Here is a 66,235-nt window from a genome sequence, read left to right on the forward strand (position 1 = left end):
CCTATTGTTTGAAAAGCAAACGCGGTGCATTTTGTTTGACATTTCTTAAAACAAAGAAGTTTGTAAATCGCATTCTTGAGGAAGAGATTTCTAAATTAGAGAAAGATGTCCGAGAAGAATTAGCGTCCGATGATGATAATATTCAGACCGATAGACACTTTCTCCTCTTCATCTTCGCGTTCAGCCATAGAGGTTGAAGGTACTAAATATGATGTTACCCTAAACCTGCTGGCATTTTCAGCTGTTTTGATTGCATACTTTCTCCCATTTTTCCAAGCTCTGTCACATATCATATTGATGTCTCCCTTCACCCCCTGCTGAGGATTCTGCTGTGCACCTTTGTTTTTTAACCCATTTACTGTAAGTGCTTCTGGGACACTTTTCCCTTCTAACCCCCACCTCCTGAACCAAATTATGGCTCCTCTTGTCCTCACCACCTGTAGCACCATACTTTGTATTCAGTGGGTTGCCATCATTGTATCCCTTTTTCCCTTAGCAGCTGGCGCTGAAAGTGAACATATTGCTGCTGCACTCTGGTGTGAAATACAGAGAACCCAACTGTTGATCGTGTGTACTTGCCCCTTCCTCTATTGAAAAACTTCCCACTTCCACCCTGCCAGCCGCTAACTTGTTCTTTCTACCCCTCTGTCTACCTGTCCCTGAGCTTGAAACCTGGTACAGATGTAGACTTTGAAGTGTCAGGACCACAAATAATTTCTGACTGGAGCATCTTAAGCCTTGTCTTATTTCAAATTCTGTTCTTGTGAATTTCACCCTGAATATGTTGCATTTGATCTTTGATGTTTGTATGTAAAGTTGAATGCAAGAATGTTTGCCCTAATACTATTCTTGATTAATATTGATATACAGAAGAGAATAGGGGTAGGGGTAGGCTGGCAGATCTTTCAAGCCTGCCTTGCCAGTGTGTAGGCTTATAAATGATCAATGTAGGCCTCATTTCCTCTCCTTTTCTGTGCCATTTCTTTATAACCATTTATTATATTCCTCTACTTTAAATACTTCTAATGATCCCGGTTCTGACACCCACTGGGGCAGAGGATTCTGATTCACCACCTGCAAGAAGAAATTTCTACTTGCCTTGCCTGCCTCTGGTAGTTACATCCTCTTGTTTGAGATAACTTCTGTCTAAATGAGTCACATTGCGAGCAGCCTGGTGGAAATGGAGTTTCTGCTGAGCAACAGTGACTCTAGTTATTATTAGCTTATACTGTGGAAATTTGGCCAATGTTCCAATATTCCTGATGATTAAAAAATGCATAAACTAGATTGCTCGAAAATATCAGTGCCAGTACTAATATTCTAACGTATAGAGTATTTAAATGCAGGAAGTAGCTAAGAATATTAATAACTTAAATTGCTAATTTTTCCTGCACTTTCACATTGATTGCATCTAATCATAGTCAATTTTGAAGTTTATCTATTGAGTGGTTAAGACTATAAAAAATCTGAGCTATAGATTTTTTTTACTTACACTTACAACAACGATTTAGGAATGTTCACCCTCCAAACTGTTGATAGTTCAGCACCTTTCCGTGACTTGCCATAGCTGATTTTTCCTAACACTGATTCTTTTTTGAGAAAGTAGAGATATGAGACCATTGTTGCAAAACTTCATGTTGTGTCAAAATGCTTTAATTTGAGTGGACTGCCTGACAATTTACAGAAAAATAAAGGATGTTGAGAAGGAAACTTGGGTATTAATATTAACAAATTCATTTTTTTTAAAAAGAGAAATTCCAATTTGGGTGGTAATTATTCCAAAGCATTGGATCAGTAATAGGGAAGAATTTTGAGAAACACCGATAACTTCTGAGGAAGTCATTTTGGAGATGGGTTGCTGCAGTGCTCACTTTTCTGAAGGGTTGTATATAGGGGCACCGACGACCTCATCTGCATGTATCTTTCTTTACACACAGATGTATATTTGAAATCTATAATGAAACAATGCATAGGGGTAAAATTGGTTGATCTGTACCATAACATACTTTAAACTGCAATGACACAGCTTTAGAAGTGCTTGCTTGATCAAAAAGCTTAACGACTTTGAAGAAGAAATACCCAATAGGATTATCATTAAAACATTTACCATAACATACTTAGTATTCCTAAAGATATTCTTTAAACATATTGAAGATTTGCATTTTTTTCTTTCTTGAGGGACTAGGGGTGCAGGGTGAAGAAAATAAAGTGAATATAAGAATTAATATTGCAGTTTGATAAAATATTTAAGGAGTAAATTGTGCCACAGTTGGTATTCTCTGATTAACCTATCTGTACTGTACATGGGAATTTTCAGTCAAAAGCACAGTGCAATTTGGTCACCATAGGTATTGAAGAAGTTCAATCTATCAAAGAAGGAAGTTTGCATTATAAATTGTTAAACAAAATATTTATAATCTGACAAATGTACAAAATTAAATCACAAATAAGAGAAAGTCTGCAGATGCTGGAAATCCAAGCAACACACACAAAATGCTGGAGGAAGTCAGCAGGCCAGGCAGCGTCTATGGAGAAAAGTACAGTCAACTGTATTTTTTTCCATAGATGCTTTGAATATAGGAAATAAATCAGAATCTGGTTTAATATCACCGGTATATGTCGTGAAATTTGTTAACTTTACGCAATACATGATAAATTTAAACAAAAAAAGTATATATATCAACTACAGTAAATCTGTGTGTGTATGTAAATATATATAAAAATGTGTGTGTGTGTGTACAGTGTGATGGGAAGGCTTACACCCTGGTCAAAATTTCTGTTACTGTGAATAGTTAAGTGAGTGGAAGATGAACTGATCTCCAAAAGTCATAAACTTAAAGATGAAACATTCTTTTCAACATTTTAGCAAGATTAGTGTATTATTTTTGTTTTTGTACAATTTTAGATGAAAAAAAGGAAAAGATCACCATGCAAAAGATTTTGGGCACCCCAAGAGATTTGAGCTCTCAGATAACTTTTACCAAAGTCTCAGACCTTAATTAGCTTGTTAGGGCTATGGCTTGTTCACAGTCATCGTTAGGAAAGGCCAAGTGATGCAAATTTTAAAGCTTTATAAATACTTTGACTCCTCAAACCTTGTCCCAACAAACAGCAGCCATGGACTCTTCTAAGCAGCTGCCTAGCACTCTGAAAATTAAAATAAATGATGCCCACAAAGCAGGAGAAGGCTATAAGAAGATAGCAAAGCATTTTCAGGTAGCCGTTTCCTCAGTTCGTAATGTAATTAAGAAATGGCAGTTAACAGGAACAGTGGAGGTCAAGTTCAAGGTGTCGAAGACCAAGAAAACTTTCCAAGAGAACTGCTTGTAGGATTGCTAGAAAGGCAAATCAAAACCCCCGTTTGACTGCAAAAGACCTTCAGGAAGATTAAGCAAGCTCTGGAGTGGTGGTGCACTGTTCTACTGTGCAGCAACACCTGCACAAATATGACCTTCATGGAAGAGTCGTCAGAAGAAAACCTTTCCTGTGTCCTCACCACAAGATTCAGCGTCATAAGTTTGTAAAGAAACATCTAAACAAGCCTGATGCATTTTGGAAACAAGTCCTGTGGACTGATGAAGTTAAAATAGAACTTTTCGACCATATGTTTGGAGAAAAGAGGGTGCAGAATTTCATGAAAAGAACACCTCTCCAACTGTTAAGCATGGGGGTGGATCGATTATGCTTTGGGCTTCTGTTGCAGACAGTGGCACGGGGAACATTTCACTGGTAGAGGGAAGAATGAATTCAATTAAATACCAGCAAATTCTGGAAGCAAACATCACACCATCTGCAAAAAGCTGAAGATGAAAAGAGGATAGCCTGTGAAACGACAGGATAGATAGACCTAAACACACCTCAAAATCCACAATGGACTACCTCAAGAGGCGCAAGCTAAAGACTAATCACATGGCGCAGACAGTTCCCTGACCTAAACATCATGGAAAATCTGTGGATAGACCTCAAAAGAGCAGTGCATGCAAGACGGCCCAAGAATCTCACAGAACTGGAAGCCTTTTGCAAGGAAGAATAGATTGTGAAAATCCCCCAAAAACACAGAATCGAAAGACTTAGCTGGCTATAGGAAGCGTTTACAAGCTGTGATACTTGCCAAGGGGAGTGTTACTAAGTACTGACCATGCAGGGTTCCCAAACATTTGCTTTGGGCCCTTTTCCTTTTTTGTTATTTCTGAAACTGTAAAAGATAAGAAATAAAAAAGTAATCTTGCTTAAAATGTTCAAAGAAATATATAATGTTAACTTTATGCGTTTTGGAAATCAGGTCATCTTTTACTCGCTTCACTATTCACAGTAACAGAAATTTTGATGCAGGGCTATTGTGCCCAAACTTTTTGCGTGCCACTGTATATGTATGTGTGTGTGTGTGTGTCTGTCTATATATTCCTTTCTGAGGCACTGCTCCTAGAAGACGTCTTGGATACTACGGAGCCAAGTACCCATGGTGGAGCTTACTAATTTTACAATTTTCTGTAGCTTCTTTTGATCCTGTGCAGTAGCACCCCCCCCCCCAAACCAGACAGTGATGCAGCCTGTCAGAATGCTCTCCATGGTACATCTGTAGAAGTTTCCAAGTGTTTTAGTTCAGCGATCCCCCAACCACTGGACCGCAAAGCATGTGCTACCGGGCCATGAGGAAACGATATGAGTCAGCTGCACCCTTCCTCATTCCCTGTCACGCATTGTTGAACTTGAACATAGGGTTACGCTCTGTTCCGTAGTAGCCGGGACATCCCGTATATTGGGCTAAATTGGTTTGTCCCATATGGAACCGCCCTTGTCCCGTATTTCCCCTGCTAAGGTAGAGCGTTAGCCTATGAAACCTTTCGTGCCGAAATGGCGCGAAGCGGAAGAAGCAATTACCATTAATTTATATGGGAAAAAAATTTGAGCGTTACCAGACCCAAAAAATAACCTACCAAATCATACCAAATAACACATAAAACCGACAATAAATAACTCTAACATATAGTAAAAGCAGGAATGATATATGATAAATACACAGCCTATATAAAGTAGATATAATAAACTGATTTGTGGGGAAAAAATCAGCACGTTCACAGATGTGCACATCATACATGTGCGCAAGGCTTCATGGTCATGGTAGTCTTTCCTGGGGTAAAGTGTCCCGGGATTTGGCTGCTACTTTTGTCCCTTATTTGGGAGTGAGAAAGTTGGCGACCCTAAACTGTAAAAGACATGTTGAGGTGAGTTCAACCCTACTTGAACACCCCTCCCCCCGGTGGGCTGGTCCGCAAGAATATTGTCAGTATTAAACCAGTCCGAAGTGCAAAAAAGGTTGGGGAACCCCTGTTTTAGTTGACAAACCAATTCTCCTCAAACTCCTAATGTCTAGCCACTGTCTTGCTGTCTTTATAGCTTCATTGATATGTTGGGATCAGGTTAGATCTGCAGAGATCTTGACACCCAAGAACTTGAAATTGCTCACTCTCTCCAAAATGGTTGACACATTTCCCATTGAGCTCAAACTGAACAGCCAGTTGTTAAGTAGGGGCCGTGCACAATTCTGATTTGATGGAGACAGACGTGAGAAGCAGAGGAACACCTGGAGAAAAACTTCTGAAATGCCCGGTTCGCTGCCACTGCTACTCTGCGATCGAGAAGCTCCGGAGGGAAGGCCCCAAAATCCCCGGCTTTGCCTGCTGCTGGCTACCGAGGCTGGGGTCGAAGCTTTCGGCAGAGATGGTGCTTGGTATTCAGTGTCGGAGGGCTGATCGGAGGCTCGAACTTTTCAGACGACTCAGAGTCGGACTGCGGTCGGGCATGGCAGGGAGAGTTTTTTTCCTTCTTCTGTCTGCGTGAGATGCGGGACTTTCGAGAGACCTTTGAACTTTTTTACTGTGCTCACGGCCTGTTCTTCATCAAGTTATGGTACTGTTGCACTGTTGTAACTATATGTTATAATTATGTGGTTTTTGTTAGTTTTTCAGTCTCGGTCTGTCCTGTGTTTCTGTGATATCATACTGGAGGAATATTGTATCATTTCTCAATGCATGCGTTACTAAATGACAATAAAAGAGGACTGCGTGTCCTCATAATCTAATCTAAAAAAAATGCTGAAGCTAAAGTTGCAGAGTGAGGATAATAGCATAGAGAGCATGCCTGTCAGGCCGTGAAAAGTTTGGATTCAAGGGAGTAATGGACTAGAAACAAAAAAAAAGAGAGGATGGTATTTTTTTCCATCATATTTGAGGAAAGGCAAAATGAATCTGCCATAGTTTAGAAAGTGAGACAAATCATTAAAGGATCTGTCGAGAGTATGTGAAGACTTATTATCACAGCCTGGAGGAGGCATAAACAGAAGGAAATAGGGTGAATGAAAACGAGAACAAAAGATCATGTGGGAAGGTAGGTAGAATTATTGCAATTGCTGCAAATCTGAAACGAGAATGCTGAATGATTAGGCAATAACTCAAGAAACAGTTAACTTTTCAGATACTTGGCCTTGTATCAGAAGCCCAGTGAAAGGTCGTCAGACTGAAACTGCAGCTGTTTCTCTCTACGGATATAATTCATCATCTCCCTGCATATTACTGATAATTTGTTCATCAGCTTGTAAGACTAACCTATTCCGCGGGTGTCTGTTGACTTTAGTTGAACATTTAGTTTATAGACTTCAGATTTCTGGTATTTATTTTTGTAATAAGGTAAATTTGAAATTTTATAAAAATCTCCACACAGTGGTGATTTAAAAAAAAAACACTTGGCATATAGAAATGAGTTGAATGCAGGATTGTTGCAAATTAATCTCGTCATCTCAATAATGAGGTTTTGTGCACTGATGCTGGTTCCAGTGAAAACATACTATAAAAACAAAAAAAAAGTGAAATATCAAATGTACAACTGCTGTAGACTAAAAGATATTTGAATACTCATGCAGTCTTAGCTGTATGGCCTGAAACGTCGACTGCGCCTCTTCCTATAGATGCTGCTTGGCCTGCTGCGTTCACCAGCAACTTTGATGTATGTTGCTTGAATTTCCAGCATCTGCAGGAAATTCCTGTTGTTTGCGTTTAAATTCACTACTGCGAAGCCTCTTCCGGTGATGCCTACACCGAAGAAGTTTGCAGATCCTCTCTTCGACGGGGATTCAGTGAAACCATCTCTCACTGCTCCCCATCTATAATTTCTTCGGCTCTTCAACTTTTCGACCACATTTTGACTCAGACTCGCTATCACAGCCATGTATCCTTTCTTGGAACGTGCCTCCGCTCGCCAACTTACTCCAGTTGGCTTTCAGATTCGTTTTTCCAAGCCTCTCAATTTGGACCTTCTGAGGATCCCAGGTACTCACATTTTATTGACTCTGCCTCTCCGCCGCTTCTCCCGTCAGACTCTGAAGGCGACGCTCTCCGCCATGAGGAGGTACTTGGTGTCCCTATCCCAGACCCTACCACACCTTTGGGACACTTTCTTCACCGTCTGTAATGGTCCTACCCGCTATTTCATCCTCCGTCGGATCCACGCCTGCAATCGCCGTTTTTTTGACTTTGTCATGTTAGGCAAAGATCGTAAGATCTTACGTCTACAGACTCCAGAGCCTGCCGGCCCCGACACTAGCAGGCATGAACTTTCAATTGCAGCCCCCTGCCATTGATCTCGGCGGCTCCAACACCTCAGGACATCTCCAAAACCCGGACTCCAGCAACGACCATGGACACATTCGAAATGATTACGCAACCACCACCAACTGCGACTCCAGCCTTGAACTCCAGGCCGGGTCTTTATGTGCTGCTGTTGTGACTCCCGTCTCCCCTTCCCCCCACCACCACTCCGCAGCCCCGTCTTCCTCAGATCCCACCGTCAGCTCCTGGGCCCTCAGAGGCTCCATCCTTCCTCTCACCCCAACCCTCCCTCTCTCCACTGACACCACCAGCACCTCCCCCCTCCCCCCTCTGATCCCAGCTCTCATCCGTGCCGGGTCTTTACCATCCCCTCCGACCTTCAACTGTCGGAGGCAGAACGCTCTTTTCTCAGTAAGGGCCTCACGTTTGTCCCCCTTCGCCCACACCTCAGCGAGTTCCGTGTTCGCCACGATGCAGAACTTTTCTTCCGCCGTCTCCGTCTCCGAGCCTACTTCTTCGGCAAGGACTCTTCCACTCCCACCGATGACCCCTTCTCCCGTCTTCAACCCTCCTCTTCTTCATGGACACCCCGCTCTGGTCTTCTGCCTGCTCTGGATCTCTTTATTTGCCAACTGCCGACGGGACATCAACCGTCTCGACTTCACCGCACCTTGTCCCCATTCCAACCTCACTCCTTCGGAACGCTCTGCTCTCCACTCCCTCCGCACTAATCCTAACCTTATTATTAAACCCGCTGATAAAAGGGGGTGCTGTTGTAGTCTGGCGTACTGACCTCTACCTTGCCGAGGCACAGCGACAACTCGCGGATACCTCCTCTTATTTACCCCTCGATCGTGACCCCACTAAGGAGCACCAGGCCATTGTCTCCAACACTATCAACGACTTTATCCGCTCAGGGGATCTCCCATCCACTGCTACCAACCTTATAGTTCCCACACCCCGCACTTCCCGTTTCTACCTCCTCTACCCAAGATCCACAAACCTGCCTGTCCTGGCCGACCTATTGTCTCAGCTTGCTCCTGCCCCACCGAACTCGTTTCTGCATACCTCGACATTGTTTTATCACCCCTTGTTCAATCCCTTCCAAACTCTATGTTCGTGACACTTCTCACGCTCTTAAACTTTTCGATGATTTTAAGTTCCCTGGCCCCCACCGCTTTATTTTCACCATGGATGTCCAGTCCTTATATACTTCCATCCCCCATCAGGAAGGTCTCAAAGCTTCTACGTTTCTTTTTGGATTCCAGACCTAATCAGTTCCCCTCTACCACCACTCTGCTCCGTCTAGCGGAATTAGTCCTTACTCTTAATAATTTCTCCTTTTGCTCCTCCCATTTCCTCCAAACTAAAGGTGTAGCTATGGGCACCCGTATGGGTCCTAGCTATGCCTGCCTTTTTGTTGGGTTTGTGGAACAATCTATGTTCCGTGCCTATTCTGGTATCTGTCCCCCACTTTTCCTTCGCTATAATCCGACGACTGCATTTGGCGCTGCTTCCCTGCACGCATGCAGAACTCGTTGACTTTATTAACTTTGCCTCCAACTTTCACCCTGCCCTCAAGTTTACCTGGTCTATTTCCGACACCTCCCTCCCCTTTCTAGATCTTTCTGTCTCTGTCTCTGGAGACAGCTTATCCACTGATATCTACTATAAGCCTACTGACTCTCACAGCTATCTGGACTATTCCTCTTCTCACCCTGTCTCTTGCAAAAACGCCATCCCCTTCTCGCAATTCCTCCGTCTCCGCCGCATCTGCTCTCAGGATGAGGCTTTTCATTCTAGGACGAGGGAGATGTCTTCATTTTTTAAAGAAAGGGGCTTCCCTTCCCTCCACTATCAACTCTGCTCTTAAACGCATCTCCTCCATTTCACGTACATCTGCTCTCACTCCATCCTCCCACCACCCCACTAGGAATAGGGTTCCCCTGGTCCTCACCTACCACCCCACCAGCCTCCGGGTCCAACATATTATTCTCCGTAACTTCCGCCACCTCCAACGGGATCCCACCACTAAGCACATCTTTCCCTCCCCCCTCTCTCTGCATTCCGCAGGGATCGCTCCCTACACAACTCCCTTGTCCATTCGTCCCCCCCATCCCTCCCCACTGATCTCCCTCCCGGCACTTATCCGTGTAAGCGGAACAAGTGCTACACATGCCCTTACACTTCCTCCCTTACCACCATTCAGGGCCCCAAACAGTCCTTCCAGGTGAGGCATCACTTCACCTGTGAGTCGAGCTGGGGTGATATACTGCGTCCGGTGCTCCCGATTGTGGCCTTTTATATATTGGTGAGACCCGACGCAGACTGGGAGACCGCTTTGCTGAACATCTACGCTCTGTCCGCCAGAGAAAGCAGGATCTCCCAGTGGCCACACATTTTAATTCCACATCCCATTCCCATTCTGACATGTCTATCCACGGCCTCCTCTACTGTAAAGATGAAGCCACACTCAGGTTGGAGGAACAACACCTTATATTCCGTCTGGGTAGCCTCCAACCTGATGGCATGAACATTGACTTCTCTAACTTCCGCTAGGCCCCACCTCCCCCTCGTACCCCAGCTGTTACTCATTTTTATGCACACATTCTTTCTCTCACTCTCCTTTTTCTCCCCTCTGTCCCTCTGAATATACCTCTTGCCCATCCTCTGGGTCACCCCCCCCCCCCGTCTTTCTCCCCCCTAGGCCTCCTGTCCCATGATCCTCTCGTATCCCCTTTTGCCTATCACCTCTGTCCCAGCCTCTCGGCTTTCTATCCCTCCCCCTCCTGTCTTCTCCTATCATTTTGGCATCTCCCCCTCCCCCTGCCCCTCCAGCTTTCAAATCCCTTACTCACTCTTCCTTCTAGTTAGTCCTGACGAAGGGTCTCGGCCTGAAACGTTCAATTCCTGCGCCTCTTCCCATATAGATGCTGCTTGGCCTGCTGCGTTCACCAGCAACTTTGATGTATGTTGCAGGAATAGGGAGCCTTTGTTTTGGGCTGACACACTTCATCAGGACATATAGATGCTACCTGACCTGCTGAGTTCCTCTGGCATTATATATATGTTAATCTGGACTCCCAGCACTTGAGAAATCTCTTGTGCTCATCCACATTTGATCATTTTCATGGGTAAGTACTGGATAAGAATGGAAAACTTAATTCAACTTGTTTAGTTTTGCCATTGTCTCTGTGAGGAAGGACACTTGACCCTCACTGGGCATTTAACCTGATCACTCACTAGCTATGCATGGAATCTCAAGCAGAAATCGTGTTCCTCTTTGTGCCGTCTACTAATGCCAAAACAATATGAAGTAAAGTGCCAATGGTCTTTTCAGAAGATGAAGTCTTAGTTTAGATGAACTGAAATATAATGAAATAAAAACAGGAACATCTGGGAACACACAAGGGGGAAAAATTGTATTTACATATTGTCATTTTTTTCAATAAACATCCCACCCTTATCAGGCCTAAAACAGTGCTTGACTGAGCTGTATATGCTAAAAAGAACTTCAACTGATGATCACTGGTTATGCAGGTTTGACAAAAGTCTATTTAGTTTAAGGAGCCTCTAAAGGAGAGAATGAGTGCAGACAGAAACAGGCTCAACAGTTTGAGAAGGAATTCCTAAGTTTAGTCACTTGGAAGCTTGAAAACATGGTTACCCATGGTGAAGCAATTAAGTTATTGATGTGAAAACAGCCAGCATTACACAAGCAAAGAGGAAATGAAGCTCAAAGTCAAAGTTGAGCTTATTGTCATATGCACAGCGACATACAGGTGCAATAAAGTACTTACTTGTAACAGACATCAGAAGCACTCTGCATCAGGTAAGCAGCATTTACGAAAATGATACGGGATAAGGCTTGGCAAGACCATGGAAACAACAATGATAATTTAAAAATTGAAACTTTGCCAGTCTGTGGCTTTAGGATAGAGAGGGGTTCAACACTATTCAGAATATGCCATTGATTTAAAACGTTACTTCTGTTTTTCCATTGAATGCTTCCTGTAATTTTCTTCATTTCATATTTCCACTATCTGCAGTATTTTACCATAGCTTGCGATATAAATCTTGAGTGGAGTTATCTTGTTGTTTCCTTCTTATAATTGTTGAGACAAACTTTTAAATTTACAATTTTCACTTCTACATAAAAATGCACAATACCAATGTGGTTTGTGTTATATTCTTTATGGAAATACACAGAATTGCTTCCTTTTTCAAATTTGGCATAGAATTGAAATGAGATAATTTGTATTCACATAAATTCCTAATTCAGTTTATAACTTATCTCTAGGCCTCCATACATTAACATCCTTTCTAGAGCATCATTACTTTTTGGCATGGGAGAATTTATTGAGTTCCAAAAGGTCCTTACGAACAAGAATAAAATGAATGGTCATATTATATTAACATCTGAAAAACTTGTGGTGAATTTGCTGACAAAAACAACAAAATTATAATACTGTTTATTCCTGCAGGTAGCGCATTGCTTACTTGCACATGAAAAAACATTTTCAAAGAAGTTTATTACTTTTTCATTCCACTTATTTTCTCTTGATCTGATAGTTCTACTATCCTCTTGATTTGCTTGTTTTAGCACCTTACTTAATTCAGATTTTTATTTATTTATTTTATTCATTTAGAGATACAGTGCAAAACAAGCCCTTCTGCCCTACCGAGCCCAAACACCCAGAAACCCACTGATTTAACCCTAGCCTAATTACACGACAATTTACAATGGCCGATTAACCTATTAACTGGTACATCTTCAGAATGTGGGAGGAAACTGGAGCACCTGGAGAATAGCCAGTATGACCTCATGGGAAGGACGTATAAACTTCTTACAAACAGCATTAGAATTGAACACCGAACTTAGACATCCTGAGCTATAATAGGGTATTCTGTACTAACCGCTACGCTACCATAATGCCTGACCTGCTGAGTTCCTCCCGCATTTTGTGTGCGTTGCTTTGGATTTCAAGCATCTGCAGATTTTATAATAAACCGGATTCTTAGATTTGAAAATAATATCTGATAGCAGTACCTCTGTTTTATCTTCTTATTTCGTGGAAATGCTGTAGTAAAATTAATTGTTCAGCACAGAATAAATCTCAACGCCATTCAAAACATAAGCAATTTTATGAATGTTTTCAAGCAAGTGAGAAATGAAGGCATTGATAGTTGATTGGTTTAACAGTTTTCTGCCTTTGGAAATATTCCTCGTGCAGCTATCTGATCTGTGAGGATAGATATCACTATCAGTCCAAACCATGTGATTATGCTTATCTAGGGAATGGAACCAAAATTGATATAGTGTAAACAAATCTTTCCTGAGAAACATGAGTAACCTTTGATTTCCAGCACATCTCCCACAAATTGCCTTGAGCATCAGTGACACGGGTGAATGGACCTGATGCATGAATAATTGGATTTGAATCACCCAAGATACGCAGCCGTATAGTACTTCAGAGCCATGCATCAGTAGATAGTGGCATACGCTTTGTGCAAGTTGACAATATCAGTTGGGGTACATTCCTACCTCTTTTTGATAATTGTTTGCAGTGGCTTGTAGTGGTCAAGCACAGTAGAACAATATTTTTTCTATGGCCAGGAAACAGGATGCACATTAAATATGATTTAAAAAATTGCTTTGCACATCACTATCTGATTCAGTAATTAAGATGCTGTTGGCTTTGTATTACCAGTTACATGTAACAAAATTATATATGCACGAAGGGTGATTGATAAGTTGGTGGCCTAAAGTAGAAGGGATCAAGTTTAGAAAACCTAGAACAAGCTTATTTTTCAAACATGCAGTCTTCCTCTTACATTTATACACTTAGTCCAGCAGTCAAGGAGCATATGGATCCCTTCTCTGTAGAAGTCTGGCGTCTTGGACTTCTAGAAAGTTGGTTCACTGCAGGGTAATTGATAAGTTCGTGGCCTAAGGTAGAAGGAGATGTGTTATTAACTTCAAACTTTCTGTATAATCACTAGGAAAGAGTTGAACTGCATGTGCATGTAACGAAAGAGCTGTATAACAGTATAACTTGGACCACTTTCTGGAGGTCGAAGACGCCACTTCTACAAAGAAGGGATCCGTATGCTCCATGACCGCTGGACTTCAAGTGACCTGTAAAATGTAGGAGGGGACTATGTTGAAAAAAAGCATATATGTGCTAGGTTTTCTAAAATTGACTCCTTCTACCTTATGCCACAAACTTATCAATCACCCCTCGTACATTCCTCAGAGTTCTGCATGTTCTATAGGCATTTGCATTTTCACATCAGTTATGAGTATTTTCAGCAACGGTGAGTTTTATGAGCATTTTCAACTACCGTGGGGTGGAACGGTGGCCTGGCGGTTAGCACAGTGCTTTTCAGTACAAGCAACCTGTATTCAATACCTGCCACTGCCTGGAAAGAGTTTGTGTGTTCTCCCTGTAACTGCATGGGTTTCTTCCAGGTGCTCTAATTTCCTCCCGCAGTCCAAAAATGTACCAGTTGGTAGGTTAATTGTTAACTGTATATTAGGTTAGGATTAAATTGAGGAACTGCTGCATGGCGCTGCTCACCAAAGAGCAGGAAGGTCTACTTTGTGCTGTATCTCAATAAATAAATATAATTTAGGATACAGTGAAATAATTTTTATTATTCCCTTACTGTATTGTAGGCCAGATCCTGTTTTGGTTTAAGTAAATTAAGATCAGAATTTTGCTTTCCAAAAATTTTCAGGGAACAAACACAGCAGTTTCAATAAAGACAAGTTAGCATCACTATTTTCAACTGTCATTCCTCTGAGCATCTCTATCACAGAGTTTGGAGAAAATATCTGTGCTTGCTGTCTGATATTGGAGTACATTCTTATCCCACCTTGCCAAGTCCAGGCACTTCGCACTTTGGCTTTATGTTTGTGCCTTATTTTTCTGGAGTTTTAGGTCCAGAACCAACCCTTTAAAAAAGGGCAAACATTCACTTTGGTCCTTCCCAAAAAAATCAGACAAAATGTACTCATTGCATGGTAGTTTAGAGTGGACTCAACCTTGCTAAACTGGAAAGAAACCTTGGCTTTTCCTTGGCTCTACTTCTTTTGTGTTATTCATCTTCTAGCAGTGGGTGACGACTTAGCTGGCCATTACTACTTCTGTTCTATCCACCTGAATAATTTGTGGCATTATATAACAATTGTAGGAACAGCAGCTCCATTCATTTAATGGAGGAAAAGATCAGTGTTGTACCATGGTAGTTTACAGTTAGTTTACATTTTTGGACTGTCTTAATTTATTTAACGATTCCCAATTCATTTAGTTGATATTATTCTACACAGAGCAGATAACCACTGTAATAATTTGAATAGTCTTGATGTTTCTGCATGTTAGTAACAAATCAAAACAATCTCATTATTTTAGCATCTAGCTGAACTGAGCTCTATGGATTAGATATCTATCACTATTTCTTGCAGTATTTTCTAAGTCCCAATCCTCCTAAGATGTGTTGGAATTTATCTCTGGAAGGCACTGCAATGGAGCATTAAAGAATAGAGTTCATGCAGGAAGGTATTTTTGAGACCAAAACAAAGAACCTACAGCTGCCTTGTACAGAATTTTAGCCAAGCTGGTTATCAAAACAATTCATAAAGTAAATGCAGTCCTAGATTTATCGGTGGAGGAATTGATTTCAAAGAACAGAATAAAATGCCAAACTTACTTAAGCCACTAGTTTAGCTTCAGCTCAGAATCATGTCCAAATCTGGACACAAAATTTTAAGAAAAACATGGAAGCTTTTGGAGAGATAAGGAAAAGATTTAGCAGAATATTTTAAGGATGAAAGATTATAGTGATGGTAGGGTATTTCTCCTTGGAGCAAAGCAGGCTATGAGATTTAATGGAGTTGTTTGAAATGTTGAATGATTTAGGTAGAGCAAATTAAGGAAAATCATTCTAGATGGATAAAGCATTGATAACCGAAAGCTCATAGTTTAAAGAAACTGGCAAAGGAACCAAAAAGAAAGACTTTATTAGTTCAATAAGTCATTAAGCTTTGGAATGCACCGTTAGTCGATGAGATATATAGATTCATTTAAAGACAATTATACAAATACTTAAATATAAAATAATTGTAGTGACACTGGGTATGCCAGTGAGACTAATTGAATTACATTTCAAAAGTACAAAGGCAGGGTCTCCTCTGAATTTTTTTCCGGTGCATAAGCTTTTTTTCTGTGTTTCAGATTGAAATGGTAGCTTCTGTTCTTGTCATCTCCAATAATAAAATAAATAAAATGCCTGGGCCCAGAACACACGCACCCTTTTTACTTGCACACAAGGAAAACGGCACGACCCCTATCACCCACACTGTTCTGAAGTGTGAACACATTACTGCTATTTTTATACAGAATCAGTTACGGAATGACCATTTGACCAAATTGTATTTGTTTGAATTCCTTACTTGCAAGATCAATCGCCATTCACAGTAGAGATGTTAAAAGTCAATCAAAACTTCAAAATGACATCCAATGATATTTTGAAGTTAGTAAAGCAAAGGTCCCTTAGTTGTTGGATGTATATCTCATCCCAGAGAAAATCTGCAGATGCTAAAAATCCAGGCAACCCTCACAAAATGCTGGAGGAACTCAGTAGTCCAGGCAGCATCTATAGAAAAGAGTAAACAGTTGATGTTTTGGGCCAAGACCCTTCACCAGGACTGGATGAAAAAGACGAGAGGTCAGAGTAAGAGGGTGGGAGAGGGGAGGAAGAAGTGCTAGTTGATAGGTGAAGCCAAGCAAGGGGGAAGATGAAGTAAAGAGCTGGGAGGTCAATTAGTGAAAGAAATAAAGGGCTGGAGAAGGTGGAATCTGATAGGAGAGGACAGAAGGCCATGGAAATAGGGAAGGGGGAGGAGCATCAGAGGGAGGTAATGGGCAGGTAAGGAGATAAGGTGAGAGAGGGAAATGGGAATGGAAAATGGTGAAGGGGTGAGGGTAGCAACTGCTAGATATTCGAGAAATCAATGTTCATGCCATCAGGTTTGAGGCTACCCAGATGGAAGAATATAAGGTGATGCTCCAACAGCCTGAGTGTGGCCTCATTGCAGCTGTAAAGGAGGTCATGGACTGATGTGGCGGAATGAGAATTAAAATGGGTGTCCACCGGGAGGTCCACTTTAAAATTGACCTGACATAGATTGGGGAACCGCTTTTCAGAGCATCTACACTCCATCAGCCTGAAAAGGTGGGATCTTCTGGTAGTATCTTTTTTTTCCTGTCCTGATGAAGGGTCTCGGCCCAAAATGTCAACTGATTACTCTTTTCCATAGATGCTGCTTGGCCTGCTGAGTTCCTGCAGCATTTTGTGTGTGTTGCTTGTATATCACATCCTTCTGTTATTGCAACACACATCAAAGTTGCTGGTGAACACAGATGGCCAGGCAGCATCTCTAGGAAGAGGTACAGTCGACATTTCAGGCCGAGACCCTTCGTTAGGACTAACTGAAGGAAGAGTTGGTAAGAGATTTATCCCTTTTGCCAATCACCTGTCCAGCTCTTGGCTCCATCCCTCCCCCTCCTGTCTTCTCCTATCATTTTGGATCTCCCCCTCCCCCTCCCACTTTCAAATCTCTTACTCACTCTTCCTTCAGTTAGTCCTGACGAAGGGTCTCGGCCTGAAACGTCGACTGTACCTCTTCCTAGAGATGCTGCCTGGCCTGCTGCGTTCACCAGCAACTTTGATGTGTGTTGCTTGAATTTCCAGCATCTGCAGAATTCCTGTTGTTTACGTCCTTCTGTTATTCCTATCTTGTCCATCTCCAACACCTCCTACTGTGTAAAGGAAAACTATGTTCTTCTAAATTGATCACACACTGCCACAGTCCTTCTCACCTATCTGTCTTCAGTAAACAAATCTGACTCTGGCAGTTTCAAATCAAAGGTCTCCCTAGTCTGGGGTTGACTACACGTCACCACAGTCATCCTGGACTGGATGTTTTCTTTAACCCTTGCCTTAACACAACTTCCACAGCCTCTTAATGTTCAGTTGAAGGGAATCTCTGCTCACTCTGGGTGAAATATGTGCTCAACAGTTTAATCATAGGAATAGTTGCATTACAACAGAAGGGCATCAGAGGATGATGGTATGGCCAACTGCAAAGAAAAGTGCAGAGAGACTGGGAAAAACAAGGAGGGATATGTAAACTTTGTCACCTTCTCATTGGATGCTACAAATGATTCTGAATGAAGATGTTTGGTCCAATTCCAGGGTGAAAATCTGACAGAGTGCTCTCATTCAATGAGTTTGTGTAAGCTGGTGACACTTTTGAGAGAATACAAAATATTCAAGTGCTTTGGGAAGGTTGAGGAAGATAGAGATAGGCTGATAATATACAATGATTAAGGAGTCACTTTTTTATGAAAAAAGCAGTGAATACATTTCAACGAATAGGTCAGTGAATAAGATGAGAGGAGCAGTTACAATTTCACAGTAAGGGAAGCTGGATGGTCAAAGTTCAAGGTAAACTTATTATCAAAGTACATATATGTTAGCATACACTACCTTGAGATTCATTTTCTTGCAGGAACTTACAGGAATTTTACAAAACAAAACAATACGATTCAGCATTATAAAACTACTCCACTTTCTGAGGAAGCTGAAGAGACCTGGACTATGCACATCAAAATTCATGATCTTTAGATATGCAGTTGAGAACATCATGACATATCGCATCACTATATGGTATTGAAACTACACTGTGACAGACAGGAAAGCTCTTAAACCTGCCCAACGTATCACCAGCACCTACCTGCCATCAAGTATATAGATACAGGAAAGTGCCAGAAAAAAGCCAATATCATGAAGGATCCATTGACTGTTTGCCCCACTCCCATCAAGGAAGAGGCTGCACAATATCCACACCAGGACCACCTGACTCAGAAATAGTTACTTCCCCCAAGCAGTAAGGCTGATCAACTCCTCCACCCACTAACCCACCCCACCACCACTACTTTATCATTTCTTGTCAGAGTCACCTGATGTACAGATGCTCCTGTATGTAAAATCAGTCTATGTATACAAGCTAACCTTATATATTTATACTTGTGTATTTTATTGTGTTTTTATGCTTATTGTGTCCTTTTTATGTTGCATCAGATCCACACTAACAATCATTTTCTCCTCCTTTACAACTATGTAATGATGAATAACAATAAACAATCTTAAATCTTGAATAAACAAATAAAGACTGACAAGCAACCAATGTACAAAAGAAGACAAACTCTGCAGATAATAATGAGAACATGAGTTATAAAGAGTCCTTGAAAGGGGGTCTGTAGGTCATAGAATAAGCTTAGAGTCCAGGTGCCTGATGTTTGAAGGGTAATAACTATTCAGGAACTTGATGACGTGGGAACTAAGTTTTCTGTACCTCCTGCCAGATGTTAGTAGTGAGAAGAAGGCATGGCCTAGATGGTGGGGGCTTTTGATGGATGCCGCTTTCTTGTGGCAGCGTTCCATGTAAATGTACTTTTTGCTGAGTGTGATGGTCTGGGCTGACTCTACTAATTTCTGTAGTCTTTTCCATTTCTGGGCATTGATGATTCCATACCAGGACATGATACAACCAGACAGGGATACTCTCTACTGTGCTTCTATGGAAGTTTGTCAAAGTTTTTGGTGACATGCCAAATCTATGCAAACTTCTAAGAAAGCAGAGGAACTATTGTGCCTTCTTTGTGATGGCCTCAGGACAGGTTCTCATATTAATACTGAAGAATTTAAAGTACTGACCCTCCCCACCTCCATTCCACTAATGAGGACTAGTTTATGGACCTCTGGCTTCTTCTTCCAGTAGCTGATACAGACATTTAAAGGGAATACAGAAAAAGGAATTGAAGAGCGATATTGGCATAATCACACTGCTTCTTGATCTGCCTGTATGTTACAATGTGACAACATCACAAGTTCCAGAGCAACACACACAAAATGCTGGAGGAGCTCAGCAGGTGAGACAGCATCTGTGGAAAGGAATAAGCAATCGATGTATCAGGTCAATACCCTGCATCAGGATCAGCCCAAACCTTATTCCTTCCCTTAGGTGCTGCCTGACCTGCTGAGTTCCTCCAGCATTTTGTGTGTGTGTATGTGTGTTACTCTGGATTTCTGTCATTCGCAGAATCTCTTGTGTTTATCACATGTTCCATCTTCCATTGTTGAAGACCGCACAATACATGTCAAATCAATAGATGCAAATATGAGCTGTGGAACTCCCTTTGTGTACCCTGGCTGTTGAAATTTAGGATATACTTATCGATGGGACCACAATTCCGGGTCTGTGTTGAAGATTTCCGAGCGCAAAATCAGGGGAGACCAACTGTCAAGGAAAAATAGAAAGAGGTGAAAACGCCCAAGCTTGCAAAACCACAAGGTATGTAACATTCAGCAGAACATCTGGGGAAGCCTCAGAGAGGATCACATCAAGCATCAAAGGTGATGTATTGCAGTCAGTTAGTACCAGCTCCAGCTCATTGATCTCCATAAAAAGGGGCAGGAAGAGCAGAAGTGTTAACAGCAGCAGACTGTCAAATGCCAAGCAATCCATCTGGCTCTTTGTGATATGCGAAGGATGTTACCATTTTCAAATTGGCCTTTAAATTCATCAGCAAAGTCATCAAGACCGCTTCTCTTTCAAACAAGTGTAGACATACTTTTGTACAGAGACAGCAGCCGGCATTAGGTTGTGACTGGATTATCTCTGCTGAAGCATTTTACATTTTAGATTAGATAGAACCAGTCTATTCTGAATTGGCAAAAGTTCTGTTGATTTTTGCTCTATGGCCAACACCATGATGAAAGCGTTACAAAATCATAGCAATTGCAGAGTAACCATTAGAATTGGTAAGTAGTGTAAATGGCCACTCGCTCAATATATTTCCCTTTGCAACAAGCTAAACAGCACACAAACGGAGCCACTGCCGAAATTGTGTCATTCCACTGGCTTTCAATATTTGCGTAGGGTACCTTTGTTAGGTACATCCTGTGTCTAATAAAGTGGCCACTGAGTGAATGTTCACGGTGTTCTGCTGTTGTAATCCATCCACTTCAAGTGTCGACATGCTGTGCATTCAGAGATGATCTTCTGCACACACTGTTGTAATTTGTGGTTATTTGAGTTGCTGTTGCATTTCTGTCAGCTTGAAACAGTCTGCAGGTTTCCCTCTGTCCTCTCTTATTAACAGAGCGTTTTCACCAACAGAATTGCCACTCACTGGGTATTTATTTTTGTTACATTTCACATTTTCTCTGAACTCTAAAGACTTGTGTGAAAAACCCCAGGAGATCACTAGCTTCTGAGATACTCAAAGCACCCCATCCAGCACCAACAATTATTTCATGGTCAAAGTCACTTAGATCACATTTCTTCCCTATTCTGACGCTTGTCTGAACAACAGCTGAAGCTCTTGATCATGCCTGCATACTTTTATGCATTGAGTTGCTGCCACATGTTTGGTAGATTATATATTTGCATAATTAAACAGGTGTACGCATGTACTAATAAAGTGGCCATTGAGTTAACATTGTAAGCCATGTTAAGGACTATTTGATGTGATTGAAATCATTAAGTCAGAAATTTACGGCTCCAAAGGATGGCATCCAGCCTTTCATGTACATGTTCATCAATGAGCAGACTTTAGATCATTCTCATTACACAACCGTTGTTCTGTAACTCTACATGTTGTAGTTCTTCATGTTTTTGTTCAGCTACTCTGTAAATCTGGCAAGTCAAGTTTCCTCTTTTGATAAACTCATTCCTGGCATATACGAAGGCCTAGATACGACAGAGAAGTCAAAAGTTCCATGTAAAAGAATATCAAGGAAATTCTGGATATTATAGAAGAAACTTTAAAAGGATTGATGGCCCAAGATGAAAAGGAGTGAAAATTGATCATGTAATGAAATGAAAGATAGGTCCAGAGGAGATATCAGCATCACCAAATAAGACCTTGAACTCCGTGTTCAATCCAAAAGTCTTGATGTGCCTACCGAAAGATGACGTGCCATTCCTTGAAAAGAGGTAGAGCTTTAATGTAACAAACTAGAAACAAAAGATTGGTCAGAGCGAGAGCTGGAGGTAGATTTAAGGTGGTAGATCTGTAGAAATCTAGGACATACTTATTGTTAACTGAATGGAAGTGATCATCAGGACACTTACCTAATCAGTTGGATTATGTAGGAGAACAAAAAACACACTGTTTCAGCCAGAAAGCGAGCAATATATGAAGGGTGCCATTTAGGTCCGCAGTATTGTTTTTCTTGTTATCTTGACAGATTGAAAACAAATCTCATTTTCGTTTGTTGTAAACGACTGCAGTGGAAAGGTAAAGAAACAGTGTCAATTGCTTTGGAGTGAAATAACATCAAGTAACTTAAGCTTGTTGTTCATGGCAACTATGTTTTAGGTCAGGTCCTTTCTTTGCTTCAGGCAACTGTGCAGTCTTGAGTTAGCCCTGTAACTTGTTCCAGGACTAATTCCAGACAAGGAACTCGACATCAGAGCAGGTAAGTGGTACTCACATAGCATGGAACAGATGATACCAGGGAGCAAACGGGTGAAAATATTGAAATACTCCATTGAAACCTACTATTTCCACCATCCGGCAGTGTGCGAAGCATCGCTCACAACTTTCACTGTTTTTCCACAAGCGCATAAGGTAGACATTGGAAGTGCAATGGAGACTTTCACTTAATGCAGTACTGTAGGAAAATAAAACCCAGCAATTTTATAAGGGTTTATTGAAATAGTTTAGGCCCTGCGGAGACAGCACCTGGTGTATCATGTATAGATCTGGTCTTCTTTATCTGAGAAGAAATGTGGCTGTGCCATTGAAGGAGCAGTCACAATAAAACTGAACAGATTACAGGGACAGTAGACAGACTAAAGCTAGGGCTGTGTTAATTGGAATCTAGAAAACTGGGAGATCTCATCAAATACTTGCAAAAAATTTCGAGTCTTTGACAGACAGGGGTGCAGAAAGAATATTTCCCCTGGTTGAGGAGTTGCTTAGAAACCAGGGACAGAGTTTGAGCAAAGGGAGTAGACTATGATTTAAGAGGAGGGGAACCTTCTTGATTTTAGAAAGTGGTGGATTTTAGGTGTGTCCTACTCTGTAGAGCAGCGCAGAAGCTTCACCCACTGTGTTCATTTAAAATAGCAGTCAGAGATTTCAGGATATAAAGGAATCAAAGGGGTGGGGGACGGTACTGGAAATAACTTTGAAAATGAAGATTAGCAGAGATCTCGGTGAATGGCAGATTGGCCTTGAAAGGTTGAAGAGCCAACTCCTGCTTCTATATACTTTTGTTCTTATTTTCTCGAAGGACTGTCTGCACAGGTAATATGAGAAGAAAATCTTTTCAGGAAAATAGAAATGTCCACATGTTAACGTAAAGGTTCATTTCTTTGGTATGAAATGTAAAGCAGTGAGGCTTTACTTTTTGTTAATGTAAGCAGAACCTTGACTTTCTACGTATGGAATTAATCATGCTAGTCTAATTCAAACAGTTACTGAAATCTTACATGTTTTGGATAAACTGCGCAGAGATTATTTTGACTAATCAGACAAATCAAGCTGATAGTTGAGCTGTGGTTTTTCAGCTGGTTAGGCCGTATCAGGAAATAAACCCGTTTCCAGATTCCGTGATTCCTGCTGCCATTCTCTCATCTGGGAAGCAACCGATAACAGTGGGATGCAAATTTCATCTGAAATGCTTTCTTTTCCCATCTCCTCACTGCTGTACAGATTAAATAAAGATTATTGAATATTGAGAAGCATGGCACAATATTCTTTTATTAGAACTTATGTTGGAATTATGCTGCATCATGTACTGCCACCCTCTGATTGAAAAGGGCTGACAGTGGGTGGTTGTAAATTTACTTGGCTTCCAGCATAACTGTTTAAATCAAGAGTTGTATTCAGTACCTACTGAACAGGATAAGTGGGAGAGTGATCCTTACACAAATCAATTTGGTCAAAAATACATCACAGTGGGCACTCAACCATTGCTCACATAATATTGTCAACTTAATCAAATAATGCCTTGAAGAAAAATCGCAATGCATCTTAGCATTGTTTGAGAGCTTGATTGGCAGAGTGGCTGGGACACCTGGCCTTTGAGAGAGAATTCTTTTGGCTTATACAAAGCTCAGAACTTAATCAAATTCAAATCTATTAGCACCATTTTAATAGCCTTTTCCACTGAAGCCTTTACTCTGCCTTCATATATTGCACAGCAAAGTTATGGCAGGATACATCAGCCATTACCAAAAGGGATTGTTCAGTTACCATCACTCTCAACCCTCATGTATAACTTATCAAACTAAATTATTTTCAGCATGCAAGGGAGCAATAAATTAATATTGTGCTCGTGTGTTTATTTATGGTCTTTTACCTGGATGAAAAATGAGAAGCCCACTATGATATATTTACACTAAATATACCTTGAAATGCATGCTCTGTATCATTAAAGTAAGAGCTTTTAAAACCCATGTTTATATTCTAAATATCTATAAACATGCTGATAACACTGACCTAAAAGCTGGCATATCTGGAAAGCCTGAATCTTAGCACCAGTCTGTTCTGAAATTAATAAACAAGGAACAAAGTATTCTCCACATACATCTACATGTATTTAGGAATTTGCTGTGGTGTGTTGGCATGACATGCAACAAAGAAAAAAATTAACAATTATAAATCATGAAAAAATATTTTAAAATAATGTTAGAAGTACCAGTGTGGAATAAAATGTGCATAAATACATAAATATCCAGTATGCATTTGCAATGCAATGAGCTTTATAAAAAGTGTTTACAGTGCAGTGTAGTGACTAAGGTCATGGAGAAAGGGTATGGGCGGGGCTAACTAGATTGGCTAATCAGTTTAACTGCTTGGCGGAAAAAAACTTTCAAGATGTCGATGGAATATTTTGTTTTGAATAGCCCTCTGGCGCTTTCCAGATGAGAGCTTTTGGAAACGGCAGTTTAGTGGGTGGGTAGTATCCATAAAGGATTTTCCTGCCCACTTCTTTGTCCTGGAGCAGCATACAAGCTCTGCAGTGATGGGTAGCCAATTACCTTTCTGCTGTTTCAACAGTGTATATTGTGAGAGGAGGTGCTTCACCAAATCAAGCAGATCGTTTATCTTATCTGAGCATGAAAGTTGTCAGTGAAGGCATTCTAGTAAGTCAGTTAAGATCTAGTACTAGGATGGCTTCTGAGCATTGCAGTCCAGTTGCTTTTCGAAAGACGATTACTAACTGGTGTGTGGGGCAGAGACCCATGTCTTGCTAATGCTTCAGAATTTTGCTAACGAGACTAATCGTTTAACCCTTGCTGGTTGTGTATTACCTGCTCTTGCACTTTTATGGCTAATGCCCACAGAATCTACGGATGTTTGTTAACAAACAGCACTCTTGATTTGAAAGCTTTAATTTTTATATAGTTGGAAATATTTGTTAAATACTTCAAGTAATTACAAATCCAAGAGACTGGTATTTTTCCTTGGCTTTTCCCGCATGGCCTTTGTAACTTCAGTAACTTCAGTAAGATTTCCATTTGATAATACATCAATGGAGCAGACAAACTTATTGGTGGAATTAGCTCAATACAGACAAAACAACAGCCAATCACCTTTCGTGATTGTTTTTTCAGTTTAATTAGTGGATGAAAAGTAAAAAAAAATGTTCTATTTTCCTGTTTGACATGTGATTCTTTACTTCAGAGAATAGGAAATCAAGACATGTACTTCCACGCTATCCTTTATTCTCCTGCTGTTTCTCTCTTGCCCTTCTTTATGGAAGGGTTGACTTTTTTATACCAAGGTGCACTTGAATTTCAAAAGGCATAGCTGCTAAGAATGCCACATAACTCTGCAGGCCTGCTCACTACTCAGTAAGATTGCGGCTAATCCTGTCCATCAACTCTAATTTCCCACTGGATCACTTGATCCCACATGCCCTTGATTTACTTAGAATCTGTAAATCCATCAGCCTGAGACTTGATCCAATGAGCAAATCAGATCCAAAAGCAATGTCAACTGCACCCTGCAAACAAGCAGCTTCAGATGGAAATGCTATGGGAGGGGGATTTTTGACCATTGTTTTGTACTCCTGAAGTTACCCAAGGCAGTGTTCAGATTTTAACTTTTTCTCTCACTGTCAACTCTGTGTAGATTGATACACCATTAATTGCTACACCACAATGTGAATTGCTGAGAAGAAGAGAGATGAAGCTAATAAAACAATTATCTTCCATTAGGTCAAGTGCACAGTAGCATTCATTTATAGAAAATCTAGATCATATCACCAGCATTGCCAATGATCTTTTAGCCATATTGTATTAGAATTCTCTGCACACATCCTTTTTTTGAAGTTGATAAATTGCCTGTCACTTGTCAGAGGTGGGGAGAGGTTTAATGGGATCTGATGTCATAATTACAAGGAAGAGATAAAAAACAGTTTTAAAATCAATAAAGCATGGAATTCTAACTGAAAATATTTCAAACAGAATTGCACTAGCTTCAGCAAGGCTAGTTTGTTGACAGTTTTTGCAGGAAATTCCCAAATGCTTGCTATATCTTTTGTCATTAGAAAAATCTCCATTGTGTTGTTTTGAACTGTGTTGTTGAATTAGGCCTGTGCTTAATGGCTGCATGGATTAATGTAAGACTGTCTCTTGTTTACCTATTCACAATTTTTCAAGGGGCAGATATGTATAGGTTAAGAACGTGCAATTGATTGATGAAGTATCCGGTTACAAGTTGCAAGATGTATTCACGCTTTTAATTGTTTTCCAGCCCTTTCTTTATTTTTTTAGAAGTATAATTTCCTCACTCTTTAACAATACAGTTTCCTTGATCATTCCAATGGAGGCTCATGACTACTGGAGTGCCACAGGGATCAGTGCTGGGTCTGTTGCAGTTTGTCGTCTATATCTATGATCTGAATGATAATATGGATCAGCAAATTTATGGATGACACCAAGATTGGGGGAGTAGTGGGCAGTGAGAAAGACTATCAAAGCTTGCAGTGGGATCTCGATCAACTGGAAAAATTGGCTGAAAATGGCAGATGGAATTTAATGCAGACAAGTGTGAAGTGCTGCACTTTGGGGGCACGAGCAACCAGGGTAGGTCTTACACAGTGAGCAGTAGGGCACTGAGGAGTGCGGTAGAACAACGGGATCGGGGAATGAAGGTCCATAACTCATTGAAAGTGGTTTCAAGGTAGACTTGGTCATAAAGAAAGCTTTTGGTACATTGGCTTTCATAGATCAAACTACTAAGTACAGGAGATGGGATGTTATGTTGAAATTCTATAAGACTTTGATGAGGCCTAATTTGGAGTATTGCGTGCAGTTTTCATCCCCTACCTACAGGAGAGATGTAAGTAAGGTTGAAAGGAAAGAAAAAGGAAATTACCTTTTAAACTCACGAGAGAGCATAGGCCATCAACTTTATGCTGTTGATGTTTCTGTAGCAGGCAATTTCTTTTTTACGAGGTCGAGTTGCTAGCAGGACGCTCAACCCAGCAAGGATGGAAGGCGTGTCTGGGGAGTAGGCTGTGTTCGAATTCGGGAGCCTTCGCTCCAAAGTCCGGCGCTGATGCCACTACGCCACCAGCCAGCTAAGGTTGAAAGAGTACAGAGGAAATTTATAAAGATGTTGCTGGGACTGGAGGACCTGAGTTTTAAGGAAAGATTGAATAGGTTAGGACAACATAGAAGATTGAGGGGAGATTTGATAGAGGTGTACAAAATTATGAGGGGTATAGATGGAGTAAATGCAAGTAGGCTGTTTCCATTGAGGTTAGGTGAGACTACATCTAGAGGTTAAGGGTGAAAGGTAAAATGTTTAAGGGGAACATGAGGGGAAACTTCTTCACTCAGATAGTGTTGAGTGTGTGGAACAAGGTGCCAGCACAAGTGGTGGATGAGAGCTTAATTTCAATGTTTAAAAGAAGTTTGGATAGGTACGTGGATAGGATGAGTATAGAGGGCTATGGTCTGGGTGCAGGTCAACGGGACTACATAGAAACATAGAAAACCCACAGCACAATACAGGACCTGCGGCCCACAATGTTGTGCCAAATATGTCCCTACCTTAGAAATTACTAGGCTTACCACAGGCCTCTATTTTTTCTAAGCTCCACATACCTATCCAAAAGTCTCTTAAAAGACCCTATCATATCCTCCTCCACCACCATTGCCGGCAGCCCATTCCATGCACTCACCACTCTTTGAGTAAAAAACTTACCCCTGACATCTCCTCTGTACCTACTCTCCAGCACCTTAAACCTGTGTCCTCTTGTGGCAATCATTTCAGCCCTGAGAAAAAGCCTATGACTATCCACACGAACAATGCTTCTCATCATCTTATACACCTCTATCAGGTCACCTCTCTTCCTCCGTCACTCCAAGGAGAAAAGGCCGAGTTCACTCAACCTATTCTCATAAGGCATGCTCCCCAATCCAATCCAGGCAACATCCTTGTAAATCTCCTCTGCACCCTTTCTATGGCTTCCACATCCTTCTTGTAGTGAAGGCGACCAGAACTGAGCGCAGTTGACTATACAGTTTAAATGGTTCTGCATGGACTAGATGGCCCAAAGGGTCTGTTTCTGTGCTGTAATTTTTTATGACTCTTTAACTCTGTAACAGATGTTCCACTGCCGGATGAGAACAATATGAAACATTGAATTTCCAGTGGGCCTGCTCAGCTGATTACCACCTCCTCTGTTTACCTCATCCCTACCATGCATGTTAAAAAGAGATGGCATTCATTTGCTTTGGAACAATCTAACCAGATCTGAAGTTGTAGAGGACTCAATTAATTCATCCCAAAAGTACTAGATAATTGCAAGTTTAAGTTAAGTTGTCTTGCATAAATCCATACAATTGGGTATCGTAGATGTGGCAAGAAACAGAATATGTTAATAAATTTATCCCAATACCCAAAAGCAGAGAATTGCTATCAATGACTGTGGATCTGTTAGACACTAGTTACTAACAGGGTCCACAAGAGAATAATAAATAATGAACTTTTGCTTCCAATTTATTACATCAGTTCTTCAGCAGAAGAGAAATACAAATAATGTGAAGAATTTGTGACTGTAAGGACTACGGAATCTATTAAGGATCACAATGTGATGGGCAATTGGGTTTAACAAAGACTATTTAGCCTAGAAATGTTAAAGTGTTGGGTAGGAGGTCAGGATCAAGTACTAACCAGCTGATGTAGAATATAATGGAACATTATGATGAATGAGAATTATTTGGGTATCTGGCTCATCACCAATGCTGCACCCAGATCAGCTAGACTGTTCAAGCACTAACAAAGTGTTAACTACAGTATGTGTTCCAGGGCTAAACATCCCTCAACAATCATACTAATTTGTCCTTTGCATTAGATTTTGATTAGACCAAATTTGGAATATTGGGTTTTCCTATCCCTAAACACTCTGTCAGGAGACAACAGTAAAGTGGCAACTGAGTGTATCTCCATATGTTTGTCATCTTCTGCTGCTGTAGCCCATTCACTTCAAGGTTCAACATGTTGTGCATTCAGAGATGCGCATCTGCACAACTCAGTTGTTACATGTGGTTATTTGAATTGCTGTTGCCTTCCTGTCAGCTTGAACCAGTCTGGCAATTCTCCTGTGATCTCTCTCATTAACAAGCCACATCTTCCCACAGAACTGCCGCTCACTGGATGCTTGTACCATCCTATGTAAACATTGTTGTGCTTGAAAATCCCAGGAGTTACAGCAGTTTTCTTGAGATTACTGAAACCACCCCATCCTTTGGTCAAAATCACATTCTGTCCCCATTGTTTGGTCCAAACAACATCTGAGCCTCTTTGATCGTGTCTGTGTGCTTTTATGCACTGAGTTTCTGCCACATGATTGGCTGATAAGCTATTTACATTAATGAGCATATGTGCAGGTATACCCAATCAAGTGGCCACTGAGTGTATATTGCCATGACTTATTGCCCCTCAAATATTAGTGGTGACTCACCTTCAGCGTCTATGTATGGCTGTGTTACAGGTGAGGGAAATTGGTTAAGGAAATTTTGCGTACACTTATGTACATATTGCACTGAAAGTAAGTTGGTGCCATTTTTATTTGAATAAGCAATCCACCAAAACTTCATCTGCATCACTGCACCAGTTAGATTGCAGAACATTTCTGATTTATGATTTTGCAGCAATTCGACTTTCTTGCAGATGTGAGGAAGGAAGCAATAAGCATCAAACCTGATATCTTACAACTCTCCCCAATATATATTTATGTTGTTTATCATAAACCCTGTCCCTCATACAATTCCACGTTTTGCCAGTGTGGACATTAGGATCCATCCCTCAGGAGTTTGTTTTTCTTATCTCCTGTCTTCTATACAATTTCCCATTTTGGAATGGGTTGGTGCCACCTACATTTTCCAACTGCAGAGAATGTAGAGTATATATGAGGACTAGAAATTCCTTGGAGAGAATTCTGCTCAATGAAAAGTCAATCTCACAGGATTACATGGAAGTCGGGTTAATTTTGACAGTCTTTTTGATACTACAGGTCCTTTAAATATGGAAATTGGAATCTTATGATTTGCATAGCAATGAAGTATCACTCCCTCTGCTGGTGAATGTGTAATGTAGCACTATTCTGCCTCACCCTGTTGACAGAGCAACCTAAACTGACAGAAAGGAAAATCAAGACTGTTGTATGAGAAGTTTGTATTGCGCTAAAATGCAGCTGTGAAATGGATCCCCACACCAATTTCATTTCTGGGGAGTGCAGAACTGAATTGCAATGTGGAAAGCATGCGTTTATTTCTGCAGTCTCCTACCAGAGCAGGAGCTCTCATGTTGGTTGTGTCTCAGAAGGAAGTCCTGCTGTAAGCTCTGGGTGGACTTGGCTGAGGCGTGGAAGGGGAGAAACCAATTGAACATTGGTGTGATAATGGACACTGAGGGAAATAAATCATAGTTATTGGATTATTGTAAAGAAAGTAGCACTCTAAGGCAGAATGGTCCTTCTCTACCAAGGTCTTCAACAATGCCTTTGGGAAGGACTTGCTTTTTATTTTTTGTTGTTGTTCTTTTTCACGCCTTATGGCACATCAGGCAGCATTTTGGAGATTTCCGTAGTATTTTGACTGTTTTTTAGAAAGCCGAGTTGCTAGCTCGGTGCTCATACCCAGCACAGATGGAGAGAGTGCAAGGGGCCTGCCAGATCTTGAACACCTCAAAGTCCTGTGCTGAAGCCACTTCACCACTGACTGGACAACTCACATTTTAAATAACACTTAAAACATTCTTTGTTCCATTAGGCTGCTTTCTATGTTCAGGTCTATCATCTGTATCTTACTGATCAATAGCACACATCAATGCGTGCTGATTAATGCATGCTCAGTGAATGGTCTAATGAGTGGGAGACCAATATAAATGGAAGTGTGCAATTGCACTCACAGAAAATAATTACCTTACAGCAGCACATCGAAAGTGTCGATGCACAAAATCCCTGCATCAGTCTTGGAACTGGTACTGTTCATTTTTGTTTTCAAAAATCATAGCTAAAAAAGCCCTATTCTTCATAATCTTTCTTCATTCGAATCTCACTTGAAAATCAATTACTAACATCATGGTACTCTGGAATATTACTTAAGAGTGTCCAATGTGTCTGATGTACATTTGCATGGAGGCTGCAGGTCAGAGTGCAATGATTTAAATCAATGTATAACATGCATTTGATGCCACAGTTCACAAACATGTGGGCCACAAATACAGACACAGAGGGGCCATGGCTGTTCCCAGTTTTGTTGACTTTACTTGATCCGATATAACTTGATTTATTTCAGACATTCAAAAGGTCAACCTTTTGCAATGTATGTTGTTTGTCCTTTGGTGGCTGGTGGGCATATTGCAACACCAGCCCATGCCCTGGGTGCCCCAGTCCTGTGGAACATTGCCCACTCACTATCAGAATGATATGGTGCTCTTTCCCCATCAATCAGTTGCCAGACAAGGCCAATCAGCCTGAAAACAACCCCACCATTTGAGATTTCCAGTCCTGTAGGAACTCTTATTTGGAGTCATCACTTTAAGATCTCATGTTATGATGGGTGAGAATAATTCAGCAAAGGTTATGCTTCTCACATAACATACAGTTAGTTATGCACAATAAAGTTCAATAGGTACAGGATTCTCATTTTGAGACCACAAAAGTATTGCATGTAGCATGAATTGGCATTCATTCCCCAACGTTGTTACTGCTTCAGCACGTGTTATTATCTAGAGAAAAATCCCTAGCCTCATTTCTTTTTCAACAGTTGTAGCAGACTAACAGTGAACAAGCTGCTCCCCTGTCACTTGTAGATATATGACTTAGATTGTACACAAATGGCCTCATTTTCCAGTGAAAAGTTCTTCAGATTCTTGCTAAATCTCCTTGTAAAAATTCAGATTCAGAATATTACACAGAACGTCTGACTTTTATTATTATACTTATGATTTTGTGGAAAACATCAGTATTTAGCAGTCAATATCTACCTGTGTAACTATGAGCAACTGTAAGGAATTCTCTGGGAAGCTTGACAGAATGAAGCTATGGTTGGCAACCAGGTGATGCTTTGTGTGATTTCTTTTAATGTGGGGTAGACATGACATGCCAGTTATTAATTGAGCTTGGCAGAGTATTAGACTTGGTTCAGTGACAAAGATGTTTCAAAGCTATTTGTGACCAGGGTTTGGTGCCACAGACTTGGCTCCCTGTGGTAGGCAGAGAGAAGGAGAAATGTAATTTACATTGAGTGCCTTGAGGCAAAGTTTATCAGCTGCACAACATACCAAGGAACAATTGGGAACCTCCAAAAATAGACTGGAGCTTGATAGTCACAGGAAACATTATAGTTACATGAGATATAGTCATTAGCCACATTGCAGTTTTCAACATATTATTCCCCAAATCAACAAGTTAGTATACAGAGTAGACAGGCAATCCAAGGTGCCAGGATCCTATTCTCATCTGGTGGCAGCCTGAGGTCCCCTTCTGAATGTGCATTTTACTAGGCTGAATACATTCCCAAAACTTGTAGGTGACTTGGATCACCAGGATAACGTTTTGGAGAAATGGTAAAATAGGAAGCTGGAGTTAAATAAATCACAAAGTCTTAATGAATTTTGCATTTTAAAGATGTTATTCTTGGAGAACATTAATGACTTCACTAAAAAAAATCCTAAACATGTACTTTCAGGATTTGTGGACAAATTTGAGTCTTATTTTCCATTATTCAAGCGTGGAGATAGCTTGAAAGATACCAGCATAATATTAAGGATGAAGGGCTGTTAGTGGAAGATGGACTATTCAGAGTTTACATCTTTCCTTATAGCTCAGTCCAGGCAGCATTCTGGTTAACCTCTTCTGCATTCTTTCCACGTTCTCCATATCCTTCCTATAACGTGGCTGCTAGAACAGTACTCAATACTCCAAGTGTGGTCTGGCTAAAGTTTTATCCAGCAAACTCAACATTTCTTCCTGACTCTTTTATTAAGCACCCTTGCCAATGAAGGCAAGCAGTGCATATGCCTTGTGACGAGAATACACATAAATGAAGATGTTTGCTGGCCTGGGCTAGCACCAGTGGCATCAGCAGTTGGTCTGCCACCTGTCCTCAGGGGAGGGAGAGATAAGGAACACAATGAAGCAGCATTTGGAGATGTTAATGAAGGAGCCATCAGTTTTGGGTATTGTCAAGATCGGCTCCCCCTTTGAACCCTGAACTGTTTGAAGTGATAGACAGGCGATCTGGAGATGTGTAATGAAGGGACGGAAGGAGAGAGCTGTCTAGAGCGGCTCCCCCTTTGAACCCTGAACTGTTTGAAGTGATGGACAGGCGAGACCCCAGCAGGGGAATAAAAAGGGACAGGTTCGCTAAGGCAGCACACACAACACCCCGAGGTAACGAGACCCTGGAAGCGGGATTGGCCCTTTCACAAGTCGGTGGAGAGTACCAGGATGCCATAAATGCACAGGGTGGAAGGATTGCCGAATAAGCGGGAACCCGGCGTGTGTCCGCCCTTGCTTGGGTGCCGGGTTCACTGCAGAGGATCGACCGCATCTGGTGGAGGGGTTACAGTCGGTGACCCCAGGTGACATCACAAAGGACTCGCCCGAAAGCTGCTTGTGAGCAATATCGCAGGTCTGTGAGTGGAAGCCGTTTTGGATGATCGTTCGTTCTCGTTCTCTCTCTCCTTCCCCCACATTGTCCATCACCGTGGCAACGATTACTGCAAACTGAACTAAATTGAACTGGACTTTGTGTCACTTTGAAATTGGTCATTTACCCCTAGACAACGATAGAGCTAAATTAATTATGCTTATCTTAATTCTGTGCACATGTGTGTTTATCATTGCTGAACTGTTGTATTTATTATCCTTTCAATTACTGTGTTGCTTGTTTCTTTAATAAAACTTTCTTAGATCTACATACAATCCAGACTCCAACTGAGTGATCCATTTCTGCTGGTTTAGCAACCCAATTACGGGGTACATAGCATGACAAGTGGGGTTCTCGTCCGCGATTTTGAACGCTAAATTTGGGACAGGAGTAAATTGATTGGGTTAAAATTCTCGAAAGAAAGAAAAGACGCAACAGCAGAAATGGAGGCTGAGGAATTTATAAAGGCGCCGACCTTGGAGGCATTAGAGGATGCCAGGAGGAGATCGAAATTGGTAGCTGTGGCCAAACGGTTGAATCTTGCTAGGGGGAAGTCGACAATCAGGAGAGAGGAGATACACAGAGCTATAGTTGAGCACTATGTATCTAAAGGTGTGTTTCCCCAAGGCGAGCTGGGGGTGGTGTCTCTTGGAAAGCCTCCCTGGAGACGCGGTACCGGTGCAGCTCAAAAACGAGTTCCGGGTATGACAGTTGGAGCGAGAAGAAAAAGAGAGGGACAGACAGTTACAGCGAGAAGAGCAGGAGAGAGAGTTAGAGAGGAAAGAGAAAAAGTTAGAAAGGCAGAAGAGAGAGAGAGGGAGAGACAGTTGGAGAGAGAAGAGAAAGAGAGGCAATGGGGAGTTGTAGAGAGGAGAGAGAGAAACAGAGAGGGAAAGGGAATCTCGAGCTGGAGAAGTTAAAGATAAGATCACAGGCAGAGCTGAGGCATTGCAGAACCAAGGTGAAGAGTTACGGGCGACCCCAGAGGTTAGGCCACTTCATCCCCATTTGACGATACGGACGTGGATCGGTACTTCCTCCATTTCAAAAAAGTGGCTATGACGCAGGACTGGGCCGAGGGATGAGTGGGCTGTTTTCCTTCAGAGTGTACTGAAAGGGAAAGCCCAAGAAGCTTATTCAGCTTTGTCCGCGGAGAGATGCCCAGAGGTATGAGGTGGTGAAAGAGGCCATCCTCAGGACTTATGGTTTGGTCCCGGAGGCATACCGGCAGAGGTTCCGGAATGCGAGGGAGACGTGGGCCCGCACGTATTTTGGAGTTTGCCCGTGAGATGCAGACATATTTGTGAGCGTTCAGGTGCGCCTCGGAAGAGGGTATGGGGGATTATGACAGACTGCTACAGCTGATCCTGATTGAGCAGTTTAAAGGTTGTGTCCCTGAGGGTATGAGACCCTACCTAGATGAGAAGGAGGCAGCCACGTTAGCTGCAACTGCTAGGTTATTTTAGAGGATGAGTATGCGTTGATGCATAGAATGAAGAATTCTGTCCTGAGTAAAGGCTACCAGAAGGGTAGTCAGGACGGCAGGGAAAGTCCACCAGGAAAAGTCAGAAAGTAAGCCGGGGATTAGTGGGGAGAAGGATAAGGTAGACCGGGAGCAGTCTGGCAGGAGAATCTCCCTGGGGTTGTCTGTTATAATTGCGGGAAAGTTGGACACTTTGCATCCAGGTGCTTTGCCCCAAAGAAGGAGACGGGAAAAGGGAAGACTGCAATTTTGATGCTCGGCTGTTATCGAGCTGTTAAGCGAACCACTAGGGAAGGACAGGTCTGCCAAATTTCAGGAAGGGCGCGAGAGGTTTATCTCGGCCAGATTGGTGTCAGTGAAGGAGGGGTTAAAACCAGTTCCAAGTGCGGATCTGGAGAGACACGGGAGCGTGTCAGTCACTAATACTGAAGAGTGTATCCTAGAGTTTAGCTCAGAGACCCCGGATTGGGGAGGTCAAGGTCAAAGGTGTTGGGGAAGGGACAGAGTCAGTCCCTTTGCACCAGATACACTTACAAAGCAACCTGGTCTCTGGACTCCACAAGTCACGATCGGGGTGAGGTCCGAATTACCGATGAAAGGCGTGGAAGTCTTGCTCGGTAATGACCTTGGCCCCAATCATGACTAGTCCAGAGACCAGGTTCTTTGTAATCTCTATCTGGTGCAAAGGGACTGAGCTCTCCTTCCCAACACCCTTGACCTTGACCTCCCCAATGGACTCACAGGTTCATTACAATTCCTTAGTGATTGCACATTTAGATGGAGATGTAACGTAAAGATTTTTACTCCTCATGTATGTGAAGGATGTAAGAAATAAAGTCAATTCAATTCAGTTAACAATAACTTTCCCGACAACCATTCCATTATCTGCTCTGGCCCTCTGGTTCCCAGCTCCCTGCAACTCTTGATTTTAAAACACCAGCCCACCCCCGTGAGATGCTAGGAAACGTAACAGGGATATTAGTCCCCCTCCAGTTCAGGTACAAACCATCCCACCTGTACAGGTGGTCCCACCTTCTCCTGATACATTAACCCTTTCACTCCTGTGATCATTTTCACAGAACTCCCCGGGTCCCTGATGAAGCATGGGTGGGTGAATAGGAGTTAGTGGGGTAAAAACCCAGCCAGTAGAGTTTACAGAAGAGTTGCAAGGGTGATATGTGATACAGTATATCACACAACTGAGGAGTCAACCAGCTGAGGATCTTTATACACATAATGGAAGGTCTCAGTAAACAATAGTGCGATTCACTGTATGTTGTCTTTTGTCACACAGATTCAATGATTTACAGCGAAATGAAGGAACAGCAGCATAAATTAATGATGGAAAATTCTCAGCTCAAAAGCAACGGTGAGTTTCCCAAACCCTCTGACAGCTTATCCCCAGACACTCCTTGAAGTGTATGTAAGAGAGAAGGCAGAAACTGGCCTTTAAAATCATAGATTTGGAGTCTGCTTGAGGGACTCAAACACCTTTTGCTCCCTCAGTCCCAAAGGACAGAAATTCCTGGTGATCACCCATTTTAATTTGACTTCCCATTCCCCATTCTGACATGCTCCTGTCCATGATATCCCTCCTCCCCACTGTCCTCAATGAGGCCACTCTCACACAAAAAGGAGCAACACTTCATAAAAGATGGACCCTCTCCGCCATGAGGAGGTATTTGGTGTCCCTTTCCAGATCCTTCCACACGTTTGGGACACTATCTTTGCCGTCTATAATTGTCCTACTCGTTATTTCATCCTCCGTCGGATCCATGTCTGCATTCGGAAATGTGCCCTGACGAAGGGTCTTGGCCCGAAACGTCGACTGTACCTCTTCCTAGAGATGCTGCCTGGCCTGCTGCGTTCACCAGCAACTTTGATGTGTGTTGCTTGAATTTCGAGCATCTGCAGAATTCCTCGTGTTGTGTGTGGTCAATGCTGACCAAGATTTCCATCTAAGATGGGCCCATTTTTTCCACATTAGAGCCATATCTCTCTGATCCATCATCTGGTCCATGCCTTCCCTCCTCTAGCTACCACCATTCTACGACCAGGAGGTACAGGACCCTTAAGGACCCACACCCCCACATTCAGGGACAGTTGTTACCCTTCAAGCATTAGGCTCCTGGACCAGTGTGGTTAACTTCCCTCACCTCAATACTGAAACTTATTTCACAACTTTGACAAACTTTCAAGGGCTCAACAGCTCATGTTCTCGGTTGTATTTTATTTCATTCATTCACCTCAATGGTGAACTGACTCCACAAACCTATAGACTGCCTTCCGAGGACTCTACGACTCAGTATTATTTATTTACTTTTTAAAAATTGATTATTGCATGACTTGTCCTCTTCTGCACATTGGATGTTTGTCAGTCTTTGTTAAGTAGTTTTTCATAAAATTTATCCTATTTCTTTACACCCCTGTAAATGCCCATAAGAAAGTAAATCTCAAGACAGTATATGGTGACATGTATGGTAATTTGATATTAAATTTACTTTAAACTTTAAAAATTCCTTTTAGTTTAAATACCTTTTAAAATTTGTTCGAGGGGGGGTGGGGCCAGCTGGAAGGATTTCAAAACAAGGATAAGAAAAGTTAAATCGGTGTTGCTCAACTAGAAGCCAGTGAAAGTTCATAAGACCTTAAGTCAGCAGAATTAGGCCATTTGGCTCATCAAGTTTGATCCAACATTCCATAATGGCTCATTTATTATCCCATATGTGTGTGCGTGTGTGTGTGTTCCTCATTTCTGTTCTGAACGGACATCTTTGTATTCAGAGGCTGTGTTCTCGGGTCGAAGACATTCCCACTAAAGGAAACATGTTCTACCCATTCACTCTATCTAGACCTTTCAATATTCAATAGGATTCAATGAGATCCCTCCCCCCTTGTTCTTCTAAATTCCAGTTAATTCAGGCCCAGATCCATCAAATGCTACTGGAGTCATAGAATTATAAAACACTCCAGCAAAGAAACAAGTCTTCAGCCTATCTAGTCCATGCCAAACTATTCATCTGCCGAGTCCCATCATCTGGCTCCTGGACCATAGCCCTCCATACCCCTTTTTATGTAGGCTTAACAACAACTGTCTCCACAACCATTCCATTATCTGCTCTGGCCCTCTGGTTCCCAGCTCCCTGTGACTCTTAATTTAAAACACCAGCCCACCCCCGTGCAATACTAGGAAACGTAACAGGGATATTAGTCCCCCTCCAGTTCAGGTACAAACCATCCCACCTGTACAGGTCCCACCTTCTCCTGATACTTTAACCCTTTCACTCCTGTGAACATTTTCACAGAACTCCCCGGATCCTTGATGACACATGGGTGGGTGAATAGGAGTTAGTGGGGTAAAAATACAGCCAGTAGAGTTTACAAAACAGTTGCAAGGGACAAGTGCACACATACAGTATATCACACAACTGAGGATTCAACCAGTTGAGGGTCTTCATACACATAATGGAAGGTCTCAGTAAACAATAGTGCGATTCACTGTATGTTGTCTTCTGTCACACAGATTCAGCGATTTACAGCGAAATGAAAAGGGGAACTACAGGATAAATTAATGATGGAAATTTCTCAGCTCAAAAGCAACGGTGAGTTTCCCCAAAACCCTCTGACAGCTTATCCCCAGCCACTCCTTGAAGTGTAAGCAAAAGAGAAGACAGAAACTGGCCTTTAAAATCATAGATTTGGAGTCTGCTTCATCAAACACCTTTGCTCCCTCAGTCCCAACGGACAGAAGTTCCCGGTGATCACCCATTTTAATTCGACTTCCCATTCCCATTCTGACATGTCTGTCCATGATCTCCTCCACCGCCTCAGTGAGGCCACTCTCAGACGAGAGGAGCAACACTTCATAAACCATCTGGGTAGCCTCCAACTTGCTGGCGTGAACTTCTCACTTGCCCATCACCTCCCTGTGGTGCCCCAGCTCCTTCCTGTTCTCCTGTGGTCTACCCTTGTCGCTTATCAGATTCCTTCTTCCTCAGCCATTTACATTTTCCCTCATCACCTCCCAGCTTCTCACTTTATTCTTCCCACCCACCCAGCCACCCACCGGTGTGGGGAGGCAAAAGGTTCAATGTCATAACAGGGTAGTTTGTGAGGTTACCATAGAAGGGGTCCTTTCATAAGTGTGATAACAGAGGAGTAGAAGCAGTCCTTGGGCCTGCTGGTACATGCTTACAGCCTTTTGTAATTCCTCCCTGTTGGAAGGGGAAGTAGAGAAAATGTCCAGGAGGGGTAGATATTTGATCATGCTGTCTGCTTTTTTGAGCAGCAAGAAGTACAGACAGAAGAGGTTTGGCCCATTCCAGGACAATGTCCCATGTTCCTTCAACCCTCAGTCCAGGCCACTCAGAGACTTGTGCTAATATTGTTTCTGTGACTCTGTGACTGTATGTGATGAGCTGTCTGTGACTGTATGTGATGTGGTGTCTGTCACTGTATGTGATGTTTTATCTGTGACTGTATGTGATTTATCTGTGACTGTGTGTGAAGTTTTATCTGTGACTGTATGTGATTTATCTGTGACTGTGTGTGAAGTTTTATCTGTGACTGTATGTGATGAGCTGTCTGTGACTGTGTGTGAAGTTTTATCTGTGACTGTATGTGAAGTTTTATCTGTGACTGTATGTGATGTGTTTTGCACCATGGCCTCGGAGGAATGCTGTTTCATTTAGCTGTATGCATGTGTGTGGTTGTATGACAATTGAACTTGAACCTGAATCTGAACTTGAGCTAATAATGGGCTGAGCCAAGTCCATAACTCCCTGACAGTTGTTCCCTTTCAAGACACCACCAAGTACTTCACAATAACCTGGAATTGTGGCCACTGTTGCTTTTTAGGGAATGGAGCGGCTTCTTTGTGCACAGCATGATCCCATAGAACGTAAGAAAACCGCGCCATTTTAAAGTGTTGTTCTGTGGGCAGTTAACCTGATCAATCATTCTAGTTAGTACCCCCCACAACCCCCGCCTATCTATTACCCCAGTTACAGCACTGTAAACGTGTTAAACCAATTTTTTAATGCTGTTTACATCGTGAGTACATGCTAGTATTTATGAACATTTGAAGTCTTATCCGTAATTAAACCTCTTTATTCTTTACAGTTGTTGACCAACGTTCCTCAGCAAATTCCTAATACGTGTAAATGTACATGACGAATGAAGTTAATCCTTGATCCTCAATGATAAGGAGCAAGGGATAAATATTGGTACCTGTAAGAACGCCTCTGTTCTGCTAGATTATAGCATCATGCACCCTCCTGAGAACAGATGAGAGATTGCATCTCCAATACTGCACCACTCTCTCTGTTCTACACCTGGTGTCAGTGTAAAATTTTGTGTCCAGCTCTCCACAGTGGGAGTTGAACCCACAACCTTCCAGAGGGGAGAGCGGGGCCCATCGAACCACATGACGTATGAGAGGGGGAGGGGTGTATGCAGATATGAGAGAGAAGGAGAACGGGATTGGCTGCTGTGCATGAGGTGGGAGCTGGGATAGTCAATTATAGCAGGACGAATCTCTTGTGCAAGTATTATCTAGGCAATCACCAGATGGGCTGAATGGCCTGTTCCTGGTTATTCTTTATAAAAGCAACTATACCAGGGGCTGCACAACTTAAATAGAGAATAGCACCCTCCAAGAGGACCACAACCTTATTGGAGGGCTTGGAGGCTTGAATGCCTCAGTGGCCTGGAGAGCTATGCTGGCTGTTTGCTTTGGTTCTTGGTAGAGTCACCCATGCCAAACAGGTCAAAGGGTAGAGGCCAGACTAAGGGTGGTCCATCGGTCCTCCCGGTTTGGAGGTTCAGCTGGGGGTTAACAACCCTTGACTGGATTTTGAAAAATTGTTACAGAAACAGCAATAAAGAATCCTCTATACAGACACGTAGAAGACATTCATTGCCATCGTAAACACCAGTGGCGAAACGGGCAGTAAGTAAGTGAAGTCAGTAACTTATCTGTGAACATCCTCTCCAATTTACCACTACCCCACTTTATGTGTGCCAACAGCTGGATCAGTTCCACACCATGAGTTAGTTTGGGTGAATTCCCACTGCCTGTTCAAATTAAACTTCTGTAACAGCATTTCCAAGATCCTGAAACAAAGATCAGATCATCTCCACTTGCTAATGTTTGATCCGGATTTGCTTCTCAGTGTCTGAAGTTCAGAGAGCCCCAGAGCATCTTGGCCAGCAAGCTCCCTGAGCTGAAAATCAACAGTAAGTATGAACACTCTGATCCATTGACTAATTCTGAACCTTGGCTGTCACCGGTACATCTCCACTTTGTTCCCATTGTCTGTGAATATTCCCTCCAATTTACCACAGCCCCTTTTCTGAGTATCAACAATGCATTTAGTTCACACCTTGGGTGAATTCCCACAGTCTGTTTAATGACAGGATGGTCACACACACAAACTGTATTCTTTGTGCTAGACTCTGCCGTAATAAGAAATAATTGCTCTGTGAATACCCTGTCCGATCTTTGATCATTTTAAACTATTCCACTCAGTGGTCATTTTATTAGGTACACCGCCCATTAATACAAAATCTAATCAGCCAATCATGTGGCAGCAACTCAATGCATAAAAGCATGCAGACATGGTCATGAGGTTCGGTTGTTGTTCAGACCATACACCAGAATGGGGAAGAAATGTGACCTAACTGACTTTGACCATGGAATGATTGTTGGTGCCAGATGGAGTGATCGGAGTATCTCAGAAACTGCTGATCTCTTGGGATTTTCATGCACAACAGTCTCTAGAGTTTACAGAGAATGGTGTGAAAAACAAAAGAAATCAAGTGAGTGGCAGTTCTGTGGGTGGAAATGCCTTATTAGTGAGAGAGGCCAGAGGAGAATTGCCAGACTGGTTCAAGCTGATATGAAGGCGACAGCAACTCAGATAACCGCACATTACAACAGTGGTGTGCTAAAGAGCATCTCTGAATATGCAACATGTCGAACCTTGAAGGAGATGGGCTACAGTTGCAGAAGACCACAAACATATACTCAGTTATCATTTTATTAGGTGTAGGAGTTGGCTAATAAACTGGCCACCAGGTGTCCCAGATCTTTTAGATTATGAAGACAGCAGTCCTCTTTTATTGTCATTTAGTAATGCATGCATTAAGAAATGATACAATATTTCCTCTGGTGTGATATCACAAAACACAGGACAGACCAAGACTGAAAAAACTGACAAAACCACATAATTATAACATATAGTTACAACAGTGCAACAATACCATAACTTGATGAAGAAGTCCATGAGCACAGTAAAAAGTTCAAAGTCTCTCAAACGTCCCACATCTCACACTGACGGGAGAAGGAAGAAAATTCTTCCTGCCATGCCCGACCACGATCCGTCTCTGAGTCATCCGAAAACTTCGAGCCTCCGAATCAGCTCTCCGACACTGAGTACCGAGCGCCACCCCTGTCCGAACAATTCGACCTCAATCTTGGTTGCCAACAGCAGGCAAAGCCAGGGATTTTGAGGACTTCCCTCCGGAAGATTCCCGACCGTGCAGTAACGACAGCAGCAAACGAGCGTTTCATAAATTTCTCCAGATGTTCCTCTGTGCTTTCACGTCCGTCCCCATCAAATCAGAATTGTCCACGGCCCCTATTTAACGGATACGATATCATTTTTCACCGGAGGGCTGTGCACATGCAGGCACGCTGCACTCTCTCCTCCCACCGATTCTATTCAACAATGTACAGTAAATGTAAGTAATTTTTCAGTAGTTCTGAATTCCCTCCTCTCTCTCTCTAGATCACTTTTGGACCCCATGTCCTAAAATTTGGGCAACGTTCAACCAGTCATGTTACTACTTCTCCAGCAGTTCAGGCGACTGGCATTTTGCGAAACAAAAGTGTTCAATGCTGGGTTCACATCTGCTTGTGATCAACAACATTGAAGAGCAAGTAAGTGTCAAGTTCATTGTGTAGATACAGGAAAGTGGCACAATGGTGTAACGTATCGCAGAGTGAGCAGCCCGGGTTCGATCCACAATGGTGTAACGTATCGCAGAGTGAGCAGCCCGGGTTCGATCCACAATGGTGTAACGTATCGCAGAGTGAGCAGCCCGGGTTCGATCCACAATGGTGTAACGTATCGCAGAGTGAGCAGCCCGGGTTCGATCCACAATAGTGTAACGTATCGCAGAGTGAGCAGCCCGGGTTCGATCCACAATGGTGTAACGTATCGCAGAGTGAGCAGCCCGGGTTCGATCCACAATGGTGTAACGTATCGCAGAGTGAGCAGCCAAGGTTCGATCCACAATAGTGTAACGTATCGCAGAGTGAGCAGCCCGGGTTCGATCCACAATCGTGTAACGTATCGCAGAGTGAGCAGCCCGGGTTCGATCCACAATAGTGTAACGTATCGCAGAGTGAGCAGCCCGGGTTCGATCCACAATGGTGTAACGTATCGCAGAGTGAGCAGCCCGGGTTCGATCCACAATGGTGTAACGTATCGCAGAGTGAGCAGCCCGGGTTCGATCCACAATGGTGTAACGTATCGCAGAGTGAGCAGCCCGGGTTCGATCCACAATAGTGTAACGTATCGCAGAGTGAGCAGCCCGGGTTCGATCCACAATGGTGTAACGTATCGCAGAGTGAGCAGCCCGGGTTCGATCCACAATCGTGTAACGTATCGCAGAGTGAGCAGCCCGGGTTCGATCCACAATAGTGTAACGTATCGCAGAGTGAGCAGCCCGGGTTCGATCCACAATAGTGTAACGTATCGCAGAGTGAGCAGCCCGGGTTCGATCCACAATAGTGTAACGTATCGCAGAGTGAGCAGCCCGGGTTCGATCCACAATAGTGTAACGTATCGCAGAGTGAGCAGCCCGGGTTCGATCCACAATAGTGTAACGTATCGCAGAGTGAGCAGCCCGGGTTCGATCCACAATAGTGTAACGTATCGCAGAGTGAGCAGCCCGGGTTCGATCCACAATAGTGTAACGTATCGCAGATTGAGCAGCCCAGGTTCAATCCACAATCGTGTAACGTATCGCAGAGTGAGCAGCCTAAATTCAATCGCATTGTTGTCTTCCTGTGACTGCACGGGTTTCCTCAGGCTGCCACAGTTGCCTCCTACATTCCAAGGATGTGTGGCTTTTAAGATATTGCCAGTACTATATCGACACCGGGAGCAGGGCAACACTCGCAGGCTGCGGACAATACACCTTCGGACTGTGTTGCTGGCTGATGCAAACAACTTATTTCACTGTATATTTTGATGGACATGTGAGAAATGACTCTCATCTAATCCAAATCTTCATTTACACACAGGTGCGATAAAGAACGTACTTGCAACAGCATCACACGCACACAAGAGCCTTCACAAGGAAAAAAAATAACAAGCATAAATTGTACATAAATTCTCTATATTGCAGTGTGTGGGCTGGTGTACATGAATCGTGAGCAATTGTGAAAGATGCTGCAAGGAAACAGAATCTGGTTTAATATCAGCAGCCTAAGTCATGAAATGTATTAGCTTTGCAACAGCAGTACAATGCAACATATAATAATAGAGAAAAAACTGTGATTCACAGGAAATGTATATTATAATTGTGTGTGTATATATGTATATAATAGTTTATATAAAAAAAAGTAGTGAGGTCGTGTTCATGGGTTCAATGTCCATTCAGAAATCGAATGGCAGAGGAGAAGAAGCTGTTCCTGAATCATAGAAACATAGAAACATAGAAAATAGGTGCAGGAGTAGGCCATTCGGCCCTTCGAGCCTGCACCGCCATTCAGTACGATCATGGCTGATCATCCAACTCAGCACCCTGTACCAGCCTTCCCTCCATACCCCCGATCCCTTTAGCCACAAAGGCCACATCTAACTCCCTCTTAAATATAGCCAATGAACTGGTCTCAACTGTTTCCTGTGGCAGAGAATTCCACAGATTCATCACTCTCTGTGTGAAGAAGTTTTTCCTAATCTCGGTCCTAAAAGGCTTCCCCTTTATCCTCAAACCGTGACCCCTCGTTCTGGACTTCCCCAACATCGGGAACAATCTTCCTGCATCTAGCCTGTCCAATCCCTTTAGGATTTTATACGTTTCAATCAGATCCCCCCTCAATCTTCTAAATTCCAACGAGTATAAGCCTAGTTCATCCAGAATTTCATCATATGAAAGTCCTGCCATCCCAGGAATCAATCTGGTGAACCTTCTTTGTACTCCCTCTATGGCAAGGACGTCTTTCCTCAGATTAGGGGACCAAAACTGCACACAATACTCCAGGTGTGGTCTCACCAAGGCCTTGTCCAACTGCAGTAGTACCTCCCTGCTCCTGTACTCGAATCCTCTTGCTATAAATGCCAGCATACCATTCGCCTTTTTCACTGCCTGCTGTACCTGCATGCCCACTTTCAATGACTGGTGTATAATGACACCCAGGTCTCGTTGCACCTCCCCTTTTCCTAATCGGCCACCATTCAGATAATAATCTGTTTTCCTGTTTTTGCCACCAAAGTGGATAACTTCACATTTATCCACATTAAATTGCATCTGCCATGAATTTGCCCACTCACCTAACCTATCCAAGTCACCCTGCATCCTCTTAGTATCCTCCTCACAGCTAACACTGCCGCCCAGCTTCGTGTCATCTGCAAACTTGGAGATGCTGCATTTAATTCCCTCATCCAAGTCATTAATACATATTGTAAACAACTGGGGTCCCAGCACTGAGCCTTGCGGTACCCCACTCGTCACTGCCTGCCATTCTGAAAAGGTCCCGTTTATTCCCACTCCTTGCTTCCTGTCTGCCAACCAATTCTCTATCCACATCAATACCTTACCCCCAATACCGTGTGCTTTAAGTTTGCACACTAATCTCCTGTGTGGGACCTTGTCAAAAGCCTTTTGAAAATCCAAATATACCACATCCACTGGTTCTCCCCTATCCACTCTACTAGTTACATCCTCAAAAAATTCTATGAGATTCGTCAGACATGATTTTCCTTTCACAAATCCATGCTGACTTTGTCCGATGATTTCACTGCTTTCCAAATGTGCTGTTATCACATCTTTGATAACTGACTCTAGCAGTTTCCCCACCACCAATGTTAGGCTAACCGGTCTATAATTTCCTGGTTTCTCTCTCCCTCCTTTTTTAAAAAGTGGGGTTACATTAGCCACCCTCCAATCCTCAGGAACTAGTCCAGAATCTAAAGAGTTTTGAAAAATTATCACTAATGCATCCACTATTTCTTGGGCTACTTCCTTAAGCACTCTGGGATGCAGACCATCTGGCCCTGGGGATTTATCTGCCTTTAATCCCTTCAATTTACCTAACACCACTTCCCTACTAACATGTATTTCCCTCAGTTCCTCCAACTCACTGGACCCTCTGTCCCCTACTATTTCCGGAAGATTATTTATGTCCTCCTTAGTGAAGACAGAACCAAAGTAATTATTCAATTGGTCTGCCATGTCCTTGCCCCCCATAATCAATTCACCTGTTTCTGTCTGTAGGGGGCCTACATTTGTCTTAACCGATCTTTTTCTTTTCACATATCTATAAAAGCTTTTACAGTCAGTTTTTATGTTCCCTGCCAGTTTTCTCTCATAATCTTTTTTCCCCTTCCTAATTAAGCCCTTTGTCCTTCTCTGCTGAACTCTGAATTTCTCCCAGTCCTCAGGTGAGCCACTTTTTCTGGCTAATTTGTATGCTTCTTCTTTGGAATTGATACTATCCCTAATTTCCCTTGTCAGCCACGGGTGCACTACCTTCCTTGATTTATTCTTTTGCCAAACTGGGATGAACAATTGTTGTAGTTCATCCATGCAATCTTTAAATGCTTGCCATTGCATATCCACCGGCAACCCTTTAAGTGTCATTTGCCAGTCTATCTTAGCTAATTCACGTCTCATACCTTCAAAGTTACCCTTCTTTAAGTTCTGAACCTTTGTTTCTGAATTAACTATGTCACTCTCCATCTTAATGAAGAATTCCACCATATTATGTTCACTCTTACCCAAGGGGCCTCTCACGACAAGATTGCTAATTAACCCTTCCTCATTGCTCAATACCCAGTCTAGAATAGCCTGCTCTCTGGTTGGTTCCTCGACATGTTGGTTCAAAAAACCATCCCGCATACATTCCAAAAAATCCTCTTCCTCAGTACCTTTACCAATTTGGTTCACCCAGTCTACATGTAGATTGAAGTCACCCATTATAACTGCTGTTCCTTTACTGCACACATTTCTAATTTCCTGTTTAATACCATCTCCGACCTCACTACTACTGTTAGGTGGCCTGTACACAACTCCCACCAGCGTTTTCTGCCCCTTAGTGTTATGCAGCTCTACCCATATCGATTCCACATCTTCCCGGCTTATGTCCTTCCTTTTTATTGCGTTAATCTCTTCTTTAACCAGCAACGCCACCCCACCTCCTTTTCTTTCATGTCTATCCCTCCTGAATATTGAATATCCCTGAACGTTGAGCTCCCATCCTTGGTCACCCTGGAGCCATGTCTCTGTGATCCCAACTATATCATAATCATTAATAACAATCTGCACTTTTAATTCATCCACATTGTTACGAATGCTCCTTGCATTGACACACAAAGCCTTCAGGCTCGCTTTTACAACACTCTTAGCTCTTATACAATTATGTTGAAAAGTGGCCCTTTTTGATGCTTGCCCTGGATTTGTCGGCCTGCCACTTTTACTTTTCTCCTTGCTACTTTTTGCTTCTACCCTCATTTTACACCCCTCTGTCTCTCTGCACTGGTTCCCATCCCCCTGTTATGACTAACCTCCTCTCGCCTAGCCTCTTTAATTTGATTCCCACCCCCCAACCATTCTATTTTAAAGTCACCTCAGTAGCCCTCGCTAATCTCCCTGCCAGGATATTGGTCCCCCTAGGATTCAAGTGTAACCCGTCCTTTTTGTACAGGTCACGCCTGCGCCAAGAGAGGTCCCAATGATCCAAAAACTTGAATCCCTGCCTCCTGCTCCAATCCTTTGGCCACGCATTTATCCTCCACCTCATCGCATTCCTACTCTCACTGTCACGTGGCACAGGCAGTAATCCCGAGATTACTACCTTTGCGGTCCTTTTTCTCAACTCCCTTCCTATCTCCCTGTATTCTCTTTTCAGGACCTCTTCCCTTTTCCTACCTATGTCATTGGTACCTATATGTACCACGACCTCTGGCTCCTCACCCTCCCACTTCAGGATATCTTGGACACGATCAGAAATATCCCGGATCCTGGCACCAGGGAGGCAAACTACCATCCGGGTCTCTGGACTGCGTCCACAGAATCGCCTATCTGACCCCCTTACTATTGAGTCCCCTATCACAACTGCCCTCCTCTTCCTTTCCCTACCCTTCTGAGCTACAGGCCGGACTTTGTGCTGGAGGCATAGCCATTGTCGCTTCCCCTGGGTAAGCTGTCCTCCCCCAACAGTACTCAAACAGGAGTACCTATTGTCAAGGGGCACAGCCACTGTGGTACTCTCTAGTACCTGACCCTTCCCCTTCCCCCTCCTAACCGTGACCCACTTGTCTGCCTCCCATGCCTGCCTGTAACTCCTCTCTATCAACTCCTCATTCTCCCTGACCAGACGAAAGTCATCGAGCTGCAGCTCCAGTTCCCTAACACGGTCCCGTAGGAGCTGTATCTCGGCGCACCTGGCGCAGATGTGGACGTCCGGGAGGCTGGGAGACTCCAGGGCCTCCCACATCCGGCACCGAGAACAACAAACTGCCCTCACACTCATACTGCCCCTCTCCTCAAATAACAACAAAAAAAAATGAATACCAAACCGTCCTCGCCTCACCCGTTTCCGCCTAAGCCCGTTGAGCCGAAGCCCTTAAGCTTTCACTCTGCTCCCGGCTCACTCCGCAGCCCGCAAACTATGCTGCCTGCTGTATGAGGCTCTGTTCCTTTTAATTCTTCATTGACTGTGTGCCTTCAGGTTCCTGTACCTCCTTCCTGATGGTAACAATGAGAACAGAGCATGAGCTGGGTGATGGGGTCCTTAATGATGACACCGCCTTTCTGAGGCATCACTCCTTGACGATATCCTGGATACTACAGAGGCTAGTGCCCATGATGGAGCTGATTAAGTTTCCATCTCTCTGCAGTTTATTTTGATCCTGTACAGTAGCCCTTCCCCACCCACCCCCACCTTCCCATACCAAACGGTGATCCAGCCAGTTACGATGCTCCGCAAAGTACACCTGTGGAAATTTGCGAGTGTCCTTGGCAACATACCAAATGTGTAGTGGAGGGGTGCTTCCCTCCATTACCGATGGGACATTTAAATCTGTGAGTGTTTTGTTTTGGTGACAAAGCACAGTGATCGTATGTATTGTTGGAAGTATCCTGGCTGTTGCATCCTGGTCTGGTGCAGCAATCTGAAAATGCAGGACCATGATTTGCAGAGTAGTGGACTCTGCCCAAAACATCACCAGCACATCCCTGCCAACCATCGGTAGTATCTACCAGAGGCATTGCCTCATAAAGACAAAATCCATCATCAATAATCCCCACCCTGCAGGCCAGGCCATCTTCTCACAGCTACCATTTAGCAGGAGGTACAGGAGCATGAAGTTCCATACTGCCAAGTTCAACAGAAGACACTTCCCTTCAACCACTCAGTTCTTAAATCAAAAGGCAAAAACCCTAATCACTACAGTTCAGCAACACTATGGCCGCATTGTACTAAATTAGACTCTTCTACTGTTCTAGCGGTGTTCTTTCTGGTAAACATTTATGTTTCCCACCCCTCTCCACAGACCCTCAGCCACTCAGCTTTCTTCATCCTCCCCGAGCAGTGCCACTTTAAGCTTGAGTCAATAGTTCATACCTACACTGACACGGTCACTGTCCGACTGCGTTTTCGTACGCCCTGCTGCTGCCTCTTGCCAAGGGCCACTTTCTCATTGAACTACTTCATGTCAGAGTCACTTAGTGTCGCTCAGTCCCACGGACAATACTCCTCTTCCATCAAATCCTGCAACACAAGAGCAGTAAAGCTGCCACATCAACTCAAGGGCATTTTTGTTCACTTCCAGTCTTGTTTAATATTTTTACAGATATTTATTAAAAAATTATCGGTACCCAAAATGTACTGGATTGGCTTGTCGGACTCTGCCGAGGAAAGACATTGGCAGTGGGAAGATGGCACAGAATATGATTCAACACCACAGTAAGTCTCACTGCAACTATTGATTGCACTTTTTTATGGTACACAGACTTCTCACCTGCCCATTACTTCCACCTGGGTCGTCCCCTCCTCTTCCTCCTATGGTCTACATATATATCTACAAATGCATGCTCTGCTGAAGTGATAAATCTAACAAGGTATTGATCAATTGCTGAGACGATGAATGTTACAGTAAATTGCCAGAAGATGGTCACTATCCTGAAGGTCCTTGTGATGATTTCCCCCATGTGATGGATTACTCTACAGAAATAAACACTGCCCACTTTCTTGAGAGAGCTGGAAATTCCCTTGCCCCATGATCTCCACTCTCTGTAGTGGAGGGAAAGTGTTTGAAGTTCAATTGGGTGATCTATTCCACCATGCAAGGTGCCTTGAGACCTGCTCAGCTTGGATCCTCAAGAACCCTTGGCCACCAATCTGGTGTTGTCTCCCCTTACAGCATGTCCTCAGTTTATATTTTCATGCACTTCTTTTAAATTCAATCTTTTCCAACTTATCTCCCACTTTCAACAAGGAGAGTTGGTCAGCCATGAAACTCTGACTTCTCTGTACTTCTTCATACATTGGGATGTCCAGCACCTGCAGAATCTCTCATGTTTACGGTACACAGAAGTTCCTCACCAAAATAAGCTAGTCAGCCCAACAGCCCTTCTCCCCCTCCCTATTTAAAAAAAAACCTTTTCTATTCCTTTCTTCCTCATATTTATCCATCTTCCCTTGTGTTCATCCATGATATCGGTCTCCATTGATACCTGCAATACCTAATTTCACATTCTTGCCTCTTTCCATAGAAACCAAAGATTCAGAGTCAGCAGTTCATATCCCAACCTGGCAGCCGGGTACTGTTAGTAAAATGTTAAATGGGTTTATTATTGTCGCTTGTACTGAGGTGTGGGCACATGGCCAAGTGGTTAAGGCATTAGACTAGCGATCTGAAGGTCGTGAGTTCGAGCCCCAGCCGAGGCAACGTGTTGTGTCGAGCAAGGCACTTAATCACACATTGCTCTGCGACGACACTGGTGCCAAGCTGTACGGGTCCTAATGCCCTTCCCTCGGACAACATTGGTGTCGTGGAGAGGGGAGACTTGCAGCATGGGCAACTGCTGGTCTTCCATACAACCTTGCTCAGGTCTGCGCCCTGGAGAGTGAAGACTTTCCAGGCGTAGATCCATGCTCTCGCAAGACTAACGGATGCCTTTACTTTACTAAGGTACAGTGAAAAACTTGTCTTGTGTACTGTTCACATCGATCTATTCTTTACAATGGTTCACTAGGAGACCACAAGGTAAAACAATGCAGAATAAAATGTGGCAATACAAAGAAAATGCAGCATAGGCAGGTAGTCTGCTGCGAAGTCACAAGTAAGGTAGATTGTGAGGTGAAAAATCCATCTACGTTTCATTAGGACTTTGAGGAGATTTGGTGTCATCACTCACAAATTTCTGCAGCTCTTCTGTGGAAGCATTTTAACTGGCTGTGTCACCATCTGGCATGGGGGCTGTGGGATCCTACTCCACAGGATCAAAATAAGCTGCTGAGAGTTGTAGAACTAGCCAGCTCTATCACGGGCTCTGGTCTCCCCAGCATCCAGGGCATCTTCACGGAGCAATCTCAGAAAGACAATGTCCATCATTAAGGACCCCCACCATCACCCAGGACATGCCCTCTCCTCATTGCTACCATCAGGAAGGAGGTACAGAAGCCTGAAGGCACACACTCAATAACTCAGGAACAGCTTCTTCCCCTCTGCCAGCCAATTTCTGAATGGATGTTGAAATCTGAAATTATATGCCGGCGATATTAAGTCTGATTCTTATCGTACTATGGAAACATTCAATAGTTTTATGATAGTGGGGCAGAAACTCTCCTTGAGTGAGCCCAGTGATATCCGCTTTCAGGCATTGGTTTATTCTGATCACTGGGCAGGGGAGAGGAGCAGAGAGAGTGTCCAGTGTGGCTGGTGTCTTTGATTACGTTGGCAGTTTTCCCAAGGCACCCATCAATGAGCTGTGTCCACAACCCTGTGCAGTTTCTTGGTCTTGAGTGGAGCAGTTGTCATACTAAGCCATGACACACCTGAGTAAGATGCTTTCTATGGTGCATCAATAAAACTTGATGGTATGAAATTCCAGCAATCTGTTATGCAAGCTTTGGAAAATCCTGATGGTGCAGCACTGGTCACCAAGTGATATCACCACATTCTCCATCTATTCATAGTGCCCCAGTTCTCACATGTCCTTTACAATCACCTAGTTCTCTTTCCCACACTCTCTTTACACTTAACAGGTCCCCTGAAATGCTACATAAAAAAGAATGGAATAAAAATGTGCTGAGTACCCATAAGAACAACACCCAATAGTCTGTAAAATCTGCTGGTTCAGCACCAGTGCATTCCAAATTAACAGAGTTTTACTGCAGATAAGTGAATGAACTCAGCCTTGTAAAATATTCTTACAGCAAGCATGAAACTATGAGGTTCTCATAAAGTTCAAATTCAAATTTAATTATCATTCAACCATATGAATACCATTGAATTCAGACAAACCAAATAGCATTACTCCAGGGCCAAGACGCAAAACACAATACCAACAGTCACAAACAGCACAAAGCATATATAAGATAGCAGTACAATTCAGTCACACAGAAAACAATATAGTCCAAGTCCCTAAGTCCATAAATGTTGTAGAAGTCTGCAGTCAAACGCAATACAGCTTGTCTTCTGCCAAGGCCACGCAGAACCTCCACTGTCCGCACAGCACAAGGCACATATAGCACGTATAAGTTAGCAGTACTGGACAATCACACGATAAAAAGAATATGGTCTAGATCCCTGAATCCATGAGTATTGTCGCAGTCTGCGGTTGAATAGAGTGAAAGCTGAGGGCAGGGCTGTCACTGATTCCGCAAGCTCTGTCCTGGACAGCTGCAAACAGGTGACACTGCGGCTTGAGGCCTAGTCCTTGCTATGACGGAGATCACACAGCTCCCCCGCCGTTCGCCTATAAGCCAGGTAACTGGACTTGCAGCATCCCGCATTACCAATGTCCAACAGAGTTTTGCGATCACCAGAAAACCAACAAAGACAATCGCTCGCTGTTAGACTGCCTACGCCCACTGACTCCAACGCCTCTCCAGCTCCTTCAGTTTCTATGGCAACAAGCAACTTGCTGATGGGGTAGACATGCAATACTTTAAATCCTTAATGTCCAGCAGGGTCTTGTGGTCATAAAAAATATATTAAAAAAAAAAGACAATACCACCTATGGTTGGCCTGGCCCCATAGAAGCCACCATCTTACTGAAAGAAAATCACATCTTCAGGAAAGAGATATGCCATCCAAACCAATTCTGAAATGTGACTGCCCTGAACTATCCTCTGATATAATTCAACTATCCTCTGAAGCTCCCCAACAAAACATTCGGTTTAGGGACATTAATGGGGTAGTGCAGTGGTGCAGTGGTTAGCACAACATTTTACAGTACAGGCCCCCTGGGTTCAGAGTTCCTGCCACTGCCTGAAGGGAATTTTGTATGTTCTTCCCACAACTGCATGGGTTTCCTCCGGGAGCTCTGCTTTCCTCCCACATTCCAAAGATGTACCAGATGGTAGGCTTATTGGCCATTGTAAATGATTAAATCGGGGATTGCTGGGCAGCGCAGCTTGAAGGCCCGGAAGGGCCTACTCCGGGCTGTATCGCAATAAAAGATAAAATAAAATGAAATGATGGATAGGTAATACGTGCTGACTTCGCATCAATACTGCTTGCCAGTGATGAAAATAACCAATGAACAATATCGAATATTAGAATTACTTTGATTTGTTAGCGAACATATTATTTTTATATCAGGTGACTTCTGTTTCCTCTACAAGCATGAATATTCTACATGAATATTCTCCTCATCTGCTCGTTGAGCTTCCTCATAACCATAACTTGCTGACATGTCCCCTCTCAAGGAGCATGGCCCTCTTGTGATTGGGGACGTTCCTCCCCCTCCAATGCATGACTTCCACTGCCAGCTCGTATTACACTCGCACCACCCTCTGAGTGAAGAAGTTTCCCCTGAGGTACCCTTAAATATTTCACCTTTCACTCCTCAGCTACGGCCTCAGGTTCCAGTCTCACCCAACTGAGTGGAAAAAAAAACTTTACTTGCATTAATCCTTTCTGCGCCCGTCATCATTTTGTATACCTTGATCAAATCTCCTCTGGTCCTGGGAATAAGATTCAAGATTCAAAGATTCAAAAAACTTTATTGTCATTCTAACCATACATCAGCTCTGCAGGGCAGAACGAGACAGCGTTCGTCAGGGGCAGTGCAATCATAACATAACATAAATAAAGTCCGAACTTCTTCAAACTTCACCTGTAACTCAGGTCCTCAAGTCCAGGCCATATCCCTGTGATGGTGATGCTCCTGATGGCTGGGAAGTGTGCAGATGGACTTCTGTTCAGAACATTTTTTTTGTTCTTCCCCAATAAAGAGTCAGATGTAGAGTAATTGATTTGTACAGCATAAGACTTGTCCACTCTAATCCCATTTACCCACATTAAGTGCGCAGGTAGCCTTTTAGGCCTTGCTAATTCAAGTTCCTGTCTGGATGCTTCGGAGGCAACACCGGGAACCATCCAGACTCTGCGGCAGGGTGGTTCAGGGTTCAGGTCCTGTTGGTGGCGGCCCGGTTGGGTTCAGATTCTGTTGGTGGCAGCCCGATAGGGGTCTTGGGCTGGACCTTTCGTGCTTTCACTTCATCTACCCACAAAAACCTCTAGAGAGTGACAAGAACAAGAAGAGTCACGCCAGTTCAGAACCACCCGGATTAACAATGGTTGGGGAACTGGGACCATCTGGAGAAAAATTGGCTACCGGAACAAGCCATAAATGGACAAGATGGGGTTAATATATATAAAAAATAAATTAGTAGAGCAAAAAGAGAGTTATGGTAGTGTTCATGAGTTGGTTCGCCTTCCGTTCAGAAATCTGATGGTTGGGGGGAAGAAATTGTTGAGCGTGTGTCATTTGGCTCCTGTACCTCTTCTCTGATTGTAGTAATGAAACGAGGGCATGGCCTGGGTGATGTGAGTCCTTAATGATGAATGCCACCTTTTTTCAAGTATCGATCTCCTCAATGGTGGGGAGGCTGGTGCCTGTGACGGAACTGGCTATGTTCGCAACCCTCTGCACCTTCTTCCGATCCTGTGCAGTGGCCCCTCCACACCAGACAGTGACGCCGCCAGTTAGAATGATCGCCACAGTACGTCTATGGAAATGTGCTCGTTTTTGGTGACATACCAAATCTCCTCAAACTCTTAATAAAATATAGCCACTGGAGTGCCTTCTTTGTACCTGCATCAATTTGTTGGGCCCAGGATCGATCTTTGGAGATGTTGACTCCCAGGAATTTGAAACTGCTCACTCTTTCCACTGCTCCACTTATAGTTATTGTGCAAAGAGAAAAATATTCAGATGTTCAGAATGAGACTTTAACCCATAATAAGACTTTAGACCATAAGATATATCAACAGTATTGGGCCATTCAGCCTTATCATCGCGGCTGATTTGTTATTCCTCTCAACCCAGCAGTAGTACAGCGCAAAGGGATAAAACCTAAAATTACCATAAGGTCCATAAATCAAATAAAATTACGATAAAATTGCAATAAATTACAAAATTAAATAAACAGTTGAAAAGTGAAGGAACAGTGAGTTAGTGTTCATAGGTTCGTGGGCCAGCCAGTAACCTGATGGTGGAGGGATAGACACTATTCCTGGATCATTGAGTGTGTGGCTTCAGTCTCCTGTATTTTCTTCCTGATGTGAAGAAGCCTTGTCCCAGATGGTAAAGGTCCTTCATGATGGGTGTCATTTCTTGAGACACTGCCTCTTAAACATGTCCTCAATGGTGGGTAGGGTTGTGCCCCTGTCTGAGAATAATTCCTTTCATTAACTTATTTGTCTTATTCCTCTCTGCAACCTCAACCAACTCTCCCAGTCTGACAAAGGTTCTTCAACCTTCAATGTTAGCTGTGTTTCTCTTTCTGCAATACTACCTGATCAACTTGTATATATTTCCAGTACTTGCACTCCTTTGAGTTTACTTCACTGTATACTTGTTTTGCATACGATCACCATGGTGACCTTTACAAATAAATTTCTTCCAAGCCAATTTTCTGTATCAGGCCAACTAGTAACTCTGTGACTTTTTGTTTGTTTCCAGTTTCTGGGCTAGTGGCGAGCCCAATGATGCCTTCAACAATGAGGACTGTGCCCACCTTGATGATAAAGGACAGTGGAATGACATTAATTGCTCCACAAAACACAATTGGATCTGTGAGAAAAACTCAGTATGAATTTCACAAAACTGGTCTTAAAAGTACAAACAAGCTCACATTGCATGTTGGTTCTGTGGCAGAAGTCCTGTGCGTTGAGCTTTCGTGTATTACACTTCAATCAAGCTAACCAAGTTTAACTCACATCAACCCAACTTACTAAATTCAACTCAGTTCAGTTTCTCTTGACACATTCAATCCTAGTTGCAGCCACCCTAACTTTACCCATCCCTATTCATCGAGTCACATAGCAGATAATTGGGTCCTTTGGCCTATTGCATTTACCCCAACTCAACCATATCCCAATTCAACTCAACTGTATCCCAATTCAACTCAACCGTATCCCGATTCAACTCAACCGTATCCCGATTCAACTCAACCGTATCTCGATTTAACTCAACCGTATCTCAATTCAGCTCAACCGTATCTCAATTCAACTCAGTCGTATCCCAATTCAACTCAACCGTATCCCAATTCCACTCAACTGTATCCCAACTCAATGCCATCCCAATCAACTCATCATGACCCATTCTGTCTCTACTCAACCCACGCCTACTCAACTTTTCCCAGTTCAATCCATTCCAACTTAGAATTCTTATCTCAATCCATCAGCTTCAACCCCATCCCATCCCACTCAAGCGAACCTAAATTACCAATTCAACCCAAATGAACTCACCATAGCCCAAATTAATATCTTCCCTAAACACGGCACCATCCTATAGTTGGTCATGCAAATAGTGCATGAGACCCAGTCCTCGTAATGTGCATCAGTCAGGTGGTCTCTCATACTGGGGAGCTACATGAACTTTTTCTGTCTTCTTCCTCCTCCTTTTCCAGTCCCGATGATGGTCCTCAGCCCAAAACATTGATTTCCATAGATGCTGCCTGGCCTGCTGAGTTCTTCCAGCATTTTGTTTGTGTTGCAAACATTTTGAGATGTCATTTACGTAAGAACTTAAGAAAATAAGTGTGTGAGTCAGCCACTCAGCTCCTCAAGCCTTCCTCACCACTCAATGCGATTGGCTCCAGGCTTCATTCCCCTGCTTGTGCCAGCTCCCGACAGCCTAGATACCCCAATCTTCCCCTTTTCGTGCCTCTGTTGACCCATTCTCCATAACACTCCACCCTCTGCACAACTTATTGCACAATCTCTAATTTTGTAACCATGCCCCCAATTTAATGTTCTTCCACTAGAGGAAGCATTTCAACATCTACCCTTAGTATCTTGGGTGTTTCAGTAATATTACCCCCATTGTGTAGCAAATTCAAATCTAGTTTCTTTGTCCTCTGCTGAAAGGATTTTTTCTTGAGCTGTTATTGATTTAACACGATGTTCTTAAATATTTTCCTATGGGTGTTCATTCCAGACTGCAGTCACTTGCACACGTTCTCTTTCATGTCCAGTTTTCCTCAGCTGATTGGTAGTCACATCTCAGTGGTTTCAACTCTCCCTGGGCTGGGCAGGTGGTTCTGGTTCTAGATCTATGTCCCATTCCACAAAGAAGATCTCTAATGGTCCGGCGCAGCATTGAGGCAGATCTATGGGAAATGCCATCACTTTGATGGAATGATAACCCGTGAGTCGGTTGTCACTTTTAGGTCAATGTAAACGGCATTATGAATGTCCAAGTTGTTGAGCACGTTTGTTCCATCTGCAACATCTGTGTGATTTCCCACTGGCAAAACCATTTTCACTTCATTCCCATTTCCCATTCTGACCTGGTAGTGCATGGCCTTCTCTGCTGTCACAATGAGGCCATTCTCAGGTTGGAGGAGGAACACCTCATATCCTGTCTGGTTAGTCTCCAACCTGATGGCATGAACATAGATTTTTCTAACTTCTGCTAATTTCTCCCCCCTTCCTCCTCACATTTTCCATTCCACATTCTGGCTCGCCTCTTATCACCTCGCTTCTCCTCACCTGCCTATTGCCTCCCCCTTCCCTTTCTCCCATAGTCCACTCTTCTCTCCTTTCAGATTCCATCTTCTTCAGCCCTTTGCCTTTTCCACCTATCTGGCCTCGTCTCCCTTCCTTTCCAGTCTTGATGAAAGGATTTGGCCCGAAACATCAACTCATAAATCTTCTCCATTGATGCTGCCTGACCTGCTGAGTTCCTCCAGCATTTTATGCATGTTTTAGTGAATGTCTTCACCTGATGCCCGATATGATATTTAACCCTCTCCCCTAACATTACCGCCAACTCATATCTGCTTAATTTCACATGGTCTTTTGTGGAAGCGCACTTGGTACAAACTGTCAGTGATACTTCTATTGCTGTAACAATAAATATGTTCAAATAAAAGTACCTTGTTGATGGTTAAATGTTTTTAGATGTTTTGAAGGTTGCTATGGAAATACACGTCCTTCTTTCTTTAATATATTATTTCTTTCTCCTTCTCCACCAATTTGTTTTGGTTGCAGACAGTTCTCCTGAGTACAGTAAGGTGTATGGTGCCTTTGTGGTTAGCACAACACTATTACAGCTTGAAGCGTCAGAGTTCAGTGATCATTCTGAAGCCTTCTGTAAGGAGCTTGCACACTCTCACCGTGACCGCATGGATTTCCTCCAGCCTCTGCGTTCTCCAGTTTCCTCCCACAGTCCAAAGTCATACCAGTTATTATGTTAATTAGTTATTCTGAATTGCCCTGTGACTAGGCTGGGGTTAAATTGGTGAATTGTTAAGCAGCGCAACTCCATGGGCTGAAAAGGCCTTACTGTCTGCCCACTTTCTCTCTGAGTCTACACTATATTCTGCATTGTGTTATTGCCTTCCCTGAACTGATCTGATCTGATGAAATGAACTGTGTGGATGAAGTGCAAATCAAAGTTTCTCCCTGTACCTCAGTACAGGAGACAGTAATAAGCCAATTCACCGATTTATCTAAACTGCATATTCCCAAGCCAAACTTCCTTCTTCCTGCACTCCAGTACAACCAACATGCATTTTACTGCTCAATGAACCTCACGGATGCATTTAACCCATTAGGTTCAGGAATAGTTCCTACTCTGCAACCATCAGCCCTCTGAATTAGCACGGATAACTACATTCACCACTACTCTCAATTAATTCTACAACCTACAAACTCATTCCCAATGACTCAGGTTCTTGGTATATTTATTTGCGCAGTTTGTCTTTTGCACATCAGCTGTTTGTCTGTCTTTTACTTCTTACTTAGAGATACAGCACAGTATCAGCCTCTTTTGGCCTTACGAATCCACACTGCCCAATTACACCCATGTGACCAATTAACCAACCAACCCACACGCCTTTGGAATATGGAAGGAAACCGGAATACTTGAAGGAAACTCACACAGTCGTGGGAAGAATGCACAAACTCTTTAGAGGCATGGGCGGGAATTGAACCCATATTGCTGGTTGCTGTGACAGCAATACGCAACCTTGCTGCTGGTCCTGTATAGCTTTTTTGTGAAATTCTATTGTATGTCTTTTTTTTTCTGTAAGTGCCTGAAAGAAAATTAATCTCAAGGTAGAATATCAAAGCTTATACACACTTTGATAATAAATCTACTTTGAACTTTGAACTTCAAAACAGCTCAGTTCAACTCCTTGGTACACCTACACGTTCCAAACACACTAAAGGAGTTCTGATTCTTTATTCACTTCACAAAGTGAACAATCTCAAAATCTCCCGTACCTGGCTCCAATCCACCTTCTACATTTCAAAACGTCCTGCACCTGGCACCTATCCACCTACTATATTTAAACTATGCGTCCTCCGCACAGATTAATCTATAGCTGCCATTTTTAGAAATCTCCCACTGCCACATTCTCTCCCTGCTGCATTGAAATATTGCATGTTGAGAACAATCTTTTATCGGAGATGTCCCTTAATAGAAGAATCCTTTAATAGTAACTGTCCTCCAGTTACTCACCACCACAGTCCAAAGTGTCATGTACTGTTCAGCTAGGTCTTCTAAATATACAGGTCTCTGCTTTAAGTCGTGTCATGTCAAAACACTCCATAAAACCCATACACTGCAAGCTTCCAAACAAATTAACACACCAACAAAGCATTCTGGGATTACACAGATTCCATTTTGCCACATTATGTTTTACAGAAGTATAGATTCATAAAGACTTCAGGGTTATAGATATATTTCCACATTAGCCAATTTTGATGCTAAGTCTATTAGGAACTGTAGTCACTAAAATGTGAGCAAATGACCACAAGACAAATGTAACATACCATAATTGTACATCTGGAAGGACAGAAGACAAAGACTTAGCTTACTCATACATGAATAAAACTTCAGAATGTAATATGGTCTGAAATGTTGACAGCTTCCATTTTTTATATGAAAATAAACTTTAGTTATAATAAAAATTACACACAAAAATAAACCAGTCTCTTTCATTTTTACATCCATAGTCAGTGCTTTCAGTTCTGTTCAGTTGCAGTTCTGTTCAAAATCAATAGAATTGTTGCCTCTGACGTGGTCCACCACTACAATAATTGAGGACCCTCCTCATTCAACATGACCTCTCCCTCTTCATCAGTGGAAGAACCCTATACTGTGGTCCTTCCCCCACCAAGTCCTTGCAGAGGCTGCGCCAAGCATCAGTGCGTATTCCCACAGTCTGAATGTGCCCGTTGCATTCCTCCACAGACATCTTGATGTGCTGTCAGACCAACAAGTCTTAGGAAGACCAATGAGCGTCTTGCACTGAGTTGATGATCTGTCAGCAGTACCTAATGCCTGCCTCCTTTTGTACTCCTGGGAACAGTTCACAGATCAGGGAGTCTCCTGAGAGTCCATTACTGTAACACTGCTACCTAGCAAGATGCTTTGGGATTCTTCACAGGGGAATAATCAAACTGAAACTAACATGAGCTACACATATTAGGACATATTCTGGTCTCTTCCCCCTTCCTTTCTGTGCTGAGAGGTCTTGACAAAGATGGTAAATGCTGAGGTATCTGAGACTAGAATCGAGACGCGCTTTCGAGACTGAGACAAAAACAGGGTTCTTGACTAGATGCTAGGTGAGAACTTGATGAGACTAGACAAGAATCTAAACGAGACAAAAATCTTAAATGCAATCACAGACTGAACCAAAGTTGAGCTGACAATTGGCACTGAACCTGAGTTCAGCTGATCTTTAAATAGCCAAATCTTGGTGCCAAAGCATAGCCACCAATTAGCGGAGTGGGCCAGAATCTTTAAAGTGGTTGCACTAGTTTTCCATACTCTCAAGAAGCGGAGCGTCTAAACCCAGAAGCTGGTGCAATCGGGTGCGTACTGTAACATCTTTCCAGTCCTAGTGAAGAGTCTAAGCCCAAAATCTCAACTGTTTACTCCTCTCCCAAGGGGAAGGCCCCAAATCTTCGGCTTTGTTTGTTGCTCGGCGGCCGGGGCAGGATCAAAGCGCTCGGCAGAGATGGTGCTCGGTGCTCGGTGTCGGAGGGCTGGTCGGAGGCTCAAAGTTTTCAGATGGACTCAGATTCGGACTGTGGTCGGGTGCTTCCAGGGTGCTGTATCGGCAAGTTTGCGGCACTGGAAGCTCATGGCAGGGAGAGTTTCTCCCTTCTACTGTCTGCATGAGATGTTGGGGCTATCGGGACTTTGAGACTGTTTTTTACCGTGCCCATGGTCTGCTCTTATCAAATTACGGTATTGTTTTGCACTGCTGTAACTATATGTTATAATTATGTGGTTTTTGTCAGTTTTAGTCTTGGTCTGTCTTGTGTTTCTGTGATATCATACTGGAGGAACATTGTATCATTTTTTAACGCATGCATTTCTAAATGACAATAAACGAGGACTGAGTGTCCTCATGACCTAATCTAATCTAATCTCTCTATACATGTTGCCTGACCTGCTAAGCTCCTCCAGGTTGTGTGTGTTACCTGTTAAGGCAGGTGGCCAAAGCTTGGTCAGAAGGAGAGGTTTTAAAAGGCACCTTAAAGGAGAAGGGAGGCAGAGAGCTGGAGAAGTCTAGGCACCAACAAACAACGCAGTCCAAATACGTGCCGAGGGTGGTATGCAAGAGTCACCACACTTCCAGTGCCAACTTCGCATCCCCACTACTAACCAAACCAGCTTTGAAACATTGGAGGAAACCGGAGAACCCAGGGGAAGCCTATATGGTCACAGGGAGAATGTACAAACTCCTTAACGGGCAGCAATAGGAATCGAACTCCAACCGCTGATTGCTGGTTGATGCTGTAAAAGCACTAGCAAGCACACTACCATGTTTGATGGTTCATGTGTGAAGGTGGAAACTGATCTACCTCATTCTGTTCTGTGGTTATGTAATGGAGCCTCGTGGATAAGGTGGGAAGTCGCAGACCTTTCCCCAGGGTAGAGAAGTCTAAACTTGGAGAGTTTATGTTTAAGATGAGGGGGAAAGATTTTAAAAGTCAAGTCAAGTTTATTGTCATTTAATTATATACATGTATACCATCAAAAGAGGCAGCATTTCTCCAAATCCGGGTGTAAAGCACTGTTGTACACATAACACACAATAACTTATGAAAGTAAGTATAAAACCTACAGATGGATTCCACATAAATAAACAACTAAAGTACAAAATTGTAAGATACAGAACAAATTAACCAGTGACACCTTAAATTTGATGTGGCAGGGTGTTCGGAAGCCTGCTAGCCTGAGGGAAGAAATTGCTTCCCATCCTGACTCGCGCACACAAAATGCTGGAGGAACTCAGCCATCTATGGAAATGAATAGACAGTTGATGCTTCATGTTGCGACCCTTCATCAGGACTGGAAGGAAAAAGGAGGTCAAGTAAGAAAGTGGGGGCAGGGGGAGGGAAGAAGTACAAGGTGGTAGGTGGTAGGTGAAACCAGGAGAGGGGGAGGGGTGAAGTAAAGATCCGGGAAGTTGATTGGTGAAAGAGATAAAGGGCGGGAGAAGGGGTAGTCTGGTAAGAGAGGACAGAAGACCATGGAAGAAAGGGGAGGAGGAGGAGCACCAGCTGGAGGTGATGGGCAGTTAAGGAGATAAGGTGAGAGAGGGAAACAGGAATGGGGAATGGTGAAGGAGGGGGACAATTACCAGAAGTTTGAGAAATCAATGTTTATCCATCAGGTTGAAGGCCACCCAGATGGAATATAAGGTGTTGCTCCTCCAGCCTGAGTGTGGCCTCATCACGGCAGTAGAGGAGGCCGTGGATGGACATGTCAGTATGGGAGTAGGAAGTAGAATTGAAATGGGTGCCGTCCTGACACTTGTTTTTATGCATCGGATTCTCCTGCCTGAGGGTAGAAAGTCAAAGAGGATCCTTAATAGTACTAAAGATAGAGAGGCAGATAGATAGGTTCTTCATGGATCCCAAAGGAAGTTACAGTCATAGTAGCATTACAAGTGCACAGATATAAAGATTAGAAGAAAAGCAGGAAGAATAAAAAATAAGTTACCGCAAACATTCCAACAGGAGGGGGTCATCACTTCCCGGGCTATAGGTTGACTCATTATCGAGCCTAATGGCCGAGGGTAAGAATGACCTCATATAGCGCTCTTTGGAGCAGCACAGCTCAGCTGTCTTAACAGCGCAGTTGTCTTGAGGCGCGGAGACCTGAAGGCCAAGTTTGACCACACGGGGAATGGGTGGGTATATGGAATGGGTTGCCAGTGAAAGTGGTTGAAGGAACTACAATAATAACATTTAAAAGACATTTGGACAGGTAAATAGATAGGGAAAGTTGGAGGGGAAAGACTTGAGGGGCAACTTTCTCACACAGAGGATGATGAGTACATGGAACAAGCTGCCAGAGGAAGTGGTAGATTATAATTATAACATTTAAAAGACAGGCACGTGGATAGGAGAGGTTTAGAGGGTTATAGAACGTCAGGTTGCTGGGTCCTGGGGTCTGATGGCTGGCAAGCAGAAGGCACACGAGTCAGTCAGTGAGTGAGCCCAGAGGTCGAGCCTGGAGTTGCGGTCCCATCATCGGCTAGTCAGCGATCGATACCGGAGATCAAAGCCCAAAGTTCAATTGGGAGTCTAGAACTTGAGGCCCAATGGCCAAAGCCCCGGTGACTGGAGACTGGGCCTGTCCCACAGTTAGTCAACAGTCCATGTGTGTGGGTGGGCGGGAGGAAAGCAGCTCGTTTTGCTTCTGTTGCTTGTTCTGTTTTGTCATCTTCTGTGCTGTTTTGCCAGTCATTGTGGGCACGCTTTGCAGTTGCCAGAATGTGTGGCACCACTTGCAGACTGCCCTCAGCACGTCTTTAAGTGTGTTAGTTGTTAATGATTACAACACTTTTCACTGTTGTTCACATGACAAATGAATCTGAAACAAAATCACAGTTTCCCAGGCATTGTCCATGGTAACACTTGTTATTCAAATGCACATGGATGCTAACACGTCAATCTTTCCTTCAATGTCACCTAAAGAGGCAGGATTGGAAAGGGGAAATAATTCTTACGACACAGAGATGCTCACGTTCTTGAAGAGTTTGCTTTCATTTTGCTGAGGGTTGCAGTGCAGTCACTCAGGTCCTTTTGTAATATTGCTGGAATGCGTACTTCCCCAAGTCAGCATTTCTTCAGCTAGTTTCAATCATTCAAAGTCAGCGGTGGGGGTGACCTTGGTTCAGTCACCCCATCCCTGAAGTAACACATTCCTCGATAAACGCAGTAGGGCCACAATGGCATCGTACACAATGGCACGAGAACCACTGTACAGTGACACTGAGAACTTCAACCTTGATAGTCAACAAAATCAAAGAAAGACCGAGTGGACTACAGGTGTATGTTTGTGTGAATCGGAGAAGGTGTCCCCGTATGGACTCGCAGGCGCTGCTGACGGACACAAACTTCGCCTAGAGCTGTGAATCTGATTTTTTAACCTGTTGGCTATATTTTTAGTACTGGTTGGACAATTCCTCTAGCGGTCAGGATCTTTGTCAATACTGTGGCTTGAACAACGTCCAAATAAATTGAAGCATTCTCTTGAATCGGATCCTTGTTAGAGATATTTTGAACTACTGGTTGACTCAATGCTTATATGCTTATCTTAAATGAAAGAGTAACACAAATAGAAGGGTTGTGTGTGGTGGTAATAATCTTCTGAGGTGTGCCTATTTCAATGCAAGGAGTATTGTGGGGAAGGCTGACGAGCTGAGGGCGTGGATCGACACATAGAATTACGACATTATAGCCATTAGTGAAACTTGGCTACAGGAGGGGCAGGACTGGCAGCTTAATGTTCCAGGGTTCCGATGTTTCAGACGTGATAGAGGCAGAGGAATGAAGGGTGGGGGGGGGTGGCATTGCTAGTCAGGGAAGATATTACAGCAGTGCTCAGACAGGACAGATTAGAGGGCTTGTCAACTGACACCATATGGGTGGAGCTGAG

At 43.0% G+C, this 66,235-nt stretch overlaps 1 protein-coding gene across 1 annotated transcript; it reads left to right on the plus strand.

Moving 5' to 3' along the window:
• The first annotated feature begins 35,347 nt into the window (after nt 1–35,347).
• Nucleotides 35,348–59,180, plus strand: LOC134339274 (hepatic lectin-like). Its single transcript, XM_063035648.1, has 6 exons — nt 35,348–35,436; nt 38,653–38,680; nt 41,521–41,584; nt 43,138–43,289; nt 50,434–50,546; nt 56,780–59,180. The coding sequence occupies exons 1-6, from the start codon at nt 35,348–35,350 to the stop codon at nt 56,910–56,912; spliced, it is 579 nt and encodes a 192-aa protein (XP_062891718.1). The 3' UTR covers nt 56,913–59,180.
• The last annotated feature ends 7,055 nt before the right edge of the window (nt 59,181–66,235 follow it).

Source organism: Mobula hypostoma, chromosome 29 (assembly GCF_963921235.1).
Source record: "Mobula hypostoma chromosome 29, sMobHyp1.1, whole genome shotgun sequence".
NCBI classification, from domain to species: domain Eukaryota; kingdom Metazoa; phylum Chordata; class Chondrichthyes; order Myliobatiformes; family Myliobatidae; genus Mobula; species Mobula hypostoma.

Bases quoted from the DNA above. Each gene is read 5' to 3' on its own strand.
- LOC134339274 (XM_063035648.1), top strand. From the start codon at position 35,348: ATGCATAGAATGAAGAATTCTGTCCTGAGTAAAGGCTACCAGAAGGGT. The intron at 38,681-41,520 runs GTGGGTGAATAG...TTTGCTTCTCAG, and splicing joins GGATCCTTGATGACACATGG to TGTCTGAAGTTCAGAGAGCC. The intron at 43,290-50,433 runs GTAAGTGTCAAG...ATATTTTTACAG, and splicing joins TCAACAACATTGAAGAGCAA to ATATTTATTAAAAAATTATC.